We start from the raw sequence: 64,895 nt of genomic DNA, 5'->3' as shown, positions 1-64,895 counted from the left end.
TGGGTGGCAGTTTGAACCGCTGTGCCTTTACCTTCAAGACATTTCAAACTTCCCTCTTCTATTTCCCTCTGAACCTTCTTTTCCCCAGCCTCCAACCTCTGTATCACAGGGAGCAAACTTTAGGGCAGGTCTAGCTGATTGATTTAGTGGGTGGGGAAGCAGAGGGTTTTTAATGTATTGGGGTGGTTTAGGTTGGGGTGAGTGCTCTGGGAGATTTTGCGAGGGAAATACCCCAGTCTGCAAAGCAAGTCATGTCGCTTAAAGGGTGAGCGGGAGCAACATCATGATGGCAGGTGTTTAAGGCCAGTGCAGCTCAGGGGCTGCTGGGGGAAACAGGAGGAAGGGTGAAGAGCTGTCATTAGAGGGGTTGGCCACCAGATGGCGCCAGAGCACAGACAGAGCCCATCTGCAGCTCCCTGTCCACACCTCCAGGCTCAGAGGTGCAGCTAAATAGCAGTTGGGTTGGTAAATACACCAAGATGTGCCCAGAGTGTTGGGGTTAATTCTAGGTTGCCTCTGACACTCTGTCCAAAATTTCCTAACCTTAGCAAGGGAAACATGTGCACCTTCAGCCTCTGGCTGGTATTTCCATCCTAGTCCAGCTGCCCGGGAGGAGAGAGTTTGGCAGGTTCTCCAAGGTCAGATCGCCCTGTTTCTCAATAGGCAGAACTCTGGATCACAAATATCTGTTTTGAATCCTGGGCTTGCAATCTTAAACCTCCAGCTTCTGTGAAGGTGTCATTTAAGAAAATGGATTGGTGGTTGTGAATGGAGCATGGAAAAGGAGTGTTTCTTGGTGGGATGCTGTGCTAATCTCTGTGCTTTTTCTCTCAAAGTTCTCAACAATCATCCTTCTTCCATCTGAGTCTCTTTTTCTGTCTCCCACCCCTGTTAGAGGGAGCAGACCTGAATGCAGTTCTTGTGAATTAAGGCAAGGTGACTGATTCAAAGAAGGCACTCAAGAGCCAGTGGGTGGGGAAGCAGAGGGTTTTAATGTATTGATAGGGTAGGTTGGCATGAGTGCTCTGGGAGACTTTGAAAGAGAAACGGCCCAGTCTGTAGGGCACTTCATTAAGCTTAGAGGATGAGAGAAAGAACATCAAGCTGGCAGAGATCTAAAGCCAGAACAGCCCCAGGGAACAGCTGAGGGAAAACAGAATGAAGGGCTGAGAGTTGATGTTAGAGCTGATGGCCGCCAGATGGTGCCAGAGCAGCAGAAACGTATACCTGCAGCTTCCTGGACACACCTCCAGCTTAGAGATGTGGTTGAAGATGAGTTGGTGGAACACTCAGGATGTGCCCAGAGTTGTAGGGTTTGGTTACAGGGTGCCTCTGACTCTCTGGCCCAGAATTTTCTCACCTCAGTGTGGGGACATGCCTGTGGCTTCAAAATCTGATGGGTATTTCCAGCCTGGTCATGTGGCCCAAGGGCCAGAGAGTTTGATAGGTTCTCTGGGGCCAGACTTCCCTTGTTTCAGGAGAGGCACAACTCAGGACCCAGAAACATCTGTCTTGAATCTTGGGCTTGTAGTTTCAAGCCTAAGGCCTCTGTGAGTGTATCATGTACAAATAAGGGATGTTATTCATAAATGTAGCATGTAAAAGTTGTAATATTTTGGTTGGCAGCTATGCAAATCACTGTGAATTTTCTCTCAAGACATCTCCATAAACTTCCTTCTTTTCTGTCCATTGAGCCTTTTTTTCCCATGTATCTTACCTCTATTGCAGGAAGCAGACCTAAAGGCAGTATCATGAACTGAGGCAGGGGGATTGATATAAGAGGGCTCTCAGGACCCAACGGTGGGGACCCAACAAGTTTTACTGTATTGGGTTGTGGTGAGCGCTCTAGGAGACTTTGAGAAATACCCTGGTCTATAGGGCACTTCAGTGCACTGAGAGGGAGAGGAGGAAGAAAATCAAGCTGGCAGGTGTCCAAGGCCAGTGCAGCCCAGAGGGCTACTGAGGGAACTGGCGGAAGAGCTGAGAGTTAATGTTAGAGCGCATGGACACCAGACGGTGCCAGAGCACAGGCAGAGCCCATCTGCAGCTCCCTGAACCTTCAGTCTGAGATGCAGTGGAGGTAAGTTTGGCAGAACCCCATAGACACGCCCAGAGATGAAGGGTTGCTGACACTGGGTCGTTGTCACTCCATCCAAAATCACCTCACCTCACACAGGGGACATAGGTGATAGGTGTCCCTTCAGAATGTACTGGGGCACTTCTAGTCTGGTTAGGGGGCCCAGTGGATATAGTGCTTGACGGATTCTCTGAGGTCTGATTTATCTTTGTTTCTAGACAGGCAGGACTCTGGACAAGAAACATGTGTCTTGAATCTTGGGCTTGTAATTTTCAAGCTTCTGGACTGCAGAGGATTGTCATGTGGAAAAATGGGCTGGTGGTTGTGAATGGAGCATGGAAAAGGGGTGATATTTTGGCGGGCAGATTTGCTCAGCTCTGTCCTTTTTCTCTCCAAAGATCTTGCCAAACTTCTTCCCTCTCCATATTAGCCTCTTTTTCCAGTTTCTTGCCAATGTTTCAGGGAGCAGGCCTAAAGGCAATTAAGGCAGGGTTACTGGTGTAAAGACTCAAGACCCAATGGCTGGGGAGGCAGAGGGTTTTAATATATGGGGTCGATAGGATTGGGTGAGTGTTCTGAGACATTTGACTGACAAATACCACCAGTCTGTAGGGCACGTCATTGGACTCAAGAGGGGAAGAAGGAACAACATCAAGCTCCAGGTGCCCAAGGCCAGTGCAGCCCCAGGGGCTGATGGAAACAGCAGGAAGGGCTGAGAGCTGCTGTTAGAGCACAAGGCCGCCAGATGACGCCAGAGCATTGGCAGAGCCCACCTGCAGCTCCCTGGCTGCACCTCCAAGCTCAGAACTGAGGTTGAAGGTGGGTTTTACTCAACACCCAGAATGTGCCCAGAGTGCTGGAGATGGTTACTGGATGGCCCTGACTCTCTGGCCCAAATAGCCCCACCACTGGAAGGGGAAATATTTGTGCCTTCAGCATCAGATGAATATTGCCAGCCTGCCTGGGCAGCCCAGGAGCAGAGATTTTGAAAGGTTCTCTGTGGTTGGAATGGTTTTTGTTTCTCTAGAGGCACAACTCTGGAACCAAAATATCTCTCTTGAATTTTGAGCTGGCAATTTTCAAGCCTCCAGACTCTAAGAAGTTGTCATGTTGAAAATGGGGCTTGTGATCAGGAAAGGAGAATGTAAAAATTGTGGAAATCCCTGTGCCTTTTCTCCCCAGAGTTCTCTCCAAACTTCATTCTTCCCTTCCATCTTGAGCCTTTTTTTTTCTTTTCTTTTTTTTTTCTTTTTTTGCTTTTTAGGGCTACAGCTGCTGGCCTACACCAGTCACTGCAATGCCGGATCCGAGCTGCAGCTGCAACCTACACCACAGCTCACGGCAACGCCAGATCCTTAACCCACTGAGGCCAGGGATCGAACCTGCAACCTCATGATTCCTAGTTGGATTCGTTTCTGCTGTGCCACAACAGGAACTCCTTGAGCCTTTTTTGTGTCTCTGGCCCCTGTTTCAGGGAGCAGACCAAAAGGAAGGTCACGTGAGTGAGGGCACTCAGGACACACTGGGTGGGGAGGCAGAGGGTTTTAAAGTACTGGGGTGGGGTAGGTTGAGGTGAGTGCTTTGGGAGACTGTGAGAGAATCACCCCAGTGTCTAGGCCTCTTCATTGGGCTTGGTGGCTAGGGAGAAATGAAATCAAGCTGCCAGGGCCCAAGTTTAGCTTCAGGGGATGCTCGGGAAACAGGAGGAAATGCTGAGAGTTGGTGTTAAGAGGGGACAGCCTCTAGAAGGTTGGAAATCCTTCTAGAGTACAGAGAGAGCCCATCTGCAGCTCCCTGGCTGCACCTCCAGGCCAAGAGATGGTGCAAAGGTGGGTTAGTAGGACCCATGGGACTTGTCCAGTGTGTTGAGATGGGTTACAGGGTGCCACTGACTGGCACAAATTGACTCACCTCAGGGAGTGGAAAGGTGTGCTTTCTGCATCTGATGGGTATTTCCATCCTTCTCTGGTTACCCAGGGGCCAGAGAGGTGGACATGGTCTCTGGGGTTGGTTTGCTTTTTGCTTTACCAGAACCCAATACACTGGTCCTGCCATACGTGTCTTGAATCTTTGCCTTTTGATTACCGAGCCTGCAGCCTCCATAAAGTTGTCATGTGGCAAAAGGGGCTGGTGGTCATGAGTGGAGCTCTCAAAGTTATGCTATTTTGTTTTTTGTTTATTTTATTTTATTTATTTTTGTCTTTTTGCCATTTCTTGGGCTGCTCCCGCAGCATATGGAGGTTCCCAGACCAGGGGTCTAATCAGAGCTGCAGCCACCAGCCTACACCAGAGCCATGGCAACACGGGATCCAAGCCGCATTTGCAACCCACACCACAGCTCACGGCAACACCGGATCCTTAACCCACTGAGCAAGGGCAGGGATCGAACTCGCAACCTCATGGTTCCTAGTCGGATTTGTTAACCACTGAGCCACGACGGGAATTCCTGTTTGTTCTTTTAGGGCTGCACCCTCGGCATATGGAGGTTCCCAGGCTGGGGGTCAAATTGGAGCTGCAGTCGCCAGCCTACACCACAGCTCATGGCAACGCTGGATCCTTAACCCACTGAGTGAGGCCAGGGATCAAACCTGCGTCCTCATGGATGGTAGATTCATTTCCACTGAGCCATGATGGGAACTCCACATTGCGCTGTTTTGAAGGGCAGACAGGAATCCCTGTACTTTACCTTTCAAGAGTTCTCCCCAAAGTTAATTCTTCCCCTTCCATCTGAACCTCTAGTTGCTGTGACTGCTGTTTCAGGGAGCAGACCCAAAGGAAGGTCATATGAGTGAGGACAGTGTGACTGATTTCAAGAAGGAGCTCAGGACACAGTGGGTGGGGAGGGTTTTGATGTACTGTGGGGGGGGTAGGTTGGGGTGAGTGCTCTGGGAGACTGAGAGAGAGATATACCCCAGTGTTGAGGGCATTCATTCCGCTTAGTGGCTGAGAGAAATGAAATCAAGCTGCCAGCGCCCAAGCCAGGGTGGGTTCAGAGGCAGATGATGGAAACAGCAGGAAGGGCTGAGAGTTCATGATCAGAGAGCGGGGTCGCCGGGTAGCACAAGAGCACAGGCGGAGCCCACCTGCAGCTGCCTGGTTGCAAGAACAGTCTCAGCGATGGAGTTAAAGTAGGACTGTTGGAACACTCGGTGCATGCTCATAGGTCTGGGGTTGGTTACAGGGTACCTCTCATACTCTCACCAAAGTGCCTCACCTCAGGGAGGGGACACAGCTGTGCCTTCAGCATCTGATGGGCATGTCCAGCCTGATTGGGTGTGCCAGGTGCCAGAGTGTGGAAAGTTCCTTGGGTCAGTGTGCCCTTTGTTTCAACAGAGGCAGATCTTTGGACCCAGAAACAAATGCATTGACAACTAGACTTGTAAGTTTTTGGTCTTCTTAGGGCTGCATTCACAGCATATGGAGGATCCCAGGCCAGGAGTCAAATCAGAGCTGCAGCTGCCAGCCTACACCACAGCCACAGCAACGCCAGATCTGAGCCACATCTGCAACCTACACCACAGCTCATGGCAATGCTGGATCCTTAACCCACTAAGCGGTCAGGAATTGAACCTGCATCCTCATGGATACAAGTAAGGTTCTTAACCCACTGAGCCACAAGAGGAACTCCAGAACTTATAAATCCAGGACTGATCTTGGGCACAAACCAGCATGATTTTCCTCCTCCTTGGCCTCTCAGAGCACTGAATACACTAAAAGACAGGAGGTGAGGTCAGCCTCATTTCAGAAAAATGGACGTCCAAGATTCAAGCTAAGTGTTTCTGGGTACAGAAATCTGCCTCCAAACAATCAAAGGAGACTCAGAGCCAAGGCAGCCTGTCAAACTCTCTAGCCCCTGGGCCACCAGACCATGCAGGAAGTGAGCCTTAGATGTGATGGCAGAACCATGTCCCCTCCCCCAAGATGAGGCAACTTGTCCAGAGTTAGAGGTGCCCTGCAGCCAAGCCCCAGCTCTGGGCACCTCTTCTGGCTTCCACCAACCCATCTCCAACCTCATATTTGTGGCTGAAGGTGCAGCCAGGGAGCTGTGGGGTGGGGGCTCTGCTGCTGCTCTGGCGCCGTCTGGTGGACATGTGCTCTAACAGCAACTCCAAGCCCTTCATCTGCTTCCCAGAGCAGAAGCCTGCTCTGCACTGGCCCAGGGTACTTACCAGTATGATTTCCTAACTCCTTTACCTTGCAGGTAGGACTGTCTCAAAGTCGCCAGGACATTCACCCCATCCGACACCAACCCAATCCCTGAAATCAGAGACCCTGCTTGTTAAGTCAAGATAGCTGGCAGTCAACCCATCAGCCCCCTTCAGCCCTGGCAATCAGCTTGAGATCCAGGACCTCCCGGGCATTATTCACTTTACCTGGATTTGGGTAGGTTCCTTGGCACAGGGTCCCGCAGATGAGGAAGAAGCTCAGGTAGAGTAGGGAGGAGGAGGATGTGGAGACCTCTGGACAGAAAGAGCACAGGGATGATGAGAAACTCCACCCCCCCCAAAATACTACTGCATTGATGGGCTGAATTCATGACCCAAAGCCCAGCTTTCCAGAAGCCAAATATCATACCAGCCTGAACTAAAAAACTGCACCCCAAGATTTAAGCCAGGTATTTCTGGGTCCAGTGTGCTACTTCAAATCAGCTAAAGGCACTCAGGCCATTGGGGCACCTGATCATGTAGAGACTGAAGCAGAGATGTGATGTCAGAGCCTAAATCCTCTGAGTTGAGGCACACTGAACCATAGGGTTTGAGGCAACATGTATCTAAATGGAAATATCTGGTCTCCACCAATCATTTTCCACCCTGTATCTGAGCCTGGAGATGCAGCCTTGGAGCTGCAGCAGGGCTCTGCTGGCGCTCTGGTGCCATCTTGTGGACATGTGCTCTAATTGCAACTCCCAGTCATTTGGGGCCTCCCACAGCGGAACCTTAATCTGCACTGGCCTGGGACACTTGCCAGCGTGATTTTCTTACCCCTCTCCCTCTCAGCGCGCTGCAATGCACGATGGGTGGGGGTGTGAATATCTCAAAGCCAGCCAGGGCAGTCACCCCACCCGACTTCATCCCACTCTCTGAAATCAGCAACCTGCAATTTAAGTCAGGAGAGCAGGCTTTGAATCAGCAGCTTTCCTCCCCAGGACTCAGCTTGGAATTAGAAGCAATCCCTACATGGATTTAGACAGGTTCTTTTTTTTTTTTTTTTTCCTTTTCAGGGCCGCACCCAGGGCATATGGAGGTTCCCAGGCTAGGGGTCGAATTGGAACTGCAACTGTCAGCCTACACCACAGCCACACCAATGCCAGATCTGAGCCACATCTTCAAACTACACCACAGCTCACAGCAACACACAATCCCTGACCCACTGAGGGAGGCCATGGATTGAACCCAAGTCCTCATGGATACTAGCTGGATTCATTTCCACTGCACCACAGCAGGAACTCCCTAGACAGGCTCCTTCTAATAGGTGTCCCACAGAAGGTGAAGAGGCTCAGGTGGAGAGGACAGAGGTTGTGGAGATCCAGTGATGAGCACAGCCTGCCCCACAAGATACCACCTCACTGACACACTGCTTTCTAAACCTGAAGTCCAGCTTTCCAGAAGCCAAACTCCCCAGCAGGCTGATTCCAGAAACCTCCACTCCAACATTCATGCCAGGTGTTTCTAGGCCCAGAGTTCTGCCTCCAAACAAGCACAGGACATTCAGACCACAGACATCCTGTCAAACTCTCTAATCTTTGGGCCACATGACCAGACAGGAATTGAATTAGACCATGTGATGGCAGAACTCTGACCCCTCACTGACTTGAGGCAAATTGGGCTGCAGGGTCAGAGGCACCAGGGAGCTTGGTTTCCTGCTTCCTCTCCCTTTGAGCACAACAACCGAAGGGTGTGTTTCTCTCTCACTGTCTCCCAGGGCACTCAGTCCTCCTGATCCAACAGCACAACCTAAATAAATCAGCCTGCTGCGCCTCATGTCTGTTAACCGGCTTAAAAATGGGTCAACTCCTTTTCAGCTTCAGGAACTGACTTTGGCAAGGGAACTTTCCGCAGAGGGGAACAGGATGGAGAGGCTCAGATGGAACAAAATAAGGGACTTTGCTGACAACACTCCATAGTAATTCACAGGGATGGGCACTGCCTGACCACCACAGAACCACTGCATTTCCACAACCCATTCACAGCCACCAGCCCAGATTGCCAGATGCCAAACCCCACGCAAGCCTGTTACTGGGAAATTGCATGCACGACGTTCAAACCAGGGGTTTCTGCGTCCAGAGTTCAGTGTCTGGAGAACCCAAAGGCTGTTCAGGCTCCAGATGGTCTGTCAGAGTGTTTAGACATTGAGCAGCCCAATGAGTCAGAAAGGGATCCATAGAGGTGATAGCAGAACTGTGTCCCCTCTTATCAGGTGACCTGCAGTAGATTGGAGCTATAAAATGAACAACTGCATTATAAATAGGTAAAGAGGGAGTTTCCTTGCGGCTCAGCAGTTTAAGGATTGTGTGATGTCATTGTTGTGGCTCTAGTTGCCTGGGTGGCCTGGGTTCCAGCCTGGGCTTGGGAACTTCTGCTTGTTCTGAGCCTGGAGATGAGGTCAGGGAGCTGCACGGGGGCGCTGCTGCTGCTCTGGCGCCATCTGGTGGCCATGTGCCCTAACAGCAACTCTCAGCCCTTCCTCCTGTCTCAGCGGAACCCAGGCTGCAATGGCCTTGGGCACCTGCCAGCGTGATTTCCTCCTCTCCCTCTGAGCACCATGAACTACCTTTCAAAGAGGGGTAGGACTCAAACGTCCCCAGGGCACTCACCCCAGGCTACCCCATTCCACTACGTTTAATCATTTAGTCACCCCATTTTTGAAGTCTCCTGATCTGGCTTTAAATCCATCAGCATCCTTGAATCCTGTGACCCACCTTTCAATCAATAACCCCCAACACTCGATACACTTTACCTGGTTTTAGGTAGGTGCCCCTAAAAGGGGTAAGGTAGAGGAGAAAGAGGCTCAGACAGAAAGGGTAGAAGGAAGTTGGAGAGAATTCTCAAGAGAATGGGCACAGGGAAAAGAAACATCTCTCTGTAAAATACTACCACTTTTACACACTGCAGGTTCAGGACAGCAGCCCCTGTGTTCCGCATGTCAACATGCAGAAAAACCTGTACCTGAAAAATTGCAAGCACAAAGTTAAACCAGGTGTTTCAAGGTCAAGAGTCTATTGAGAGTCTCTTGCCTCTGTGGAAAATTAGAGAAGTGAGACACCAGACAACCTGTCAAACTGGCCACTAGGACACCTTACCAGGCTGGAATTGCCCCAGCACATGCTGAGGGGACACCTCTGTCCTCTCTGTGAAGTGAGGCAACTTGGGCTGGAACGACAATCACATGTTATAACCAACTCCCATCTCTGGGCACGGCCTGGGGCTTCTGCCAAACCCACCTCGGACACCATCTCTGAGCCTGGAGGTAGAGACAGGAATCACCAGGCGGGCTCTGTGGGTGCCATGGCGCCCTCTGGTGGCCATCAGCTCTAACAACAACTCTCACCTGTTCTGATTCCCATCCCGCTCAGGGGGCTGCACTGGCCCTGGCACGTGCCAGCTTGATTTTGTTCCTCCTCTCCCTTTCAGCACAGTGAAGTGCATTACAGAACAGGGTATTTCTCTCTCCTAAAGTCTCCCACAGCACTCACCCCAACCTACACCAAACCAGTACATGAAAACTGTCTGCTGCCCCACCCATTATGTCATGAAGACTTCTTTAAATCAATCATCCTTTCTTAATTCACAAGACCTAGGTTGAGGTCATGTCCCCAGAACAGAGCTTGGGATCAGGATAAAAAGGCTCAGGTAGAAAGGGAAGAAGGAAGCTTTGGAGGATCCTGAGAGAAAAAGCACAAGGATGGGCACAGCCACCCACTGACATATCACCATTTTTGCATACTCTGTTCATCAGCACCAGCCCCTTTTTCCAGATGCCAAACCCCACACAAGCCAGAGGCTTGAAGACTGCAAGCCCAAGATTCAAACAGATGATTCTGGTCCAGAGTTCTGCCTCTGGAAAACAAAGGGCAATCAGCCCCTGGAGGACATGTCAATATCTCTGATCTGTGCATCACCGGTCAGGCCGGAAATGCCCTGTGTCCCCTCCCTGAGCAGAGGCAATTGGACCTGAGAGTCAGGGGCGCCCTTTAACCAGCCTAAACTCTGGGCACGTCCCTGGGCGGTCACCAGCCCACCTTCAACACCATCTCTGAATCTGAAGGTGCAGCCAGGGAGCAGCAGATGGGCTCTGCTGGTGCTCTGGCGCCATCTTGTGGCCAGCTGCTGTAACACAAACCCTCAGCCTTTCCTCTGTCTCCCACAGCAGAACTTTGGGGCTGAACTGGCCTTGGGCACGTGCCAGCATGATTTTCTTACTCCTCTTCCTCTCAGTGCACTAATATGCACTACAGGCGGGGTAGAACTATCTCAAAGTTGGCCAGGGCAGTCACCCCACCTGACACTGCCCCAGTCCCTGAAATCAGAGACCCTGCTTTTTAAGCAAGTGAGCAAGCACTGAATCATCAGCACCCAACAGTCCTGGGACCCAGCTTGAAATCAAAGACCACCCAGCCTTTATTCATGTTAACTGGATCTAGGTAGGTTTCTTGACACAGGGGTCCAGCAGAGGAAGAAGACTCTTAGGTGGAGCGGAAGGAGAGGGAGGAAGGAGGTTATGGAGATCTCTAAAGACAAAGGGAACAGGAATAAGCACAACCCATCCCTCAAAATATCACGGCATTGACACACTGCATTCATGACCTGAAGCCCAGCTTTCCAGAAGCCAAACTCCACACCAGCCCGATTCTAGCAAAGTACATGGCCAGGATTCAAGCCAAGTATTTCTGGGCCCAGAGTTGTGCCTCCAAACAATCAAATGGCACTCAGACCACAGACACCCCATCAAATTCTCTGCCACTGGGCCACTGCTCCCAGATCATGCAGGAACTGAACCATAGGTGTAATGGCAGAACTATGTCCCCTCTCTGAAAGTGAGGCACATTGGGCCATGGGGTCAGGGGTACCATGTACCCAAACACAGATCATGGGGCAACTCCTTGGGCTTCCCCAAATCCATCTCCAACTGTGTATATGAACCTGGAGATGCAGCCATGGAGCTGCAGGGGGGGCTCTGCTGGCGCTCTGGCGCCATCTGGCAGACATGTGCTTCAACAGCAACTCCCAACCCTTCCCCGGCTTCCCACTGCAGAACCCTGGTCTGCACTGGCCTTGGGCATGAGCCAGCATGATTTCCTTAGTCCTCTCCCTCTCAGTGCACTGAAATGCACCATAGGGGGTGGGGTGGGGTTAATGTTCTTAAAGTCAGCCAGGGCCCTGACACCACCCCACTCCCTAATATCAGCAACCCCGCTTGTTAAGTCATGTGAGCAGGCTTTGAATCATCAGCACCCTTCAGCTCTGGGACTCAGTGTGAAATCATGGAGAACCCAGTTGTTACTCACCTCACCTGTTTTAGGTAGGTTCCCTCTAACAACTGACCCCACAGAGGAGGAAGAGACTCAGGTGGAGAGGGAGGAAGGAAGTTGTGGAGATCTCTGGATAGAAAGGGCACAGGAATGAGCAAAGCCCACCCCCCAAAATACCACCATTGACACACTGCATTCCAGAAGCCAAACTCACAATCAGCTGCCTTACAAAGGGGGCTGTGTCCCTCTCAGAGGCTTCCAAAAAATTCAATCCTCCATATGGAAAATACTACCTTAAGTCAATCAGCAGAAACCCACTCTAAGTCAAGAAATTGTCTTTAAATCAAAAGATACTTTGATGCGATGTCTACCTTTTGAATACATCCAGAATTGGGTCATTTCTCCCTACCTCTCCTACTACCTCTCTAGTCTAAGCCATCACTATCTGTTGCATAGATAAATGAGATTAAGGCAAAATAAATGAAATGGTGAAATAATAGCATCTCAGATTTCATTCTCACATGTAACAGAAACAGACTCAAAGATTTTGAAAAAAAGTATGGTTACCAAAGGGAAAAGAGGGGGGAGGGATGGATTGGAAGGTTGGGATTGGCATGTACACACTACTATATACAAAATCGATGGGTAACAAGGAAACAATAGTAGCTATATATAGCTTGGGGAAATCTATTCAATACTCTGTAATAGCCTATTTGGGGAAAGAATCTGAAAAAGAATGGAGGAGTTCCCATCGTGACTCAGTGGTTAACAAATCCGACTCGGAACCATGAAGTTGCGGGTTCGATCCCTGGCCTTGCTCAGTAGCATTGCTGTGAGCTGTGGTGTGTGTCACAGACTCGGCTTGGATCTGGCGTTGCTATGGCTCTGGCATAGGCCGGTGGCTAGAGCTCTGATTAGACCCCTAGCCTGGAAACCTCCATATTCCATGGGCGTGGCTCAAGAAAAGGCAAAAAGACAAAAAAAAGAAAAAAAGAATGGATACATATGTATATGTATGGCTGATTAACTTTGCAGTACACTGTAAGTCACCTATATTCCAATAAAATTCATATTAAAAAACAAATCATCTTTAAATTCGTCAGCACTGTCTTACTTTCTGTGAGCTGGGTTCAGGTAACGTTCTTCCCTTTGGGGCAAATGACGGGAGATGCTCAGATGGAAAAAAAATCAGGATTTGGATTTGGGGAAAGAACTCTTCAGAGACAGTTCTGAGCCACGGGAACTGCATGCATGCTAAAGGACCTCGACTTGTACACACTCCATGAGCTACCACCAGCCCAGCTCTCCAGATGAGGAAACCCATGCCAGCCTGATTCTGGAAAAGTGCCTGTCCCAGAGTCAAGCCGGATACAGCTGGGTCCAGAGTTCTGCCTCTGGAGCATCAAGTGGCAGTCAGACCTCAGACAGCCTGTCAAACTGGCCAGCAGTCAACCCAACCAGTCTGGAAGTGACCCCCCCAGGTATGAAGGCAGAACTATGTCTCCCCCACCAGGCAAGGCCACCTGAACCTAGAGTCGGAGTCGGGCTGTAACCCTGACCTTCTTGCTGGGCATCCTTGGGTCCACCTTTCCCCTCCCCAACCCATCTCTGAGCTTGCACTTGCCAGCACACAGCAGTCAGCCCTTGGGCTCAACCTGCGCTCTGGCGCCCTCTAGCGGCCGTTCTCTCTAACTGCGACTCAGAGCCCCGCCTCCCTGCTCCCTGAGGAAACACTGGAGCTGAATTTGACTTGAGCATATGGCAGTCTGATTTCCTTTTTCCTCTCCCTCTGAGAGGAAGCAACTGTCTGACTGAAGGGGGTATTTCTCTCTCACAGTCTCCCAGGGCACTCAATCTTCCTGAACCAACACCACTACTTTAAGTCAATCAGCCGAACTCACTTGAAGTCAGCTCACCAGATTTAAGTTAATCAGCCTCCTCTCAGTTTTCTTGAGGCTCTTTTATTGAAGTTACTTCCCTCGGGCTTGAAGAACAGAAAAGGGAGGCTCAGATGACAACAAACAAGGAAGGTTAGGGAGAACACTCCCGGGAAAGTTCACAGGGAAGGGACCAGTGTACCCGCCAAAGGCCTTCCACTGTCACATGTGCTATTCACGACCACCCGTCCAGATGCTCAGATGCCAAACCACATGCAAGCATGATTTAGTAAAACTGAATACCCAAGATGCAAGCCAGGCATTGTGGGATCCAGAGTTCTGCCTCTGGAGAATCAAAAGGCTCTCAGGCCCCTGACAGCCTATCAAGGTGTCTGACCATGGGGATAGTCTACCAGTCAGGAAGTGACCCACAAGTGTGAATGCAGAACCATGTTCCCTCCATCAGCTGAGAGGCAGAGGCGGCCAGTAACCACCAGCCCTTACTGAGCCTGTACTAGGGGTTCCCCTATTCCCATCTCGAACTTCGTCTCTGAACTTGGACATGCCAACACAGAGCGACAATGGGGGTCAATTGTGCTGTGGCGTCCTCACGGGCTTTCCCCTAACAACCACTCAGGAACTTTCCTCCTTCCTGATCAAACCCTGGGCTTGAATGTGACTTGAGCACATGGGAGCCTGGTTTCCTTTTTCCTCTCCCTCTGAGCACAAGCAACTGCCTTATTGAGAGGCGAATCTCTCTCTCAAAGTCTCCCAGGGCTCTCAGTCCTTTCCAACACCACTTCTATAAGTCCATCAGCCAAACTCACTACCCTCAAAGTCTCCCTGGAAACTCAACTCTCCATATGCAACCCCACTCCTTTTTTTTAAGGGCCGCACCTGTGGCATATGGAGGTTCCCAGGCTAGGGGTCGAGTTGGAGCTGCAGCTGCCTGCCTACACCACAGCTACAGCAACACAGGATCTGAGCCACGTCTGCAAGCTACACCACAGTGCACAGCAACACCGGATCCTTAACCTACTGAGTGAGGCCAGGGATCAAACCCGAGCCCTCATGGATATCAGTCAGGTACTTAACCCACTGAGCCACAATGGGAACTCCAAACCCATGACTGTGAATCAATCAACCAGACCCACTACTAGTCAGGTAATCATCTTTCAATTAATCAGCCCTCCCCACCTTCTTCCACATCAACAGGATTTAGCTAAGGCTCTTCTCTCAGTGGTGATGGATGGTGGGGCAAGGCTCAGACGAAAAACTAAGGATGTGAGGAAAGAACTCTCCCGAGATACTGCACGGGGAGGGGAGCAGTGCGACCACCAAAGTAACACAGCTTTTACGCACCCTATTCATGACCACCTGCCCAGCTTCCTAGGTGTCAAAACCAAGCAGAAAACTATTTTAAAAATTACAGAGGAGGAGTTTTCATTGTGGCTCAGTGGAAACGAATCTGACTAGCATCCATGAGGACTCGGGTTCAATCCCTGGCCTCGTTCAGTGGGTTAAGCATCCAGCATCGTGCAAGCTGTGGTGTAGATCACAGACATGGCTCAGATCTGGTGTTGCTGTGTCCATAGCATAGGCCAGTGGCTGCAGCTCCAATTCAACCCCAGACTGAGAACCTCTATATGCCGCAGGTGTGGCCCTAAAACAAACAAAAATTGCACAGGAAAACATAGAAGAAAATCTACATGATCTAGGGATTGGTCACATAGATCATGGGCTTTCAGTTTTTTTTTTTTTTTTTTTTTTTTTTTTGTCTTTTGTCTTTTTAGGGCCGCACCCACGGCATATGGAAGTTCCCAGGCAAGGGGTCCAATCGGAGCTACAGCTGTCAGCCTACACCAGCGCCACAGCAATACCAGATCTGAGCCGTGTCTGCAACCTACACCACAGCTCATGGCAACACCAGATCCTTAACCCACTGAGAGAGGCCAGGGATCAAACCCGCAACCTCATGGTTCCTAGTCAGATTTGTTTTCGCTGCAAGATGATGGGAACTCCGGGCTTTGACTTTTTAACACACAACACAAAAAGCCAACACACAAAAGGAAAAAAGTTAATAAAATGTACTTTATAAAATTAAAAACTTCTCAGTGAGATGTCTTCTTCAGAAAACCAAAGACAAGCGGAAAAAGAAGGGGGGGGGATATGTGCAAAACATACAGCTGATAAAGAATATGTACTCAAGGAGCTCCCATTGTGGCTCAGTGGTTAACGAATCCAACTAGGAACTATAAGGTTTGATCCCTGGCCTTGCTCAGTGGGTTAACGATCCGGCGTTGCCGTGAGCTGTGGTGTAGGTTGCAGGCGTGGCTTGGATCCCGCTGGCATAGGCCGGTGGCTACAGCTCCGGTTAGACCCCTAGCCTGGGAACCTCCATAAGCCGCGGGAGCGACCCAAGAAAACGGCAAAAAGACAGAAAAAAAAAAGAATTTGTACTCAAATCATACAAAGAACTATAAACAAACAACTGCATTAAAATAAAGGGAGTTTCCTCGTGGCTCAGCATGTTAAGGATCCAGTGGCTTAACATTGGTGGCTTGCTGTGGCTCTAGTTGCTGCTATGGTGTGAGTTCCATCCCTGGCCCGGGAACTTTCCCCCTTCTGAGCCTGGAGATGCATGCAGCCAAGGGTCTGCAGGTGGGTGCTTCTGGGGCCTGGGCGCCATCTGGTGGCCATTGGCTCTAATACCAACTCAAAGCCCAACCTCCTGCCTTCTTCCTTAATAGCCCCTAGGCTGCGTTGGCCTTGGGTACCTGTCAGCTTGATTTCCTTCCTCTTCTCCTTCTGAGCACTTTCAGAGAGGAGTAGGACGCTCTTAAACTCTCCCAGGGCACTCACTCCAGGCTACTCCATCCCACTACCTTCAATCACTCAGCCACCCCACTTTTTTTTTTTTTTTTTTTTGTCTTTTTTGCCATTTCTTGGACCACTCCTGCGGCATATGGAGGTTCCCAGGCTAGGGGTCTAATCGGAGCTGTAGCCACCAGCCTACGCCAGAGCCACAGCAACGTGGGATCCGAGCCGCGTCTGCAACCTACACCATAGCTCACGGCAACGCCAGATCCTTTAACCCACTGAGCAAGGCCAGGGACCGAACTCACAACCTTGTGGTTCCTAGCTGGATTCGCTAACCACCGCGCCATGACGGGAACTCCAGCCACCCCACTTCTTAAGCCTCCTGAGCTGCCTTTAAATCAATCTGCACTCTTAACCCTCTGACTCACCTTTTAATCAATAACCCCCAATGCTTTATACACCTGACCTAATTTTAGGGAAGTCCTAAAAGGGGGTCAGTTGAGGAGAAGAGGCTTGGATAGATAGGGAAGAAGGAAGATAGAAGGGATTCTGAAGAGAAAAATGCACAGAAATGAGCAATGCCCGCCTTCCAAAATAGTACTGCTTTGACACCCCTTAACTTTAAGAACACCAGCCCCGTTTTGCAACATGACAACATGGAGAAAAACCTATACACTGAAAACTACAATCCCAAAGTTAAGCCGGGTATTTTAAGGTCCAGAGTCCTGCCTCTGGGAAAAATTAGGGCAGTGAGACAACAGACAGCCTGTCAAACTGGCCACTGGACCACCTGACCAGGCTAGAAGTGCCCCAGCACATGCTGAGGGGACATCTCTGCCCTTCTGTGAGGTGAGGCAATTTGCGCTGGAGCGACAATCACACATTGTAACCAACCCCTCCTCTCTGGGCACATCCTGGGGTTTTTGCCAAATCCACCTCCAACCCCATCTCTGAGCCTGGAAGTAGAGACAGGGTGGGCTCTGCTAGTGCTATGGTGCCCTCTGGCGGCCATCGTCTCTAACAACAACTCTCACCTGTTCTGACTCCCACCCCAGGCCAGGGGGTTGAACTGGCCTTAGGCACCTGCCAGCTTGATTTCCTTCCTCCACTCCCTCTGAGCATTTTCAGAGAAGGCTAGGGCTCTTTTAAGCTCCCCGAGGGCAATCACCGCAGCCAACCCCATCTGATTACCTTAGATCACTCAGTCATTCTGCTTCTTAGTCTCCTGATCCAGCTTTAAATAAATCAGTATCCTTTAGCCCCATGAACAACGTTTTAAACAATAAGCCCCACTACTTTATAGCTTCACGGGGTTTTAACTGGTAACCCTAACAGAGGCACCATAAAGGAAGAAGATGCTCAGATGGAAAAAGAAGGAAGTTGGAGAAAATTACCAACAGGCCACAGGGATGATCACTGATCACCCTCCAAAACACTACCACGTTTACCCACTCCATTTTCAAGACCTCCAACCCCAATTTTCCACATGCCAACACGGAGACAAACCTGTAGCATGAAAATTGAAGCCTCAAGTTAAGTCAGGTATCTCAAGGTTGGTCCTACATCCCCTCCGTGAGGGCAGGCAATTTGGGCGGGAGCGACAATCACACATTATAACCAGCCCCTCCTCTCTGGGCTCATCCTGAGGGTTCTACCAAACCCATCTCCAACTGCATCTCTGAGTCTGGCCTTAGGAACTGGGAGCTGCAGGTGAGCTCTGTGGGTGCTACAGCGCCCTCTGGCGGCCACCCCTCTAACAACAACTATAATCTGTTCTGAATCCCTACTCCAGCCCAGATGGCTGCATTAGCCTTGGACAGCTGATAGAGGTTTTTGTTTTGTTTGGGGTTGGCTTTTTTTTTTTTTTTTTTTTTTTTTTGTCTTTTTAGGTCCGCACATGTGGCATATGGAAGTTCCGAGGCTAGGGGTCAAATCGGAGCCGTAGCTGCTGGCCTACACCGCAGCCACAGCAATGCCAGACCCAAGCTGCATCTGTGACCTACACCACAGCTCATGGCAACGCCGGATCCTTAACCCACTGAGCAAGGTCAGGGATTGAAACTGCGTCCTCGTGGAGGCTAGTCAGATTCATTAACCAATGAGTCATGACAGGAACTCCCAGAGTTGTTTTTTTTTTGTTTTTTGTTTTTTTCTTTTTTCTTCCTGTCCCTCTAAGGGCAGTGAGGTGCACCACAGAGCACTTGGGCATGTCCTGGGGCTTCTGCCAAGGAACATTGGAAGGTGGGCATTTATCTCTCCCAAGTCTCCCAGGGCACTCACCCCAACCTACACCACCCCAGTACATGAAAACCCACTGCTGCCCCACCCATCATCTGCACACAGGCCAGGCCAGAGGCATGAGGATTACAAGTCCAAGACTCAAAATATATGCTTCTGGGTCCAGAGTCCTGCCTCTGGAAAAAAAAGGGCAAAGAACCCTGAAAAAGGGCAGTATCTCTGAGCACTTCCTCATCAGCCAGTCTGGAAATGCCCATTAGATGTTGAAGGCACTTCCGTGTCCCCTGCCTGAGGTGAGGCAATTGCGACCTGAGAGGCAAAGGCAACCGGGGACCAACCTCAACTTTCTGGGCACGTCCTTGGTCTGTCACCAGCCCTGTTTCAACACAGTCTCTAAGCCTGGAGCTGCAACCAGGGAACAGCAGGTGGGCTCTGCTGGGGCTCTGGCGCCATCTGGTGGCGATTAGCTCTAACAGCAACTCTCAGCCCTTCCTCTTGCCTCCCTCAGCAGAACACTGCGCTGCACTGGCCTTGGGCACCTGCCAGGTTGATTCTTCTTCCACTCCCTCTGAGCACCATGAACTGCCTTACACAGACGGGTGGGCCTCTCTTAAACTCCCCCTGAGCACTCACCCCAGCCTACCCCATCCCACTATCTTTTTTTGTTTTTTGTTTTTTTGCCTTTTTGCCTTTTCTAGGGCTGCTCCTGCAGCATATGGAGATTCCCAGGCCAGGGGTCTAATCAGAGCTGTAGCCACCGGCCTTCGCCAGAGCCACAGCAACGCAGGATCCAAGCAGTGTCTGCAACCTACACCACAGCTCACGGCAACGCCGGATCGTTAACCCACTGAGCAAGGCCAGGGATGGAACCTGCAACCTCATGGTTCCTAGTCGGATTCGTTAACCACTGTGCCACAACAGGAACTCCCCATCCCACTATCTTATGTAACTCAGCCACCCTGCTTCTGAAGTCTCCTGAGCAACCTTTAACTCAGTCGGCACACCTTAGCCCTGTAACTAAACTTTCTTTCAAGAACTTCCACCATTATACATTTTACCTGGCTTTAGGGAAGTCCTCTTAACAGAGGTCCAGCAGTGGAGGAAGAAGTTTAGATGGAAAGGGAAGAAGGAAGTTGGGGAGAACTTCACAGAAATGCACAGAAATGAGCAATGCCCGCCTTCCAAAATACTACCGCTTTGACACACTAACTTCAAAGGACACCGGCCCAGTTTTGCAACATGCCAACATGCGGAAAAACCTATACACTGAAAACTGCAAGCCCAAAGTCAGACGGAGTATTTCAAGGTCCAGACTCCTACTTCTGGAGAAACAAAGGGCAATGAGACATCAGACAGCCTGTCAAATTCTCTGGCAACTGGGCCACCTGACCAGGCTGGAAGTGCCCAGCATGTGCTGAGGGGACACCTCTGTCCCCTCTGTGAGGTGAGGCAATTTGGGCTGGAGCAACAATCACACACTGTAACCAACCCCTCCTCTCCGGCATGCCTGGGGTTTCTGCCCAACCCACATCCAATCCCATCTCTGAACATGGAGGCAGGGACAGGGATCTGCAGGTGGGCTCTGTGGGTGCTATGGCGCCCTCTGGTGGCCATCATCTCTAATAATGACTCCCACCCCAGTCCAGGGGGATGCACTGGCCCTGGCACCTGCCAGCTTGATTTTATTCCTCTTTTCAGTCTGAGCAAGATGAAGTGCATTACAGAGAGGGGCATTTCTCTTTCAAATTCTCCTTGGACACTCACCCCCACTTGCACCACCCCAGTACATGAAAACCCTCTGCTGCCATGCCCATTATGTATGAGAGTCTTCTTGAAATCCATCACTCTGCCTTCATTCACAAGACCTGATCATGTCCCCACCACAGGGGTTGGGGACAGGAAAAAGGGGCTCAGATGGAAAAGGAAGAAGGAAGTTTGGGGAGACCTCTTGAGAGAAAAGCACAAGGATGACCACAACCACCCTGAACATATCACTACTTTTACATGTTTCATTCACAACCACCACCTCTTTTTCCAGAAGTCCAACCCCACACAAGCCAGAAGCTTGAATACAGCAAGCCCAATATTCAAACAGATGATTCTGGTCCAGGGTCCTGCCTCTGGGGAAACAAAGGGCAAAGACCCCAGAAGACATGTCAGCATCCCTGATCCCTGCACTGCTGGTCAGGCTGGAAATGCCCATCACATGCTGAAGGGACATCCGTGTCCCCTCCTTGAGGTGAGGCAATCTGGGCAGGAGAGGCAGTGGCGCCTGTAACCAACCTCAACTTTCTGGGCACGTCTTTGGCCGTAGGTTTGATTCCTGACTGAGAACTTCCAAGTGCTGTGGGTGTGGCCAAAAAAAAACAAATTTTTTTGAAACGGGTATAAGATATGAAAGGACACCTGGCTAAAGAAGATAAACAGATAATAAGTGGACAAAAATACGGTCAACATCATCTACCACTAGGGAATCATGAAGCAAAACAACAAGACAGCACTGCACACCAATCAGAACTGATTAACTTCCTCCCAAATGACAACACTGGTGACTGGAGGATGGGGACACAGGATGCAGCAGGAGCGTTCTTTCACTGCTGAAAGAAAAATATCGGCCTGTTGAGAGATAGTCTGGCAGTATTTTCTGAAGCTCAACAAGTCTCACATCTTGAGATCCATCCATCATGCCTCCAGTATTCACACAAATGCTTTGAAGCACTGGAGCCAAACAAAAGAAGAAAATGCTATTCTGCACAATGTCTAAGCCTTAAAGGGATCAGGATGTCTTCAGGAGATGAATGCATAAGCAAACTGGGGTGTGCCCATATGAAGGGGAGCAGAATAGGACTCTCCAAATTGTGCAGTTTTAAGAGAACTCTCAGAGAAAAACAATTTTTAAAAAGAAAATCACGGAGGAAGTTCCCATTGTGGCTCAGGGGAAACGAATCTGACTAGTATCCATGAGGACACAGGTTTGCTTCCTGGCCTCACTCAGTGCGTTAAGGATTTGACATTGCCGTGCGCTGTGGTATAGGTTGCAGATGTGGCTCAGATCCAGCATTGCTTTGGGTGTGGTGCAGGCTGGGGGCTACAGGTCCTATTCGACCCCTAGCCTGGGAACCTCCATATGCAGCGGGTGTGGCCCTAAAAAGACTAAAAGAAAAAAAAGAAAATCACGGCATTCCCACTCTAACACAGTGGGTTAAAAATGTGACTGCAGGAGTTCCCGTCGTGGCGCAGTGGTTAACGAATCCGACTAGGAACCATGAGGTTGCGGGTTCGGTCCCTGCCCTTGCTCAGTGGGTTAAGGATCCGGCATTGCCGTGAGCTGTGGTGTAGGTTGCAGACGTGGCTCGGATCCCGCGTTGCTGTGGCTGAAGTGTAGGCCAGAAGCTACAGCTCTGATTCGACCCCTAGCCTGGGAACCTCCATATGCCGCAGGAGCAGCCCAAAGAAACAGCAAAAAGACAAAAAAAAAAAAAAAAAAAATGTGACTGCAGTGGCTCAGATTTGGGAGGAGGTGAAGGTTCAGTCCCCAGCCTGGAGCAGTGGGTTAAGCAATCCAGCATTCTGGTGCAAGTCGCAGCTGTGGCGTGGGTTTGATCTCTGGCTTGGGAACTTCCACATGCTACAGACGCAGCCAAAAAAAGAAAAAAGAAAGAAAATCAAAGTTGGAGGCTCACCCTTCCCAATTTCAAACATGAGTACAAAGTACCAGTAAATAAAACACCATGATACCAGCATAAAGATACACATGGTGATGAATGGAAGTGAATGGCAGTCCTACAAATAAACCCATCCATCTATGAAGAACTGGTTTTAGATGACACTCAACAGCATCCAACTGTGGGGAAATGGTGTCTTCAACAAATGGTGCCAGGCAATTAGCTATCCACAAGCAGAGGAATTAAATTGGACCCTAACCCTCTACATATAAAAAAGTACCTCACTACATATAAAAAAGTACCTCAAAATACATAAAAGGCTAAAATGTAAAAAGTCAAATTGCAGTCAGCCCCTTGTATCCACGGGTGCCACAGCCACGGATTCAACCAAGTGCAGATCAAAAATATCAGACAAAAAAGTTTACAGAAGAGTTAACACCTATCCTTCTGAAACTATTCAAAAAAAAAAAAAAACTGCAGAGGAAGGAATACTCCCAAATTCATTCTATGAAGCCACCATCACTGATACCAAAACCAGAGTCAGGCAAAAAGACAAAAAAAAAAAAAAAAAAAAGGAGTTCCCGTCATGGTGCAGTGGTTAATGAATCCGACTAGGAACCATGAGGTTGCAGGTTCAATCCCTGGCCTTGCTCAGTGGGTTGGGGATCCGGCGTTGCCGTGAGCTGTGGTGTAGGTCGCAGATGTGGCTCGGATCCCGCGTTGCTGTGACTCTGGTGTAGGCTGGTGGCTACAGCTCTGATCAGACCCCTAGCCTGGGAACCTCCATATGCCACAGGAGCGGCCCTAGCAAAGGCAAAAAGACAAAAAAAAAAAAAAAAAAAAAAAAAAACAGAGTCAACACACAAAAAGAAAACTACCAACCAATATCATTGATGAACATAGATGCAAAAATCTTCAAGACAATATTAGCAAACTAAATCCAACTACATATTAACTAACATACACTATGATCAGGTGGGATTTATCCCAGGGATGCAAGGTTCCTTCAATATCCCAAAATCAATCAGTGTGACACACCACATCGACAAAGTGAAAAAAATAAAAACCATATGAGGAGTTCCCATTATGGCTCGGCAGAAATGTATCTGACTAGTATGCATGAGGACACAGGTTCAATCCCTGGCCTCAGTGGGTTAAGAATTCGGCATTGCGATGAGCTGTGGTGTAGGTTGCAGATGTGGCTTGGATCTGGCATTGGTGTGGTTGTGATGTAGGCCAGCAGCTACAGTTCCAATTTGACCCCAGCCTGGGAACCTCCACACACTGTGGGTGTGGCCCTAAAAAAAAAGAAAAAAGAAAAGAAAAAAAAAACCCATATGAGGATTTCCTGGTATGGATCAGCGGATTATGAACACAACTAGTATCACTGAGGGTGTGGGTTCTATCCTTGGCCTCGCTCAGCACTGTAAGGATTCAGCATTGCTGCGAGCTGTGGTGTAGGTAACAGATGCAGCTTGGATCCATCATTGTTTGTGGTTTTAGCATCGTAGAAGCTGCAACTCCAATTTGACCTCTAGCCTGGGAACTTCCATATGTCGCAGGTGAGGCCCTAAAAAGAAAAAAAAAAAGTATGATCATCTCAATAGATGCAGAACAAGCTTTTGACAAAATCCAACACTGAACAATTCTGAGTGACAAAAAAAAAAAAAAAACCTCCAGAAAGTGGGCACAGAGGAAACCTCCCTCAACATCATAAAGGCCATTTATGACAAACCCCAGGTAACATTATTCTCAATGGTGAAAAGCTGAAAGAATTCCCACTAAGACCAGGAACAAGACAAGGATGTCCACTCTTGTCACTTCTATTCAACATGGTTTTGGAAGGCCTAGCCATGGCAATCAGAGAAGAGAAAGAAATAAAAGGAATATAAATTGAAAAGATAAACACATGATTATCACTGTTTGCAGATGACATGATACTATATCTAGAAAATCCTAAGGATGCAACCAGAAAACTGTTGGAGCTCATCCATGAATTTGGTAAAATTTCAGGATACAGAATTAATACAAAGAAAACTAATTGCAATTCAATACACCTAACAATGAAAGATTAGGAAGAGAAACTAGGTAAACAATTCCATTTACCATCACATCAGAAAGAATAAAATACCTAGAAAAAAACCTATCAAAAGAGACAAAACACCTGTATTCTGAAAACTATAAATCACTGATGAAAGAAATCAAAGACCACACAAACAGATGGAAAGATATACCATACTTCTTAGATTGGAAGAATTGATATTGTCAAAATGACTATATTGCCCAAGGCAATTTATATACATTCAGTTCAATCCCTATTAAATTACCAATGGCATTTTTCACAGAAGTAGTACCAAAAAAAATTAAATTTATATGGAAACACAAAAGACCCTGAATAGCCAAAGCAATCCTGAGAAAGAAAAATGGAACTGGAAGGCTCCCTGACTTCATACTATACTACAAATCTACAGTCATCAAAACAGTATGGTCCTGGCACAAATACAGAAATATAGATGAATGGAACAGGACAGAAAGCCCAGAAATAAACCCACACACCTATGGTCAACTAATCTATGACAAAGGAGGCAAAAATATACAATGGAGAAAAGAAAGTCTCTTCAATAAGTGATGCTGGAAAAACTGGACAACATGCAAAAGAATGAAATTAGGATACTCTCTAACACCATACACAAAAATAGGCTCAAAATGGATTAAAGACCTAAATATAAGACTGGATACTATAAAACTCTTAGAGAAAAACATAGACCAAACACTCTCTGACATAAGCCTCAGCAATGGAGTCCTTGTTGCAGCTCAGCAGGTTAAGAACCCAACACTGGCTCTCTGAGGATGCAGGTTTATCCATGTCCTCATTCAGTGGGTTAAGGATCTGGTACTGCCACAAGCTATGGTGCAGGTCACAGATGTGGCTCAGATCCTGTGCTGCTGTGGCTGTGGCATAGGCCTGTAGCTGCAGCTCTGCTTTGACCCCTATCCTAGGAATTTCCATATGCTGCAGGTGCAGCCCTAAAAAGACAAAAAAATAAAATAAACCACAGCAATATCTTCTCAAACCCACATCCTAACATAATGAAAATAAAACCAAAAATAAACAAATGGGACCTAATTAAACTTAAAGTTTCTGCATAGCAAAGGAAACCATAAACAAAACCAAAAGACAACCCATAGGATGGGAGAGAATATTTGCAAATGAAGCGACTGACAAGGACTTAATCTCCAAAATGTACAAACAACTCATATAGCTCGATATAAAAAAAAAAAAAGCAAACAACCCAATCAAAAAATGAGCACACACAAAAAATGGGCAGAAAATCTAAATAGACATTTTTCCAAAGAAGACATACAGATGGCCAAAAAACACACGAAAAGATGCTCAACATCACTAATTAGAGAAATTAAAGTCAAAACTATAATGAGGTATCACCTCATACCAGTCAGAATAGCCATCATCAAACAGACTTCCCACTGTAGCACAATAGGACTGGTGGTGTCTCTGGAGTGCTGGGACACAGGTTCAATTCCCACCTGGCACAGTGGGTTAAGGATCTGGCTTTGCCACAGTTGCAGTGTAGGTTGCAACCTCAGCTCAGATCTGATCCCTGACCCAGAAACTCCATATGCCACAGAGTGGCCAAAAAAGAAAAAAACAAAAACAAAAAAACTACTTACCTTCAAAAGAGATAGTCTAGAATACAAAGTAGGACTTCACTCAAAATAAACATACAAATGGTCAGGGTTTTTGTTTTGTTTTGCTTGTTTTAGTGCCACATCTGTAGCATATGGAAGTTCTCAGGCTACAGGTTGAATCAGAGCTGCAGCTACAAGCCTGCACCACAGCCACAGCAATGCCAGATCTGAGCCATGTCTGTGACCTACACTGCAGCTCATGACAACATTGGATCCTTAACCCACTGAGCAGGGCCAGGGATCTAACCTGAATCCTCATGGATACTAATCAGGTTTGTAACAACAGAAACTCCACAAATGTATTTTTTTTTAAAGTCTACAAACAATAAATGCTGGAGTGGGTTTGGAGAAAAGGGAACCCTCTTACACCGATGGTGGGAATGTAAACTGATACAACAACTATGGAAAATAGTATGGACATTCCTTAAAAAACTAAAACTAGAGTTAACATATAATCCAACAATCCCACTCCCGGAGAAAAACCATTATTCAAAAAGATACATGTGCCTATATATTCACAGCAGCACTATTCACAATAGCCAAGGCATGGAAACAGCCTAAATGTCCATCAACAGAGGAATAAATAAAGAAGACATGGTACATTAATACAATGGAATACTACTCAATTCATAGAGAAGAATGAAATAATGCCATCTGCAGCAACACGGATGGACCTAGAGATTATCATATTAAGTGAAGTTAGACAGTGAAAGACAAACATCATACGGCATGAATTACATGTACAATTTAAAAAGGATACAAATGAGAGTTCCCACTGTGATTCAGTGGGTTATGATGCCGACTACTATCCATGAGGATTCGAGTTCAATCCCTGGCCTTGGTCAGTGGGTTAAAGATCTCTCATTGCTTCAAGCGGTGGTATAGGTCACAGATAAGGCTCCAATCCTGAATTACTGTGGCTGTAGTGTAGGAAGGCAGCTGCAGCTCCAATTCAACCGCTAGCCTGGGAACTTCCATATGCCACAGGTACAGCATCCCCCTCCCAAAAAAGGGCAATAAATGAATGAATTAATTAAGAGGATACAAATGAACTCATTTGCAGAACCAGCACAGCCTCACAGACTTTGACAAGAAACTTATGGTTACCAAAGGGGACAGGTGGAGGAGGGAGGGATGGACTGGAGGTTTGGGATTGGCATATGCACCCTGACATATATGGAATGACTGGCCAGTGGGAACCTACTGTATAGCACAGAGAACTCCATCCAGTATTCTGTGACAACCTATGTGGGAAAAAAATATGATAGAGAATAGATGTGTGTACATGTACAACTGACTCACTTTGTTGTGCAGCAGAAATTATCACAACTTTGCAAATCAACTATACTTCAGTAAAACTTTAAAAGAATGAAGAAAAAGAAGGAAAAGAAAATCAGGGAGTTCCCACTGTGGCGCAGTCAGTTAAAATTCCCATTGCAGCGGCTCTAGTCACTGTGGAGGCGCCGGTTCCACCCCGGAACCAGACCAGTTGGTTAAAGGATCTGGTGTTGATGCAGCTGTGGCACAGGTCGCACTGAGCAGGATCCATCCCTGGCCCAGGGAACTTCCACATGCCTTGTGTGCATCCCACCCCACCCCCCAAAAAAGAGTCCACCATTAACCCATTTTTTTCTCTGAGAAGATTCCTTCTAGTCAGGCTTTCAGTCAGGAAAGTGAACTCAAATCATCTGATGATGGGAGAATCAAAGCCCTCTACTTCCTGGGATACTTCACGAAACCTCTCTGGAAACAGAAAACATCTTTGCTTCCTATGAACTGAAATATGGTATTTTAACATCAGAATTCCAATGCAGATCAAGGAATCCTGCAGTACAAGGCTCTTTGTAATCAAAACCTCCAAAAGCAGGGTCTCTTGAAGACAAACCAAGGATTCAAGCAAAATGCAATGTTGCTACCAGAGACTTGGAGATAAACAGGAAATCTTTTAAGTACAACTGAAAAAACAACTCGTAGGGAGCTTGCTGGGGGTGTATTAGAGTTTCTGGGAAAGTGCTTGTCTCATGCTGGGAAGCTCGCTGGTCCCCAGCTCCTGTTCCCAATAAGTGATGCTGGGAGTGTGATCTGGTTCCAGGATGTGTGTACATGTATAACTGAATCACTTTGTTGTGCAGCAGAAATTATTACAACTTTGCAAATCAACTATACTTCAGTAAAACTTTAAAAGAATGGAGGTTCCTCAGTAAAATAAAAATAGAACTACTGTATGATCCAGCATTCCCACTCATGGGCATATATTCAGACAAAACTACAATTTAAAAAGATACAAGCGGAGTTCCCGTCATGGCGCAGTGGTTAACGAATCCAACTAGGAACCATGAGGTTGCGGGTTCGGTCCCTGCCCTTGCTCAGTGGGTTAACGATCCGGCGATGCCGTGAGCTGTGATGTAGGTCACAGACGCGGCTCGGATCCCGCGTTGCTGTGGCTCTGGCGTAGGCCGGTGGCTACAGCTCTGATTCGACCCCTAGCCTGGGAACCTCCATATGCCGCGGGGGCGGCCCAAGAAATAGCAACAACAACAACAACAACAAAAGACAATAAATAAATAAATAAATAAATAATAAATAAATAAAAAGATACAAGCACCCCTATGTTCATAGCAGCCCTATTCACAATAGCCAAGACATGGGAACAACCTAAATGTCCATTAACAGATGAATAGACTAAGAAGATGTGGTACAAATATACAATGGAATTACTACCTCAGCCATAAAAAAGAATAAAATAATCCCATCTGCAGCAACAGGGATGCAACTAGAGATTCTCATACTAAGTCAGAAAGACGAATACCATAGGAAATCACTTAGATGTGGAATCTAAAATATGGCACAAATGAACCTATCTACAGAACAGAAACAGACTCTGATCATGGAGAACAGACTCGTGGTTGCCAGTGGGGAGGGGGAGGGAGTGGGATGGATGGGAGTTTGGGGTTAGTAGATGCAAACTATTATGTTTAGAGTGGATAAGCAATGAGGTCCTACTGTACAGCACAGGAAACTATATCCAGCCTCTTGGGATAGACCATGATGGAAGATAATATGAGAAAGGGAATGTATGTATACGTATGACTGGGTCACTTTGCTGTACACCAAAATGGCAGAACATTATAAATCAACTACACTTTTTTAAAAAGTAGAGTTTGCCTGGAATGGAACCAAAGGTCTGCTCACATGTTACCATGTGAAAACACTCAGGGACATCAAACCTGTACTATTCCTCATGGTTCCTAGTCGAATTCATTAACCACTGAGCCACATGGGAACTCCTGTACCACATCTTAATCCATTCATCCGTAGATGGACATTTAGGTTGTTTCCATGTCTTAGCTACTGTGAACAGTGCTGCTATGAATATAGGGGTGCATGTATCTTTTTAAATTGTAGTTTTGTCTGGATATATGCCCATGAGTGGGAATGCTGGATCATAAGGTAGTTTTATTTTTATTTTACTGAGGAATCTCCATACTGTTCTCCATAGTGGTTGTACCAATTTACATTCCCACCAACAGGGTAGGAGGGTTCCCTTTTCTCCACACCCTCTTCAGCATTTGTTATTTGCAGACTTACTAATGTATAATGCAGACCTGCATTCTGACCAGTGTGAGGAGGTACTTCATTGTTGTTTTGACTTGCATTTCTCTAATAGTGATGTTGAGCATTTTTTCATTCAGGCAAGCTCTTCTTTTCTGACCATTCAAAACTGCCTAGGATTCAACAGCCACTCCTACCATGGACAGAGACTTCCTTTGCTGGAATCCTGGGGGAAAAATCACCTGGCTTTGATGTGGTTTGAGTTGGATCCTGTGAAACAATCAGAACTTCCTAGCAAAGATGAATGAGGAGAGTCTGGCCTTTAATGTAGGTGGGATTAACACAGGTGTGCTGGCTGTACCTGCAATCCTCCTATTTTTATCCCCCTCCCTCCATGTGAGCACCGATGATCTACTCTGAGCTCAGACCCCAGATCTGTTAGAGTCATGCTGTCAGTCTTTCTTTAAAAATGAGTGGGCAGGAGTTCCGGTCTTGGCTCAGTGGTTAACGAATCCGACCAGGAACCATAAGGTTGCAGATTTGATCCCTGGCCTCACTCAGTGGGTTAAAGATCCGGCGTTGCCGTGAGCTGTGATGTAGGTCACAGACGCGGCTCGGATCTGGCGTGGCTGTGGCTGTGGCATAGGCCGGCGGCTACAGCTCTGATTCGACTCCTAGCCTGGGAACCTCCATATGCCGCGGGTGCGGCCCTAGAAAAGACAAAAAAATTAAAAAAATATGAGTGGGCAGAGGAGTTCCTGCTGAGTGGTCTAGCAGTTAAGGATCCAGTATTGTTACTGCTGTGGCTCAGGTTTGATCCCTGGCCCAGGAACTTCTGCATGCCATCAGCAGGGCAAAAAAAAAATTTTTTCAATGGATAGACAATGAAATTAATTTAACCTAGAAGCAGCAGCTCAGGAGTTCCCACTGTGGAACACCGAAATCAGCAGCGTCTCTGCTGTGCTGAGACATAGGTTCTATCCTTAGCCCAGCTCAGTGGGTTAAAGGATCCAGTGCTGCTACAGCTTCGGCATAGGTAGCAACTGCAGCTTAGATCTGATCCCTGGCCTGGGAACTCCGCATGTCTCAGGGCAGCCAAAACAAACAAACAAAAAAGGCAGCATCTCAGCAAGGGAAATGAAAACATCAGAAGTTATCTAATAACAGCCAGAGCTCTGTCTTTTCTTCTGGATAATAAAAATAGGACCTTCCTAAAGTTGAAGAGCATCAAATAAAATAAGTAAAGTTGTTGCCTCTGGCTCTTGGAGGGGGGAGGAGTCTGCTATGCAGTTTAACCAGTGTACATAACTAAAAAAATGCTGGCATGAGTTTAAAACACCTATGTTCAGCGTTCCCATTGTGGTTCAGCGGAAACAAATCCGACTAGGAACCATAAGGTTGTGGGTTCAATTCCTGGCCTCGCCCAATGGGCTGGGGATTCGGTGTTGCCATGAGCTGTGGTATAGGTCACAGATTCGGCTCAGATCTGGTGTTGCTATGGCTGTGGTGTGGGCTCCAATTCCACCCAGCCTGGGAACCTCCATAAGCCTCGGGTGTGGGCCTAAAAAGCAAAAACAAACAAAAAACCCCCTATGTTCTAGGAAAGTTTTTCTGGGGTGCAAGGGGAAAGTTGTTTTGACATAAAGCAAGAAATAAAACACAACCGTGTTTGAGAACAGGGCTTGTTAATAGGGCATTAGAAGGTAGGAATTAAAGTAGTTTTTCAAGAAGAGTAGGGTTTAGTCTCAATTAAAAATACCATGGACAGCTCAAAGCCGCTATTTAGGGAACCCAAAACCAAGTGACCCAAGAACACACAGATCAGTGTTTTTAAAATCCTGGCAAAGCAGCCAGAGGATGCAGAGTCAGTTTTGCATAAGTTTTGAACACAGGACAACAGAAGGAGAGGTGTCTGTTCCCCTAAGGCACTGAAACCATGTGGCATCAGTGGGTCAGTTGCAGGGGGCAGGGTTTGTGGGGGGAGGGTTTCCCAGGACACTCACCTCCCCCCCCCACCCCGCCACAATTCTGTTCACCTCTCCTCCTTCCAGCTCCGGAAGCACGCGGGGGGGGGGGGGGGGGGCGCAGCACTTCTTAAGTAAGTTGCAGCCCCAGGGACCATCTCTTCAGCCGAGCCTGACAAGTTCTGGGACTGGACGCCAGGCTTGCAAGGCTGCCAGGGGCGAGGCCTGCCCTGGAGGCGGAGTGGGGTGGGGGAGCTGGAGCCCTAAAAGCCACCCATGTTCTTCAAGGGGAGGGGGGGAGCCATTTTCCTAACAGTACTTCTCAAGGGTCGGCCTGCTCCCCACCTCCTACCTGGCCCCCTCGATTCCCCCTGAAGTTACTCCGGGTCTGTGATGGCGTGGGTCCCGACTTCTTTAGTCTGCTGAGGACGGCGCTCCAGCGGTCGCTCCTGTCTCATCCCCGCCCCCACCCCCAACCCCGGTATTAATAGAGGAAGGGGCGCGGAGGGGCTTGGCTGAATCAAGGCACCTGCGAGGCTATGGAGGCGTTTTAAGCCCAAAACGTAATTAAATATTACTGGAACCTGTGGGGGTGGGGGTATGGGAAAGTTAGCGGGCTGAGAGGTGAGTTCTACTGCGGGGTGCAGCCCCGGGACCCGCACACCCTCCGCCCCGCTTCCCCGTCGTTAGGAGGAGGAGAGGAGCTGCGTCTCCAGCCAGGACTCTGCGTCCCACTCCCCGGTTCCCCTCAGGACGCAGAGTGGCCACCCCCACCCCACGCCGGGCCGAGGGCAGGCGCGCGAGGAGGGTCCAAAGTTCCCAGGACCAAGACGCGCGCAGCTTTTGCTAAACAGCAGGCCGGCTCCGAGCCAATCTCGCGCCTCAAAAGTGGATCTCGGCCGCAGCCCAGAGACGTGGGGCAGATTCCTCACCCACTTACCTGGCAGCCCAGGGCAGACGGGGCTCCGGCGCGGAGTCTGTCCAACGGCGTGCACAAGGATGGGGGTTGCCATCTCCCTCGGGCTCGGAGCGGCTTGGCGGCGGCAGCGGGAAGAGAGGTGGAGCAGGGAGTTTGGGCTCCATGGGGACCCGCTCCATTCCGGGCGGCAGGGCGGGTCCGCTGAGCCCCCAGTCACCTGGTTGGAGCAGGGGGGGCTGCGGGAAGAATGGAGCGGGAGAGCGGGCTGCGGGGCGCAGCTCACACACAGCTTCCACCTCCGTAGGAAACCCGCGCACTCCCGCCCGCACGCGGCTGGCTCCGAGGCCAGGGCGCGAGCTCCCCCTGGGGGCGGGGCGGAGCTGGAGCGGAGCGCGCCTCCGGGAGGGGGCCTGGAGGAGGGTCCTGGAATGGGAGGCTAGGGGCCCTCTCTGCAGAGGCTTCAGCCCGGGCTCCCTGTCGGGCCCTGCGGCTCACCAGGCCTCCTGGGGACATGTGACCCTGGGGGCTTCCTCTCTATTTGTGGTAAAGCTCAAATATCCGGTAGGAGGTGGGAGAGTGTCCCTTTTGCTTGTAGATTTCTTAAGCAGCTTTTATTCAAAACAATCACTGTGGGAGTTCCCGCTCTGGTGCAGTGGATTGAGGATGTGGCGTTGCCTCAGCTGCGACTGGGATTCCATCACCTAGCCCGGGAACTTCCATAGGCCCTTCGTACAGCCAAAAAAAAAAAAAAATCGCTAAGCCATTGTGGCATGTTTTGGAGCATCCCTCTGAAACTTCAGTGCACACGGTGGGAATATACACATCGGGTTCCTTACATTGTCAGCTGAGCACATTTAGTCCCACATGTAAATTCGTAATACCACTTTCTGTTTTTTGCTTTTTTTTTTTTTTTTTTTTTTTTTTGCTTTTTATGGCTGGACCTGTGGCACATGGACATTCCCAGGCTAGGAGATGAATGGGAGCTACAGCTGCCAGCCTGCATAACAGCCACAGCAATGCCAGATCTGAGCCACATCTGCGATCGACACCACAGCTGAAGGCAATGCTAGATGCTTAACCCACTGAGCAAGACCAGGGATTGAATCTGCATCCTCATGGATACTAGTCAGGTCTTAACCCTCTGAGCCACAACAGGAACTCCCAGGATTCTTTTTTTTCTTCTGTCTTTTTAGGGCCTCACCAGTGGCACTTATAAAAGTTTCCAGGCTAGGGGTTGATTTGGAGCTGCAGCTGCTAGCCAACTGAGCAAAGCCAGGGACAACCCACATTCTTAGGGATACTAGTTGGATTCGTTATTGCTGAGCCACAATGGGAACTCCTTAATACCACTTTCTAATAAAAGGAACCAAGGCTCCTTGAAGAAACGTTGATTCTAAGACTGAGATGCTAAATATAGGTGCCAGGATAATCATTAGTCTCCTCTCATAAAGTAAGGAAGGAGTTCCCGTCGTGGGACAGCGGGAAGGAATCCGACTAGGAACCATGAGGTTGCAGGTTCAATCCCTGGCCTTACTCAGTTGGTTAAGGATCCGGCGTTGCCATGAGCTGTGGTGTAGGCCAGCAGCTGTAGCTCCAATTAGACCCCTAGCCTGGGAACCTCCACATGCTGTGGGCGGGGCGCTAAAAGGACAAAAGACAAAAAAAAAAAAAAAAAAAGTAAGGAAGAACCAAGGGAAAAAAAAAAAACTAACAGATGTAATGGCCTCAAAGGAACAGGAGCCAAGGAAAAGAAGTATCAACAGTCAAAGAAGGAAATTCTGAGCAACCACTGTAGCACTGGATTACCACCAAAAGCTTGAAATAGGTTCCACGCTGGTAAAATTAAATAAGGGCCTAGGTCTTTGTTTTTGTTTTTATGGCCACACCCTCAGCATATGGAAGTTCCCAGCCAGGGATTGAATCTGAGCCACAGCTGCAACATACGCCACAGCTTTAGCAACACCTGATCATTTAACCCACTGTGCCAGGCTGCAGATCGAAGCCGCACATCTGCAGTAACCTGAGCCACTGTAGTCATATTCTTAACTGGTGGCACTACAGCCATAACTGCCCATAGGCTTGTTTTTTTGTTTTTGTTTGTTTTAAATAAATAGGATTGAATAAAAATCTCCCACACAAGAGAATTCCAGATAATTGATGGCATCCATCAAGGAGATGGAGTCCACATAGTGATTTCCTCTTGTCAAGATCACTGAAACAAGAAAAGTCTGAAAGGATTTCTCCTTGTGGCTCAGGGAGGTTAAGAAACTGAGTAGTCTCCATGAGGACGCAGGTTTGATCCCTGGCCTCACTCAGTGGGTCGGGGATCCAAGGTGGTCATGAACTGTGGTGTAGGTTGCAGAAGAGGCTCAGATCCCGCGTTGCTGTGGGGTAGGCTGGCAGCTATAGCTCCGATTTGACCTCCTTGCCTGGAAACTTCCAGATGCCACAAGTGTGGCTCTAAAAAGAAAAAAGAAATGGGTAAAGACCAGAGTTCCTGCTATAGCACAGTGGGTAAATGATCTGGCTTGTCACTGTGGGGGCACCAGGTCAATCCCCAGCCTAGCACAGTGGGTTAAGGATCCAGGATTGCTGTCAGCCCTGATGTAGATCACAGGCGCAGCTCATATCTTGCATTACTGTGGCTGTGGCGTAGGCCAGCAGCTGTAGCTCCAATTTTTACCATAGCCTGGGAACTTCCATATGCCCCGAGTGCAGCCCTAAAAAGCAAAACAAACAAAAAGACTGGCCAAAGAAGACATACAGAGAGTAAATAATCATACAAAAATATGCTCAACACTGTATACCAACCATAAGGGACTTACAAATTAAAATCATGAGATTGAATTCATACACTATAAAAACTGTTGAACTCCAAAAAGATGACAACACTAATTGCTGAAGGGTGAGGAACAACAGAAAATCTCCCTCACTGCTGGAGGGATGTATACAGAGCCACTATGGAAGTGAGCCTGGTGGATTTTCCAAAGCTAAACAAGTCCCACCTTGGAATCCAACAATCACACCTCCAGTATCCATTCTGTTTTGAAAAACTATGTCTGGACAAAAACAAGAATGCGATGATACACCGGAGTCTGCTCAGAATGGCTAAAACCTTAAAGAAATCAGGATATCTTCAATAAATCAGTGCATAAGCAAACTGGGGTAACTCCATTCAAGAGGAGCAGAATATGCCCCCCAAAACATGACTCTTCGGCATGAGGATTATTTGGCCTAATTGTTTTTTTTTTTTTTTTTTAAAGACACATTTTAGGAAACTGAGTAGGGATTACCCTTCTATGAGGGTCATGACATTTAACCGGGAAATCTCAGGCGTAAGGGCATGTCCCTTTTTGTCTTGTTGTTGTTTTGGGGGGTGGGTGATTTAGACATGCCTGTGGCACATGCAAATTCCTAGGCTGAGGATTGAACCTGTGTCACGGCAGCAACCCAAGTAGCTGCAGTGACAACATTGGGTCCTTAACCCAGTGTGCCACCAGGGAACTTCAAGGGTATGTCCCTCTTTGCAAAAGGAATGGAAGGGTAACTAAATCTAAAGAAACTCTTGTCAGTGGAGAAGGCTGGACTTAAATCTGCACAACCACCACACCCTATTTACTGCACTATCGCTTAAGAATTTACCCTCTCCGGGAGTTCCTGTCATGGCGCAGTGGTTAACGAATCCGACTAGGAACCATGAGGTTGCAGGTTTGATCCCTGCCCTTGCTCAGCGGGTTGACGATCTGGTGTTGCCGTGAGCTGTGGTGTAGGTTGCAGACGCGGCTCAGATCCCATGTTGCTGTGGCTCTGGCATAGGCTGGTGGCTGCAGCTCCGATTAGACCCCTAGCCTGGGAACCTCCATATGCCGAGAGAGAGGCCCAAGAAATGGCAAAAAGACCAAAAAAAAAAAAAAAAAAAAAAAAGAGCTTACCCTCTCCCCTAATACCTTTCTTCTGTTTTTAGCTGATGACAGCAGTTAAGGTGATGACTAGGGCCATTTCCTGGGTATCTCCCCTGTATACAGGAGGTATGTATGATATTCAACTTCTATTTCTTTCTCCTATTAATCTTTTATAATGGAGGGGCTCAACCAAGAACCTAGAAAGGTAAAAGGAAAATTATTTTTCCTCCCACACACATGCAGTGAAATACTGATAGGGACAGAGTAAAGGGACAAAGCAGGTGATTAAATAGTTAACTCCACTAGGCGATCATAAATAGATTTTAAAAAGTACAGGAGGAGTTCCTGTCGTGGCTCAGTGGTTAACGAATCTGATTAGGAACCATGAGGTTGCAGGTTCAATCCCTGACCTCGCTCAGTAGGTTAAGGATCCGGCGTGGCCGTGAGCTGTGGTGTAGGTCACAGACATAGCTTGGATCCTGAGTTGCTGTGGCTGTGGTATAGGCTGGCAGCTATAGCTCTGATTAGACCCCTAGCCTGGGAACCTCCATATGCTGCAGGAGTGGCCCTAGAAAAGGCAAAAAGACCAAAAAAAAAGGTACAGGACATCCCTGTTAATAATCACTCAAAAAAGCAGGCTTGGAGTTTCCTGGTGGCCTAGTGGTTAAGGACTTGGTGTTGTCACAGCTGTGGTTCGGGTTTGATCCCTGGCCCAAACTTCTGCATGCCAAAAAAAAAAAAACAGGCTTCCTTAACAACAAAATCAGCACACTTGCCTAGCAACAAAACCAAACAAACTTGCTTGGCAATAAAACCACGCAACAGAAGCATGAGCCATGCCCCAAACAATAAAACAGTGGGGGAATGAAAACCACATCCTGCCCAGTGAGGTCAGTGAGTTAATGAGTCCCAGGACATGCTCCTCTGCACACACTAAAGACAAAAATACAGGGAAAGGTGACATTCTACTGAAACCTGAGATGACTTACCATGTTTTTGCATGTTACCGCCTTTTTTTTTTTTTTGTCTTTTTGCCACTTCTTGGGCCGCTCCGGTGGCATATGGAGGTTCCCAGGTTAGGGGTCCAATCGGAGCTGTAGCCACCGGCCTACGCCAGAGCCACAGCAACGCAGGATCCGAGCCGAGTCTGCGACCTACACCACAGCTCACGGCAATGCCAGATCATTAACCCACTGAGCAAGGGAAGGGATCAAACCCGCAACCTCATGGTTCCTTGTCGGATTTGTTAACCACTGCGCCACGACGGGAACTCCTGTTACCGCCTTTTTGTTGCTTTCCATAGCACCATGACAACCCAATTTGACCCCATAGCGACAAGAAAACATGGAGCAGGAGCTGATGATGGAAATTTGAGGTTTACTCAAAAATAAAGAAAGCGGTCCTGGAGTTCCCGTCATGGCACAGTGGTTAACGAATCCGACTAGGAACCATGAGGTTGTGGGTTCGGACCCTGGCCTTCCTCAGTGGGTTAACGATCCGGCGTTGCCGTGAGCTGTGGTGTAGGTCGCAGATGCAGCTCGGATCCCGTGTTGCTGTGGCTCTGGCATAGGCCATCGGCTGCAGCTCCGATTCGACCCCTAGCCTGGGAACCTCTATATGCCACTGGAGCGGCCCAAGAAATGGCAAAAAGACAAAAAAAAAAAAAAAAAAAAAAAAAAAAAAAAAAGAATCCAACCGCAAGCAATGAGATCCCTACTGTATAGCACTAGAAACTATATCTAGTCAATTATGATGGATGGTAATGTAAGAAAAAAGAATGTATACATGTATGTGTAACTAGGTCACCATGCTGTAGAGTAGAAAATTGATAGAACACTGTAAACCAGCTATAATGGGAAAAAAAAAAATCATCATACAAAAAAAAAAAGAGAGAGAGAAAAAGAATCCAACTGCAGGGAGTTCCCATCGTGGCTCAGCAGAAATGAATCTGACTACTATCCATGGGGATACAGGTTCAATCCCTGGTCTCACTCAGAGGGTTAAAGATCTGGAGTTGCCATGAGCTGTGATGTAGGTCAAAGATGCGGCTCAGATCTGGTGTTGCTGTGGCTATGGCATAGGCCAGCAGCTACAGCTACAATTTGACCCCTGGCCTGGGTTCAGCCCTAAAAAAAAACACACACAAAAAAAGTTGCCTGGCGATAAAAATGATTGACTCTGATGGGAATAAGAAAATATTTGTCCTTTGGAGTTCCCGACGTGGCTCAGTTGTTAACAAATCTGACTAGGAACCATGAGGTTCGATCCCTGGCCTTGCTCAGTGGGTTGAGGATCTGGCGTTGCCGTGAGCTGTGGTGTAGGTTGCAGATGCGGCTCGGCTCTGGTGTTGCTGTGGCTCTGGTGTAGGCCGGGGGCTACAGCTCCGATTAGACCCCTAGCCTGGGAACTTCCATATGCCGCGGGAGCAGCCCAAGAAATGGCAAAAAGACCAAAAAAAAGAAAGAAAGAAAGAAAAGAAAATATTTGTCCTTAAGGAATCACAAGTTATTCTGGGTGGGGTGTCCAATAAAGAGACAAACTGTCATGAGTTTCTGACAGATGTTCTGGATTGACTTCATCAGGTCAGAAGGTCAGACTCAGCCTATATGTGCTGTTACACTCCCTTAATGGCCTCCTAGCTCCATTTTTTTTTTTTATTTCCTTTTTTTTAATGGCTGCCCATCCCAATGCCCCACCCCCCAAGGCCTATGGAAGTTTCAGGGCCATGGATCAAATCCAAGCCACAGCTATGACCTATACCACAGCTGGAGCAACACTGTGGTTGCTTAACCCACTGCGCCAGGCCAGGGATCGAACCTGCACCTCTGCTGCAATCCGAGCCACTGCAATCAGATCCTTAACCCACTGTGCCGCAGCAGGAACTCAACACGTGTAAGTTTTTTAACATCGTTCTATAATTAAAGGAACCAGTGCTCTCTAATGAAATGGCTGCTACTATGACTGAGACAGCAAATACATAGGAAGAATAATGTCAATATCAGAAAGTAAGGAAGTACCAAGAAAAAAATCCCACAAGATGGAATTAGGTAAAGGGAAATCAGGAGTCAGTGTGAAGACCCCTCAATAGCCAGAGCAGGAAGGAATGGAGCAACCAAAGGCTGTAGTGCTGGATTACAGCCAAAAGCTTAAACTAGTTATCCAGGTGTCCACATTGGTAAAAATGAATGGTTACATACATTATTTTGTGATATGTTTGAATACAAGTGTTCCATACAGAAGGATTCCAAACAGTTGGTATAGACACTCAGCTGTTCATCAATAAGACTGAGCTAACATCCCTCTCTTTTTTTATTTCTTGGCTCACACATATGGACGTTCCGGCCGGGGATCGAACCTGTGCCTCCACAGCGACCCAAGCCCTCGCAGTCAGATTCTTAACCCACTATACCACAATGGGAACTCCCTAATTCCCCTTTCCAGAAGTGTGGGGTCCACATAGTGACCTTCTCCTGTGAAAGTTACTGAAACAAGGAGAGTCTAGAAACTGCCAAAGTCAAGAAGAGTCTAAAGAGATGTGACAAATACAGGTCATGTGATACCTTGGATGGGATCCTAGAACACAAACGGTATGGCTGCATTCAGAGCCTCCAGGCTGACACACATCCTATGTCCATTCCACTGGGAAGAGGTTCTCCTTCCTTGGGGGTCCAGCGAAAAGTCCCATAGCTTTAAACACCTTTGACTGGCCTGGGTCACATTCTCATCCTCAAGCCCAGCAAGAACGCCCAGGACACGAACCATGGGATTGGCTAGACTTGGATCATACAGCCAGCTTTCAGGTGAGTGGGACGTGGGGTCTGGACTGGAGGCAGGTGAGACATGGCTCCCAAAGGAAAGCTGAGGTGCAGCCCTTGGACAGGAGGAGAAACGCTGGCTCAGGGAGAGCAATAGACTCCACAGCACTGACAGCCCACTCGCTGCCCAGCACAGAATTTGAAGCACCGGGTAGTGAAACCATCTACAAGTCCATGAGTCCTTGTGTTTGATGGAAAAGCCTTCTCCTTTAGCCTCCCAGGTCTCCCCTCAGTCTCAAAAGGCAGACTCAAGAGTTAATGATTAGGAAACACTGTTACAGCTAGAAACTAGTTCTCCATCATGTTATGGCTGCCTTGGCCCACTAACTTATTACTACTGGTTACTTTCTAGTTAGAGTTGTATTGCACCTGGTGTTTTCTTTACTGTGAAACACTCCCTAGCACCCCCCTCCTTTTGTGAGCAACTTCACTGCAGAGAGAGGGTCAAGGTGCGATAACCCCAAAGACCACCAGAAACCATCAGCAGACCACCTGATCTCAGCCTTGATGAGTTGTTCATGATCTCTGGTGGGAGAAGAATGCGGGCTCCCTAACCCTTATCAACAGCCTTTGTTTTTAAAGCTAAACCTATAAGACCCCTTGCTGTCCCCTCTCAAGGGAGGACACAGTTTTGAGGCATGAGCCTGCTGTGGCCTCCTTCGCCTGGCAAAGCAATAAAGCTGTTTTTTCTGCTTCACCCAAAACTCTGTCTCTGAGACTTAACTGGTGCCAGTGTACAGAGGCTGGGTTTTGGCCACAGGAGGAGGGGTTCAGGGGCTGCGGCCCACGTGATGCTCTTGCCGATCTCCCTCGACAGCACCGGGTTCCTCCTTTGCTGAAAAGCAAAGTTGATGACGGTGGTCAACTTGGGGCTCCTGCCTTGGGCATCAGGTCCATGCACCTCAGAGGCTGGCCCTAGAACAGCTGGGTGCCCTCAGAAGGCACAGATACCTCACTCATGTCCCTGGGAGGTGGGAGCCCAGGAGTCATGCCTGCCCTCCGCCACAGTCATCACCTACCCATGAAGAACTAATGTGCCCATTTTCCAGGCTCTTCCCTCTCCTTCACAAAGAGCAGAGACCAAACGCCAGGGAGGAAAGGAAATCCTTGCTCAATGAAGCAGTGGGCAGCTCCAGGATTATTCCCTAACATGGAATCCCCAGGTGGCTGGCTTTCCGGAAGACATGGAGACGAGGCCCTGGACACACATGGCTCTAAGGCCATGAGGCCTTTGAGGGAAACTGCCCGTTGGGAGGCCCAGTTGCTCCCATGTCTTTGATTCTAGATGAGTATGAATGTCAAAGATTTGTTCCAACCAGAAGGCCAAAGTACTGCAGCCAAGGCCATGGTCAACATCTGGAGAGATATGACCTCTCCAACAGGCCGGGAGGGACAACACACTTTCTCAAAGGTGTCAAGAATTGGAAAACCCCAAGGGGCTCTCTGAGCTGCCCACGTAGCCAGTCTATTGACCAGAAGCAGGCTCAGCTCAGTACCTGGCCATGGGGGCTTGATGGGGCCCAGGCTGACCTGGGCTGGGGGACCACACCTCCCTGCCTAATGGTGAAAGACTAAGGGATGTCCTATCTGACCTGTTTCTGATGCCCACTCAGATAGAACAAAGGATCCATCCAGTCCCAGGAGGGTCCTACCAGCCCTCAAGAAGGCAGCAGCTGGGGGCTGGCAGCTTGATGCCCCCAGTCCTGTATAAATCCAAATGTGTCTCAGTGCCCAAATGCCAGAGGTGTGATGGACCTGCGGCTACCCAGGCAGAGTAAGGCCAGCATCACCTTCCCCACCTGAAGTCTGAGGCCCTAATCTCTTGATTAGGGTTAAGTTGGACTGCAACATCAGTGACCAGTGTGGGCATTTCATTCCCCTATTATCAGAGTAGACAATCAAGGGTCCAGCTCAACTCCTGACTCTTGCATGACACTGGGTGAGTCCTATTCATCCTGGAGGCCTCAGAGAGATGGAAGCAGAGGAAGTGGGCCAAGGAGACTTAAACCTATCCTCAATCCTAACCTTTGACTTCAAATGCTAATCCCTAACAATCTTTACCCTGGAAACCTAGACCCTAGACCCTGACCCATAAACTCTAAACCTTGACCCTGTAAACCTGACCCTGATCTTCTGACACCAACCTTGACCCTCTAACTCTGACCCTGACCTCTAACCCCTAACTCCAATCCCAAACCTACACTCTAACACTTAAGCCTTAACTCTAACCTCTAAACAACTAACATGCATTTGCTAACATACAATGAACTTTTACAATTGAGCCAAATGGAAACACCCCAATTTTTAAATGAACAAAGGACTTAAACAATTGTCCAAAGAAGGCAAACAGATGACAAGTCACCTGAAAAGATTAAACATTAATCACTATTGAAATGCATATCGAAACCACTATGAGATCAATCTCTCTCGGTCTCTCTCTCTCACACACACACACATGGCGCTTGACTTTGCTCTACAGCTAAACTATTGCTATTTTATCTTACTTGACTTTTTCTTGTTTCTGCATTTCTCATTCCTCTGATTAAATTTGCTCTTTGAAACTCGGAGCACTTCACCTGAAGTGGCAAATGCGGTGAAGCAGTGACAGCTGGGGACCGATGGATGGGATAAAGAGCAACCTGTACGTTTTCCCAGGTTCTCCGTATGTTTGAAATTCATGGAAAACAAGATACTTTTAGGAACAATTCTGTCCATACCAACAACAAACGCGGTGGTCTGGTCAGGAGGCCCTCACCTGACCCGGGTCTGCATGGTGCAGAGGCCTCACAGAGACCACCAAGTCTGTGCACCATGACCCCCCTAACGCGGTTTTCAGAATCCATAGTCCACACCGGACCTTCACTGGGCACTGGGATCACCAGGCACTGGGCACAGAGGGAGCTTATCTGCACCCCTCCTCACCATCCCCACCCCTCTTCACCCGTCTTCACCTCCCCACCACTTCTTACTCCTCCTCAACCGTCCCCCCTTTCATTTCTCCGCACCCTGCAGCTCTCCTCCTCAGGCGGCCCCACATCGTCCCTGTGCCTCCTCTGGGTCCCAAGGAAAAAGAGCTCCAGACCATCCGAATTTTCAGGAGGGCATGCAGATGCAAAGCGCATGCGCCCCCCCCCCCCCCCCCCGCTCCCCGGGCAGGCCCTCTGGCCCCCTGGGGGCGGCGGCGGGCCGGCGCAGTTGTTCCAAGCTCCCTGCTTAGATGGGAAGCTGCGCCCCGGGGCCAGCACCAGGCTGAATCAAGGAACGGTACTCAGATCACTTAATGCCATGACCCTGAAAATGCACTTTTTTTTTTTTTTTTTTTTTTAAGGGCCGCACTCGCCGCATATGATAATTCCCAGGCTGAATCATTAACCCACTGATGGAGGCCGCATCCTCATGGATCCCAGTCGGGTTTGTTAACTGCTGAGCCACAAAGGGAACTGCCTGCCGACCCTGAAAATTTAAAGTGAGGTGGCACGCACTGACGCATGACTTTTCCTGAAATAGTGATGGAACATTGATTAGAAACTATGGAATGAAATAAGGGAATTCCCGTCGTGTCTCAGCGGTAACGAACCCAACTAGGATCCAGGAGGATGCGGATTGGATCCCTGGCCTCAGTCCGTGTTTAGGGACCTAGCGTTATCGTGAGCTGTGATGTAAATCGCAGAAACTACTCGGATCTTGCCTAGTTGTGGCTGTGGCTGGCAGCTGTAGCTCCAGTCCTAGCCTGGAAACTTCCATATGTCGCGAGTGTGACCCTAAAAAGAAAAAAAAAGAAAGAAAGAAAGAAACCATATGGAATGAAGTAAATATAGCCTTAAAAAGTCAATTCACACAAAAATTCACTCAAAATAGTCCAAAGACAGATTTTTTAAGGCAAAACAATAAAAATACTAGAAAAAAAGTGAAAAAAAAAAACTTCCATGACTCAGTATGGTGAAGGCTTTTTATACAGAACAGCAGAAGCTGATTAACCAAAGAAAAATAATTGATAATGTGGAATATGCAAATTAAAATGTCTGTGTTCCCTGGTGGCTCAGTGGGTGAAGTATCCAGCACTGTCACTGCTGTGGCCAGGGTTGCTGCTGTGGCCCAGGAACTTCTTCACGCTATGGGCGTCGCCAAAAATAAATAAATAAATAAATAAATAAATAAATAAATATAAAATGTCCACTCTGTGAAAGATCCTATTCAAACAACAAAAAGAGGAGTTCCCATTGTGGTGCAGTGGAAATGAATCCAACTAGGAACCATGAGGTTGCAGGTTCAATCCCTACCCTCACTTAGGGATCTGGTATTGCCATGAGCTGTGGTGTAGGTAACAGACAAGGCTTAGATCCTGCATTGCTGTGGCTGTGGTGTAGGCCTGCAGCTGTAGCTCCAATTTGATCCCTAGCCTAGTGATTTCCATATGCCACAACTGTGGCCCTAAAAAGATCAAAAAGAAAAAAAAAGAAAAAAGAAATTAAAATAAATTAACTTTTAGGAGTTCCCTGGTGGCTCAGCAGGTTAAGGATCTGACATTTTCACTGCCAGGGCTGTGGTGTGGGTTCGGTCCCTGGCCTGGGAACTTCTGAAAGCTGTGTGTGGCCATAATTAAATAAATAATAAAACGAACTTTTGTCTCATCTGAGACATAGATGAATCTTAAATATTTCTTAGAGTAAGAAGCCAGTGTGAAGAGGCTACCACTGTTTAATCCCATGTATATGACATTCTGGAAAAGGAAAAACTATGTGGTAAACAGATTTGTAGTTGCTGGGGGTTCATGGGGGAGTGAGTTTGAAGTATTGTATATGATAATTGAACTGTAAACATTCACCACTCCGCTTTTGTCAAAAACCACAGACTTTTATAGCCCAGAGTAAAGCATAATGTAAGCTTCCTCGCTCTCATTTTTTTTCTCCTTTTTTTCTTATTAGGGCTACATCTGTGGCATATGGAAGTTCTTGGGCTACAGGTCAAACTGGAGCTGCAGCTGCCAGCCTGCACCACAGCTCATGGCAATGCCAGATCCTTAACCCACTGAATGAGGCCACAGATCAAACCAGCATCCTCTGGTTACTAGTTGGATTCTTAACCTGCTGAGCCATGATGGGAACTCATATGCTTTCAATTATACTACCCAGTTACAAATTCAATTACATTATTTAGGGTATTAGAACATCCCTGGATGGAATACAGAATGTGACAAGATATCTCACTGTATCACAAATGTATGAAAAAAAAAAAAAAAAAAAAAAAACCACTGCAGGCACTGGGGCAAAAAGCAAATGATTAGCAATTTGTAGATGAAAGATAAAAGGACCACATAAAAACAGTGAACACTAATTTTTTTCAATTTTTCTTTCTTTCTTTTTTTCTTTTTTGTCTTTTCTAGGGCCACACCTGCAGCATATGGAGGTTCCCAGGCTAGAGGTCTAATCAGAGCTGTTGCTGCTGGCCTATGCCAGAGCCACAGCAACTCCGGATCAAGCCACATCTGTGACCTACACCACAGCTCACGGCAATGCCGGATCCTTAACCCACTGAGCAAGGGCAGGGATTGAACCCACAACCTCATGGTTCCTCGTCAGATTCGTTAACCACTGAGCCACAATGGGAACTCCAGTTTTTCTGGTTTTTTTTCAACTTTGGTTTGAACATTTAACATGAACTCTACCCTCTTAACGGATTTTAAGGGTCAAATCCAGTTATTTTTTTGGCCATACGCTTGGTATGTGCCAGAGACAGGGATCAAATCCACACCACAGCAGTGCAAACACTGGATTATATACCACTAGGCCACCAGGGAACTCCCAAATTCAGTATTAAGATTTCAAGAAATACAGTCTGATCATCTCTTGGCACAATGTTGTACATCAGAGCTACTGGTCAACATGCCAGTATCATACTGTTTTAGTTACTGTAGATTTGTAATATACGTTGAGGTCAGGATGTGTAAGGTCTCTGGTTTTCTTCTTTTTCAAGATTATTTGACTACTTGAGGTTTTTCATGGTTCCATATGAATTTTAGAATTGCTATCTATTTCTGTAAAAAAAATACTATTTGGGGGTTTGTTTGTTTGTTTTGCTGTTGTTTTGTTTTGTTTGTCTTTTTAGGGCCACACCCAAGGCATATGGAGGTTCCCAGGTTAGGGGTTGAATTGGAGCTGTAGCTGCTGGCCTGCACCACAGCTTACAGCAACACCAGATCCTTAACCCACTGAGTGAGGCCAGGAATTGAACCTGCATCCTCATGGACTCTAATCAGATTTGTTTCTGCTGAGCCATGACAGGAACTCCAATAATACTGTGAGTTTGATAGGGGTTGCACTGAAGCTGTAACTCACTTTGGGTTCTATAGGTTTCTTCCAATCCATGAACATGGGATGTCTTCCCGTTTGCTTGTCTTGCTTACTCTTACAACAATATTTTATTTTATTTTATTTTATTTTATTTATTTTTTTTTGTCTTTTGTCTTTTTGATGTTGTTGTTTTTGTTGTTGCTATTTCTTGGGCCGCTCCTGCGGCATATGGAGGTTCCCAGGCTAGGGGTCGAATTGGAGCTGTAGCCACCGGCCTACGCCAGAGCCACAGCAATGCGGGATCCGAGCCGCGTCTGCAACCTACACCACAGCTCACGGCAATGCCAGATCGTTAACCCATTGAGCAAGGGCAGGGATCGAACCCGCAACCTCATGGTTCCTAGTTGGATTCGTTAACCACTGCGCCACGACGGGAACTCCTTACAACAATATTTTAGTTTTCAGTGTTCAATTCTTCCACTTCTTTAGTTAAGTTTATGCCTAAGTATTTTATTAATCTTGATGCCACTATAAATGGGACTGTCTTCCTAATTCTCTTTTCAGATAGTTGGTTATTAGTGTATAGATACCACAATTGATTTTTGTATTTTGATTTTGTATTCTGCCATTTAATGCAATATGTTTTATCTCTAGAAGATTTTTTTGTTTTTGGTCTTTAGGGTTTTCTAGAAATAACATCATGTCATCTGCAAACAGGGAGTTTTACTCCATCTTTTGCAATTTTTATGCCTTTTATTTCTTTTTCTTGGCCAATAACTCTGGTCAGAATTTACACTACTATGTTGAATAGAAGTGATGAGAGTGGCCATCCATGCCTTGCTCCTGATCTTTGTGGAAAAGCTTTCACTTTTTCACTATTGAGTATGTTAGCTGTACGTTTTTCATACATGAGCTTTACTATTTTGAAATTATTTCCCTCTATTCCTAGTTTTTTGAGAGCTTTTATCATGAAAGGATGTTGAATTTTATCTAATTTTTTTTCTATATCTATTAGGATGATCTTGTGTGCTAGGGGTCGAATCAGAGCTGCAGCTGCTAGCATATGCCACAGCCACAGGGATGCCAGATCGTAGCTGCGTCTGTGACCTACAGCATACTTGGACAAAACACTCTGGGTACCTAGCCCTGTGATGAGCTAGGACATAATCACCACATGCCTAGATGGTTTTGGATCCCTAACTTAATCTCCCTTTAATGCAGGCGGATATTCAGAAACTATATTTACTGGGAGTTCCCATCATGGCACAGCAGTAATGAACCCAACTAGTATCCATGAGGCCGCAGGTTTGATCCCTGGCCTCACTCAGTGGGTTAAGGATCTGGCATTGCCATGAGCTGTGATGTAGGTTGCAGATGCAGCTCGGATCCTACATTGCTGTGGCTGTGGCGTAGGTCGGCAGCTAGAGCTCTGATTTGACCCTTAGCCTGTGAACTTCCATACGCTGCAGGTGTGGCCCTAAAAAGCAAAAATACATACATACATACATACATAAATAAATAAATAAAACTATATGTTCTGGCCTTTGGGTTTGCCACTGAAGAGATCAACAGGAACATAAACTTAGTATATTGTCTACATTTCCTACAACAGGTCAAAGGACATTGGCAGAAGTCACAACAGACAAGAGTGGGCCAGGCCAATCCCAATTTAAACTGTGAGAAGCAGAAGAGAGCCACAGTTGTCACTACCAAAACCACATCAGCGTTTTCTTGCTCAGGAGGATACTGTTGGACTCCGCAAATTCCCATAGGTGGAAATGAAGGTGAAGTGGGGCAGAACTGAGTACACATCTTGTTCAGAGACATAATATGGCAGTAAAATAGGATAGAATGTCTCTGTACATCAGTAAGGGGGAAAACCAGAATGCACAGAACTCCTGTAGTGGCATGTCCTTTCCTTGGCTTGGCAACGACAAGCAGGAAGATGAAGACTTCACAGGCTTAAGTCAACCTTGGTAGCCCCCAGAAACAGCTTCTGAGTAATTTTTCCAGGTAGCCCTTGCAGTGACATTGAAAACAAAATATGCTTTGAAAAAACCCTTGCAGCTACACTTACTGTTGAAAGTAAAGTTGTTAATATATAGAGCACTTTCCATGGCAAGTGAAAAGGAAAATTATTTCAATGAATACTAAAGAAGTATCCTCTCTTTTTCTTTTCTTTCTTTCTTTTTTTGGCCACACCAGGGCATTCAAAAATTCCTTGCACCACAGCAGCAACCCAAGCTATAGCAGGGACAGCACTGGATCCTTAGCCCAATGAGCTACAAGAGAACTCCCAAGAATTCTCTCTTGATTGTTTCCTTGGAAAAGAAAATGGACCATGTGTTTTCCTTCCCATCTAGGTCTCCTAAGGTCTCTGTGATCTTCTGCTGAGTGTCAAGGGTTGGTCTCCACGTCTGAATCAGGTGCCTCCAGGAATGCTCTTCTGGCCTCAGGTATGGTGGTGCTGCTGCTGCATTACAGCTGGATCTGGGCTGGGCTGTGGTCTCTGATGATGTGAGGTGAGCATTTTCTCTGGAGGCCAAGAGAAGACATGCACAGGGGAGATCTGTGCACCCTTTATAGGGTGGATGCCTGCTGTTGAGCAAACTTTTAAATTGGAGATTATTTTTGTTTGTTTGTTTATGACTGCACCTATGGCATATGGAAGTTCCCGGGCCAAGGACTGAAATCTGACCCAACAGCCTTAAAGTACACTGCAGCTGTGGCAATGCAGGACCCTTAACCCACTGGATCAAACCCACACCTCCACAGTGACCTGAGTCACTGCAGTCAGATTCTTAACCCACCGTGCCACAGGAGAAACTCCACCAATTGGAAAATCTTATCCAGTGCCCTATATTCACCCAAAATGTGGCTATTAATTGCTATAAACTGGGCTTCTTTGATTCCAAAAACCACACTGATGAAAATGAGGTCAACAGAAAATTTCTGAAACACATTTATGTCAGCTAAGGTAAGAGTCAGCAGGCTGATGGGGGCCCAGGAGCTGTCCAGCTGCTGAAAATATGTTGAAAGCAGCTTAAGAAGAATCACAGATTTTAAAAATTGCAGTACAATCCCTCCCCAGCCCCTCCTAAGAGGTTCTAGATGGCAGAGAGTATTGTTGGGGGTGGCTAGACAAGTGGGTCCGAGCCTACTAAGCCTCCAGGAAGAATGCCCAAAGCATACAGCCTGGAGTGGTGACCCTATCAACAGCCCATTGAAGTCTAGAAGCAAAGCTTGACGTGTACTCATGAGAACAGCACCTCCATGCAGCTGGGAATCACTGAGCAAAAATGCTACAGTAACCAAAGTTTCTCAATGAGGATTTTATGTGGTTGCCACTTAAATGGGGATTCAGTTGGTGCATCAGGAATGAGTAAAGTATTTTTCAGCTTGGAAGATTTACTTAGGCAGAGCTTTCCTATTTGGAATTAATATAAGAATCTTTTAAAATACAGTAAAGAGAATGACATAATGGACACCTATGTTTGTTAACTACTGAGCCACAACAGGAACACCTCCCTGTTGTCTTTTTTTTTTTTTTTTTTTTTTTTTTTTTCCTTTTTAGGGCCTCACCCACGGCATATGGAAGTTCCCAGGCCAGACCAGGAGTCTAATAGGAGCTGCAGCTGATGCCACAGCCACAGCAATGCCAGATCCGAGCTGCGTTTGCAACCTATACCACAGCTCATGGCAATGCCAGATCCTTAACCTACTGAGCGAGGGATCAAAGCCACAACCTCAACAAATCCAACCTAGTTGGATTTGTTTCCACTGTGTCAAGATGGGAACTCCCTCCCTATTGTCCTCTTGACCCTCTGCTCTGGCCTGGGCTACAACATCCCTCTGCTTCATGTTCTGTTTCATTTTCCAATTACAAAGTCTTCTCCGCACTAAGGTTTTGAATACATTTCTCCCCACCCCACCCCTTTTTTTTAGAGTTGTATCTGTGGTACCTGGAAGTTCTCAGGCTAGGTGTCAAATCAGAGCTGCAGCTGCAGCCTACACCACAGCCACAGCAACACTGGATCCAAGCCACATCTTTGACCTACACCACTGTGGCAAGGCCAGATTCCCAACCTACTGAGCAAAGCTAGGGATCGAAACTGCATCCTCATGGAGACAACGTCAGGTCCTTAACCTGCTGAGCCAGAATGGGAACCCCCACATTTTCCCTTTAAAAATATATTCCTAGGTCCCTTTCCTCAGCTGCCACGTGGTGCTTGGTCCTTCCGAGGAAGCTAAGGCTGAGTTGAGGTGAGGCCCTCACTTCATCCAATAACTAGTACCTCGCCTGGCAGTACCCACCTAGCATTCATCCACACCATGGCCTCTGTCTCTGAGCTCGTCTGCATCTACTCTGCCCTCATCCTGCATGACAGTGAGGTGATGGTCATGGAGGATAAGATCAATGCCCTCATTAAAGCAGCAGGTGTAAAATGTTGAGCCTTTCTGGCCAGGCTTCTTTGCAAAGGCTCTGGCCAATGTCAACATCAGGAGCCTCATCTGCAACATGGGGGCTGGTGGACCTGCCCCAGCAACCCACTACTGCCCCAGCTGAGAAGAAAGCAGAAGCAAAAGAAAGAAGAATCTGAGAAGTCTGATGATGATATGGCCTTTGGTCTTTTTTGACTAAACTTCTATAACACATTCAATAATAAAAAGCTGAGCTCTTAAAAAAAAACTCCTAGAAAAAGGCCCCCTCCTAAACTGTTGGTGGGAATGTAAACTGGTACAACCACTGTGGAAAACAGTATGGAGGTGCCTCAAAAAACTAAATTTGATCCTTCTGTATAGCACTGGGAACTGTATCTAGTCACTTGTGATGGAACTTGATGGAGGATAATGTGAGAAAAAGAATGTATGTGTGTGTGTGTATGTGTGTGTGTGTGTGTGTGTGTAAGACTGGGTCACTTTGCTGCACAGTTGAAAACTGACAGAGCATTGTAAACCAACTATAATGGAAAAAATAAAAATCATTAAAAAAAAAGAAAGAAAATTAAATATAGAACTACGATATGATCCAGCAACCATTCCTGGGCATCTATCCAGACAAAACTATAATTCAAAAAGATACATGCAACCCTATGTTCACTGCAGCACTAGTCACAATAGCCAAGGCATGGAAGCAACCTAAACGTCCATTGACAGATGAATGAATTAAGATGATGTGGTACATATACACAATGGAATACTACTCAGCCATAAAAAAATCCAAAATGCTATTTGCAGCAACATGGATGCAACCAGAGATTCTCATACTGAGTAAAGTCAGTCAGAAAAACAAGTACCATATGAAACCACTTATAGGTGGAATCTAACATATGACACAAATGAACCTATCTACAAAACAGAAATAGATTCACAGATACAGCGAACAGACTTGTAGTTGCCGATGGGGAGAGGATAGGGAGTGGAATGGACTGGAAATTTGGGGTTAGTAGATGCAAACTATTACATTTAGAATGGATAAGCAATGAGGTCCTACTGTACAGCACAGGAAACTATATCCAGCCTCTTGGGATAGACCATGATGGAAGATAATATGAGAAAGGGAATGTATGTATATGTATGACTGGGTCACTTTGCTGTACACCAAAATGGCAGAACATTTTAAATCAACTATACTTTAAAATATATATAATATACATTTAATAGACACATATTTATGTATAAATATAAATAATATATAGTTAATAAATAGATACATATTCCTCGAGGTTTGTCTATGGCCTTATCTATGCTGCTTCCCTGACATTCACTTGTGTAAGTGACGGGTGAGGGGTTCCCATTTCAGGGCAGAGAACAAGGGGACCCATTTTTGAAGCCCCCTGTGCACAGGGTCCAGGGAGCCAGAGGAGAGGGGTCAGGGCTGGGGGGTTCCAATGAGCCCTCCAGGACACAGGGAGTGACAAATGAGAGCCCCAGGGACCCGAGTGTGCAGAGCTGCAGGTGGGCACTGCTGAGATGGGGCCATCCCAGAGCAAGGATCCCAGTCATCCCAGGGAACCGGCTCTGAGGCCTGGCAGGGGAGGGGTGCAGGGTATATCCCCCACCCCAAGCAAAAAGGGGACAAGGGGCTTGCTCCAGGCCAAGAACCCACATGTGACACCACAGCCAGCGTGGAGGTTCTACCGGGCAGAGCCCAGAGGAGCTGCCCTCTCACTGGGCTCAGGCATAGCCCTGTACATGGTCAGCCTCTTGGGGGCACAGGCTCCCTGGCCACACTCTTACCCACATGTGAATTTCTGCCCAGTTGCTTGCATTTAGGGGTTCAGGGCAGGAGGGGTACCCTGGGCAGAGGCCTCCTTACTGGGAGAAGGGCAGAGGTGGAGCCACTTCATACCCAACCTGCACTCAGGGCTTTCTACTCCTAGCCTCCCCAGCCCCAGCTTGTGCATGGGGCTCACTCTGCTGGGTGACACCTGCTGCCTGGGTAGGTCCACCTGACCCCCAACCTTAGCACTGGGCCACAAACCTGTGGACCAGGCAGCAGCCGGCTATTCTTCCCTACCTCCTGCCCACTGGCCCAGAGCAGCAACTATGGGTGTGTCCGACTCACCTTGCTGAGCCCCAAACAGAGGGTCTCCCCCTCTGCTGTAGGAACAGAGTCCCCAGGACAGCCATAAAGAACAGAGGTGCTATTCACATTTGTCAAGCAAATGCCCTATTTTACTAAAAATCTGCATATACATTACATTTTACAAAAACAGCATCCATCAGGATTACTTGGTCCCTTCCCAAACCCAACAAAAGGGGTCCTGAGGAAGGGTCCCCCTCCAAACGCTAGGGCTGCCCCAGGCACCCCCAGACCCCTGGTCCAGTACACATGAGGTGTGTCAGTGGAACTTGCTCCAGGATCCAGCAGGGGCATCCAGAGCCCTCACCACCATCCCAGGTGAGGGACCTGCCAGGACCACGGAACCCAGCTGGAAGCAGCTCCGGGTCTCAGGAGGAGGAGACCGGGTACCCATAGTGGTTGTGGTCGGCCTCGCCCAGGGTCAGTGTCAGTGACAGACTAGGCTTCCGCTCCAGCTCCTCCTCCTCTGGGCTGTGCTGCGGGGGCCGGACTTTGAAGAAGTCGGAGATGTACCGGACCTGGCGGAGGAGAGGAGGCAGGAGCTGACGGAATGGGAGGGACGGTGGGCACCAGGAGGGGAGGGGCACGTGGCGGGGCAGTGAGGGGAGGATAGGAGAGAGAGCGGGAGGGTCTCAGGGTGGGGTCTCTGGTCAAGGCAGGGTCAGGAACCCCCCACCCCGGAGCTCACAGTGAGGCTGGCCACCAGCGCTCCCTGCAAGAGGCCGACAAGAACATCACTCCAGTGGTGCTTGTGGTCAGACACGCGGGTGTAGCCCACGTAGAGGGCAAAGGCCACCAGGAAGAACTGCACGGTGGGCCTCAGCAGCCGTGCCCACTTCCAGCAGAGCCGGGCCTGCACGTAGAGCTGGGGGGACAAGAGCAGCTGTTGGCACAGGAGCGTGCCAGGTGCCCACCAGCCCAAAGAAGTGGGTACCACCAAGGCCAGGAGTGTGTACCGGGTACACCCAGGGCCTCCAGTTCTTATGAACACACCAGTTAGTCCACCCATCACCACCAGCACCCACCCCATTTTACTGAGGCCCAGGCAAGGGGAGTGACTTGGCCACGGCTCCACAATGGGCAGGTCACAGAGCTACAGACTCACCGCCAAGAACACCATGCAGTACATCCCAAAGGAGGAATGTCCAGAGTAGAAAGACAGCCTGAGAAAGGGGGTGGGGGTGTCAGGAAGGCGGCAAAGGGCAGCCCCTGAGGGCCCACCCTCTGAGGCCAGGCAGCTCTCTCAGCACTTCTGCTTTCAAACACCGGCCCCTGTCCCATCCTGCTGTGCTCCCAGGGCCAGGGCCCAGTACAAGGCAGGGTTTCATGTAGCACCACGGCCAGTGTCAGCACCTGCAATTCTTTCATCTTGTTTCTCCTTCTCTCTCTCTCTCTCTCTCTCTTTTTTTTTTTTTTTTTTTGCTTTTTAGGACTGCACCCGTGGCACATGGAGATTCCCAGGCTAGGGGTCTAATTGGAGCTACAGCTGCCGGCCTACACCACAGCCACAGCAACACCAGATCTGAGCCACATCTGTGACCTACACCACACAGCTCACGGCAACACCAGATCCTTAACCCACTGAGCAAAGCCAGGGATCAAACCCACAACCTCATGGTTCCTATTCAGATTCATTTCCCCTGAGCCATCATGGGAACTCCTTTCATCTTGTTTCTCTGATGACTCGAGGGAAAGTCTCAGCTGGGGCTCATGGTCTTTAAGGCCTCCCCACCGAGACACTGCAGGCCTTGAATACAGAGCCCAGGGCAGACAACTGTGTCCCCCAAGTAGATACAATCACAGCTTCACCAGACCTGTGGCTGCCCAGGGGGAGGAGGTAGGGGAGGAATGACACAGGAGGGAGGTTGGGGTTAGCAGATATAAGCTGTTATGTATAAGATGGATAAGAAACAAGGTCCTACCATGTAGGAGAGGAAACTATATTCAATGTTCTATGATAAACCAACATGGAAGATAATATTTTTATTTTTATGTCTGCATCCTCAGCATATGGAAATTCCCTGGCCAGGGACTGATTCCAAGCCACAAATGCAACCTATGCCACACCTGCGGCAATGCCTGATCCTTTCAACCTACTGTGCCAGGCCAGGGAACAAACCCTAGCCTCTGCAGCAACCCAAGCCACTATAGTAGGATTCTTACTCCACTGCACCATGGCAAGGCCGTAAGCTCTCACCTCTGGCTTACCTTCAGGTACTGCACAAATAGGACGTGAGGGCTAAGACAGAGTTGTCAACTGACATGCCTCACATAGCACACACACCCCACATGGTACACAGAGCCCATCTATAAACTGCAACTTTCTTCCTCCAGGTTCCAGGTATTTAAGGAGATATCTGTCCAATCACTAGCTAATCACTCAGCTGACAGCAGAACTTCATGGCCACTCATGACAAAGAATAAAGACTTTATAGGAGTTCCCGTCGTGGCTCAGTGGTTATGGAATCCAACTAGGAACCATGAGGTTGTGGGTTTGATCCCTGGCCTTGTTCAGTGGGTTAACGATCCGGTGTTGCCATGAGCTGTGGTATAGGTTGCAAACGTGGCTCGGATCCCACGTTCCTGTGGCTCTGGTGTAGGCCAGTGGCTACAGCTCCGATTAGACCCCTAGCCTGGGAACCTCCATATGCTGCGGGAGTGGCCCAAGAAATGAAAAAAAAAAAAAAGATTTTACAAAATTAGTTCAGAAAACTCACTAAGCAAACAACCAACAACTATAACAAACAGTAACAACAACCCCCCAATCAGAGTAGAATCTGATTTCCAGAGTTGCTACATTATAGTATTAAAAATGTTTTTCAACAAAAACAACAAAGAACAAATTAGAAGGCATGCAGGGAAAAAAAATGGAGATACCCCGGGGAAAAAAAAAGCCCATTAACAAAAGTTGTCCGTGAGGAAGCTGGGATGTGGGACTTACTAGATAAAGACTTTAAATATGCCATTTAAAGTATGTTCAGGAAGAGTTCCTATTGTGGCTCAGTGGGTTACAAACCCAAGTAGTATCCATGAGGATTCAGGTTCAATCCCTGGCCTCGATTAGTAGGTTAAGGATCCAGCATTGCTGTGAGCTATGCTATAGGTCACAGACGGGGCTGAGATCCTGAGGTGCTGTGGCTGTGGTGTAGACTGGCAGCTGCAGCTCCAATATGACCCCTAGCTTGGGAACTTCCATGTGCTAAAGGTGTGGCCCTAAAAAGCAAAAAGTATGTTCAGGAGTTTTCAGTGTGGTGTAATGGGATTGGCAGCATCTCCGCAGTGCCAGGATGAAGGTTCAATTCCCAACCAGGTGCAGTGGGTTAAAAGGATTGAACACTGCCACAATTGTGGCTCAGATCTGATCCCTGGCCTGGGAACTCCATATACCTCAGGGTGGCCAAAAAAGTAAGCAAGTAAGTAAATAAATAAATAAATAAATAAAATATGTTCAGAGAGCAAAAACAGTGAGAATGTCTCGCCTAAAAGACAATACCAAAGGGAGTTCCTGGTGTGGTGCAGCGGAAACAAACCCGACTAGGAACCATGAGGTTGCAGGTTTGATCCCTGGCCTTGCTCAGTGGGTTGAGGATCTGGTGTTGCCGTGAGCTGTGGTGTGGGTCACCGACGTGGCTCGGATTTGGCATTGCTGTGGCACTGGCATAGGCTGGCAACAACAGCTCTGATTAGACCCCTAGCCTGGGAATCTCCATATGCCACAGGTGCAGCCCTAAAAAGACAAAAAAAAAAAAAAAAAAAAAAAAAAAAAAGAAGACAATACCAAAAAGAAATAGAAGTTGTAAAAAGAAACCAGATAGGAAGTCTGGATTCAAAACTATAGTATCTAAGATAAAAAATAACCAGAGGGGCTCAAAAGCAGACCTGAGCAGGCAGAAGGCTATGTGAAAATGAAGATAGGTCAATTGAGATTTTTGATCTAAGGGAAAAAAAAAATTTTAATGAAGAGAAATGAATCGGTCTCAGTCTTGTGGTGGGCCACCATCAACTGTACCAACATATACACAACAGAACCCCAAAGGAGGAGAAAGGGGCAGAAAGAATATTTGAAGAGGTAATGCCTGAAAACTTTCCAAATTTCATGCAAAACATCAATCTACACATCCAAAGCTTGATGAACTCCAAATACAATAAACTCAAAGAGAGCCACAAAAAGACACATCATAATCAAAAGATACCAAGAGACAAAGTCAAGAAGAACATCTTGAAAGAAGCAAGAAAAGGGATTCATTTTGTATGAGGAATCCTTAATAAGATTAGTAGTTAATTTCTTATCAGAAGCCATGATGCCAGAAGGATGACATATTCAAAGTACTAAACTGGTATATGCACACTGAAGTATATGGAATGATTGGCCAGTGGGGACCTGCTACATAGCAGAGAACTCTACCCAATATCCTGTGAAAATCTATGTGGGAAAAGAATCTGAAAGAGAATGGATGTGTGTACATGTATAACTGAATCACTTTGCTGTACAGCAGAAATTATCACAACCTTGTAAATCAAATCAACTATACTTCAATAAAACCTTAAAATATGAAGAAACAAGAAAAGAAACCATGGAGGCCGGGATGACATATTTAAAGTACTGAAAGAGGGAAAAAAACCTGTCAATCAAGAATTCTAGCAGTAGTAGATGGGAACACCAACCAGAGTTCCCATGATGTTTCAGCAGAAATGAAATTGACTAGCATCCATGAGGACGCATGTTTGATCCCTGGCCTTGCTCACTGGGTTAAGGATCCGGTGTTGCTGTGAGCTGTGATGCAGGTAGCAGACACAGCTCAGACTCCATACTGATGTGGCTGTGCCGTGGGCCAGCAGCTACAGCTCCGATTCGACACCTAGCCTGGGAACTCTCATATGCTGTGGGTGCAGCCCTGAAAAAAAAGCAAAAAAAAAAAAAAAAAAAAGCAGCTATTTAAAATATAAACATCAGGAGTTCCCATTGTGGCGCAGCAGAAATGAATCCGACTAGGAACCATGAGGTTTCGGGTTCGATCCCTGGCCTTGCTCAGTGGGTTAAGGATTGCCATGAGCTGTGGTGTAGGTCGCAGGTGTGGCTTAGATCTGGTGTTGCTGTGGCTGTGGCTGGCAGCTCTAGCTCTGATTAGACCCGTAGCCTAGGAACCTCCATGTGCTGTGGGTGCGGCCCTCAAAAGACAAAAGAAAAAAAATTTTCTTAAAATAAATAAATAAAATATAAACATCAGAGTTAATGTGTTTGGGTTTATCATTTGTTTTTTTTTTAATGATTTTTATTTTTGCCATTATAGTTGGTTTACAGTGTTCTGTCAATTTTCTACTGTACAGCAAGGTGACCCAGTTACACACGCACACACATAAATATACACATTCTTTTTCTCACATTATCCTCCATCATGCTCCATCACAAGTGACTAGATATACTTCCCAGTGCTATAGAGCAGGATCTCACTGCTTATCCCTTCCAAATGTATAATTTGTTTTTACCTACATGATTAAAAAAGAAAAAACATCCTACTGTACAGCCGAGGGAACTATATCCAGTTCCTTAGGATAGACTGTGATAGAAAATAATATAAGGGAACACATATGTGTGTTTGTATGTGTATAAATACATACATACATATATATATATATATATACACACTTTGCTATACAGCAGAAATTGGCACATTGTAAATCAACTATAGGAGTTCCCGTCGTGGCGCAGCAGAAACAAATCTGACTAGGAATCGTGAGGCTGCAGGTTTGATCCCTGGCCTTGCTCCGTGGGTTAAGGATCCGGCATTGCCGTGAGCTGTGGTGTAGGTCGCAAACACAGCTTGGATCTGGCATTGCTGTGGCTCTGGCATAGGCTGGCAGCAGTAGTTCTGATTAGAACCCCTAGCCTGGGAACCTCCTTATGCCGTGGGTGTGGCCCTGAAAAGGACAAAAGACGGGGGGCGGGGGGGAGACAAACCTTTAAAATAAATGAATAAATAAATCATCTATACTCTAATAAATTTTAAAAAATAATAACAGAAAGAGAAACTGCATACAACTAGATTCATTCTCGTCACTCCACAATGAATACAAGTGTTGAATCATGTTGTGCATTTGAAATCAATATAATGTTATATGGCAACTATACCTCAATTTAAAAAAAAAAATGTGAAACAATTTTTTTTCTTTTCTTATTGTTTTTTTTTTTTTTTTTTGTCTTTTGTCTTCTTAGCGCCGCACCTGCAGCATATGGAAGTTGCCAGGCCAGGGGCCAAGTTGGAGCTACAGCTGCCAGGCCATACCACAGCCACAGCAACTCGGGATCCAAACCATGTCTGCAACCTACAACACAGCTCACGGCAATGCCAGATCCTTAATCCACTGAGCAAGGCCAGGGATGGAACCCGCATCCTCATGGTTACTAGTCAGGTTCGTTATGGCTGAGTTACAATGGGAACTCCCTGAAACAATAATTATAAACCTATATTGATGAGTATACAACGTATAAACTTTCCAACTAAAAGGCGGAGATTGGAAAATGGATTAAAAACATAATCTAACTTCATGCCACATACAGGAGAATCATTTTACATTCAGAGAAACAAATAGGTTAAAGTACAAGAATGGAAAAAATATTCCATGCAACCAGTAATCAAAAGACAGCCAGGGTGATTCTAGTATTCTCAGACAAAATAGACATTAAGACCGAAACTGTTAGGAGACAAAGGACATTATGTGTGAGAAAAAGGATTTGGAGTTCCCATTGTGGCACAGCAGAAATGAATCCAACTAGGATCCATGATGTTGCAGGTTTGATCCTTGGCCTCACTCAGTGCATTAAGGATCCGACGTTGCCGTGAGCTGTGGTGTAGGTCACAGACTCGGGCTCAAATATGGCATTGCTGTGGCTGTGGTGTAGGCCAGCAGCTATAGCTCCAATTCAGCCCCTAGCCTGGGAACTTCTATATGCCACGGGTGTGGCCCTAAAAAGCAAAAAAAAAAAAAAAAAAAAAAAAAAGGATTGATCCATTAAGAAGACAGAACAATTAGACATAAACACCTAACAGAGCCCAAAATACATGAAGCAAAAACTGAGAGAAGCTACAACATGGGTGAACTTTGGAACATGGAAGAATCTAGACACAGTGTGTGTGACTCCATTGACAGGAACCGTCCAGAACAAGCACATCCACACAGAGAGTGGGTTCCTGGTTGTCAGGGGCTGGGGAGGGGGCACTAGCTTGTGGACATGGACATGGAGCTTCTTTCTGTGTGATGAAAATATTCTAGGAGTTCCCTCTGTGGAGCAATAGGATCGGCAGCGTCTCTGCAGAACCAGGACGCAGGTTGGATCCTTGACCAGCTCAGTGGGTTAAAGGATCTGACATTGTTGCAGCTGAGGTATAGGTCGCAAGTGCTGCTGGAATCTGATCCCCTGGCCCAGGAGCTCCACATGCCTCGGGCAGCCAAAAAAGAAGAAAAAAAAAAAATTCTAGATTGGATAGTAGGGATGGATGCCCAATGTTGGGAAAGTACTAAAAACCAATGAAGTGTATACATTAAGATGGTTAAATTGAGGGATTGTATCCTATGTGTATTTTATTTAATTTTTTAAAGAAGGAAAATAAGGTCACCAATTAAGTGAAAAGTTTCTCAGTAGAGATGAGAGATGATGAGAAGCAAGCGGAAGAGCCCGAAATTCAGGGGAGGTAGGTCACTCCTCCTGACATCTACTGTTCTGCTCCAGGACCTGACATCCCTGGCCCCCACCCCAACCCCAACCCTTGTCTTCAAGAGGCAGGTCCAAGGGCACCTCTAGGCTTTGTTCCACCCTTGTCATCTACCCAACATGTGGTCTTTTTGCCCTTCTCTGGCAACTCATCCGGCAATATCTGGCTCCTGACAATCCTCCAGCCCCCACTCTCCTCCCCAGGGGTGGGGTGTCTGTGGCCCTGGTCCCTCAGCACTGCCCATCTGGACTCCAGTTCCCACTGGTGTGGAGTGTCTATGACTCAGGCCCTCTAGCACCACCCACCTGGACTCCAGCACCCCAGCACTGCCCACCTGGACTCGGTGACATTAGCAGGGCTTCCCCTGCACACATCCACCTGCACATACACCGAGCAGTTGACACGGCTCCAGTCGGGGTCACACACCGCCAGGAAGTTGGGCCGCAGCCGGCCAGTCATGTACTTAGCCAGGTCTGTCAGCGACTGGCTCACTGCAGCCCCAAACAGGAATGTCCCCAACACCTTGTAAAGGGCGGCCAGGTAGTTGTTGAAGTCAGAGCGGGAGTAGAGGCGGTCTGTGTACACCAGGTAGGCCTCCCCGGCCGACACCTGTGGGGAAGCAGCCAAGGGCTTCAGGGGTCAGGGCTCCCGGCCTCCCTGAGGTCACTGGTCTTCCCCACAAACACCACCCTGAGCAGAAGCTACCTGCTAACAAGCCATGCCGCTCTACCAGTCCCCCTGGGCCTTACCAGGATGACGGTGGCTGTGATGATGACCCCAGCCATGAGCCCATGGGTGATGGTGTCTGGACGGTAGGGGTACCGGATGGAGTCATCTCCGCAGTAGAAGCCTCGCTTGTATGGAGCGTTCACAAATGTCAGGATGGTGAAAGGCAGGGAGGCTGGGTGGGGAGAGGAAGCCGTGGCCACGAGGGTCTCCCCACCACACAAAGGGGCCTGTGTCTGGCACTGGACACCTGCTGAGGCCTCCCTCCTGGTTTCCTCACCTCTGGGCCTACCTGACAGCTGGGAGGAGCTTTCCTCCTGGCAAGTAGGAGGTTGTGACCCATTAAAACTCTTCCCAGTTCCCCATCATCAGACAGACACCAATGTCCTCCCCAGGTGCTGTCCACCCCCACCCACATCTCCCACCCTCTGCCCTCACTCACTTCCCTCAGCCTCCTCTCTGCCCTTCACAAATGCCGGCAAGCATCCACCCCAGCCTTCACTCCTGGCCTTCTCACTGCCCAGAACCTCTCTGATTTCCATCCACTCTCCTGCCAGCCCCATGCCTGCAATCACTCTTACAGCAGGAAGCTTCCATCCTTGTTGCTTCCCAACCGTGTGTAACTATGCAATCTGTGTAGGATGCTGGAATGGCCCCCACACCCACCCCCTCCATGAGCAGCCTGGGTCAGCGGAGGGGAACTGTTGTGTTCCAGGCTGGGTCCCAAAGGCTGCTCGGGGTCCCAGAGAAGGGAGACTCCTTGCTCACAGCTCAAGGGCTGGCCAGGGATCAGGAACACACCAGGGTGAGGCCTGCATGCACCCACTGTCCTTGGGCCAGCCAGGCCCTGGAAGCTCAGTCCGAAGGTCCATTCAGGAGCCATAGGCACAGCCACAGCACAGGAGTCCTGCTCCCCAGGGTGCAAGAGACCAAGCCAGGCAGGGTGCCCTTTGTCCCAGGCAGGGCATGTCATACGTGTAAAAGGGTGTGGCTCTGCTGGGGCCTGAATACCAGAGCAGGAGGAGGGCAGGGCCAACTCCAGCTCCCAAAGGCCAAATTCAAGGACCCCCCCCCCCCGCCCCCCAGCACCACTCATGGGAAAGACTCAGCAGAGAAAACAGAGGGTCTGCCTGGTGGAGCTGAGAGGAGCTGGGAATAAAAATAACACGTTCAGATGACCGGAATCCCGGAGCTGGCTCAAGAGGGTGTCAGGCAGGCCCCACAGAGAATGTGGCTTAAAGGGGGAAGTTCCGGGCAGATCTGGGGACAAGCACAAGGCAGAGGGATGGCCAGTGCAAAGGCCTGGAGGTGGGCCTGGAGGGCTTGGAGCTCTGGGGAGAAGGGCCCTGCGGCAGGGGTGGGGAGGAGGTTGGGAGCCATGAGTGAGGTGGGGGCTCAGGTGGACTGGAGCAGAGGGAGGGAGCATGTTCTCATAGGATCTCTCTGACTGCTGTGAATGAGGGCAAGGGGAAGGCAGAGAGGCCCAGGAGGGGGAGGGGCAGGGCTAGAAGATGCTGAGAAAGTAAGTTGAGCCCTCTACCCACAGCCTGACCAGGGCAGGGGCTTATACAGGGTGCCTGTCACCCTCCTAACTCCTGTCCCCAGCCCTTTCTTCTAGAGATTCAGACACCCCCAATCGGACTGGGAGCTGGGCTCTCCTGGGACTCAGGCAGCAGAGCTCAGAGCACGAGAATCTGTCCCTACGTCCCCATGGCAGACACCACCAGAGCCTCCCACCCTTGCATCACCCCCCAGGATTTTTCTCAGGGCCCCTGCCACCATTTAAAAGTGCACTGTTCATGTACTGAGGCTTCCAGAATGGGAGCCGGGTCTGCCTGGGCCCCCAGCACTTGGCGCACAGCAGTGGCACACAGCCTAATCTCCACACCTGCCCTCCCCATTGCTGTGTGATCCCCAGCAGGTGGCTGAACATCTCTGGGAGAAAACTGGGAGTCATAACAGCACCTCCTTCACAGGCTGTTTGGAGGAAAAGTTTTAATTTGCATGTCTCTTAGTGCCTGGCATACAGTTAAGTGCCACACGAATGTTCAAATAAGTAATACAAGTTCTCAGAAAATGATGCCCAGAGTTTGCAGACGCCCCCTGGGGACTTCCTACTGGCACCTGGTCCACTCCAAAAGGGGTCTCTTCTGGGACGTGGGAGGAGAGCCTGGCCTCAGCAATCAGTCAGGACCGACCCCTCGGTTCCTAGCCGAGGGCAGGAACCAGACTGGGGGGAGGGCAATTTAGGCCGGAGGGGCCCCTCCCTGCGCCAGGGGTAGAATTCCTGGGCCATTGTCCACACAGCCCCAGAGCAAACACTCAGCCTTTGTTCCTGGGACCCTGGAGGAGTGGCGGGAGAGGGGGCCTCGGGCGGCCCCCTCCCCCCACGCCTGGCTTGCAAACTCGCTGGACAGGTTTGGTGCGCGCCACCGCGAGGCCTCCAGTTCAACAGCAGCCTGAGGCTCAGATTTCTCCGGTCTCTCCCAGGCCCGAGGCGGGAGGGTGGCTGGGCGCAGGTTCGAATCCCACCACTCCCCGTCTCCCGGGCCAGGGCTCAGCCCCCTCAGAGCCCACAGGGACTGCCAACCGAAGGCGAAGGGTAGAGGGCCTCCTGGCGGCGACCTGCAGCCGCTCCCGCACCGGCCCGCCCCAACCTGGCCACCGCCCGCGTGAATCACCCTCCCGGCCGAACCGAGCGGCGCTGCGCCTGGCGGGCGGGAGGGGGAGGCTCGTGCGGCCCCGGAGGCGACTTCCTCCTGCCGCGGGCGGAGGACACCAACCCCTTCGATCTGGGATACGGGGGAAACAAGGCCGGGGAGGGCGCACGCAGGCGCCAGGGCACGCGGGGCCCAAAGGTCCTCCCCCGGGGTCCCCCCTACCTTCATGGGCCTCCAAGAGGTGGAAGCACCGCGGCTCCCCACCCGTCCCACAAACTTTCGCGGGACCGGGGACCCGCACCGTCGGGGAAGGGATTCCCCCCCTCACACCGGGGTCCCCTCGGCTCTTACCGACCAGTACGCACAGCACGTCGAGCAGCACGAAGACCCACCTCCGCTCCATGCCGCCCCCGCCCCGGGCCGCGCCCGCGACCCCCGGCGCCCGTCCCAGCGCGTCCCGTCGCGTCCCGGCCTGGCCGCGGGGTCACATGGCCGCGGAGCCTGGCCCAGTCGGGGAGCGGCGGGCAGGGCAGGGGAGCGGCGGGCTGGGCGGAGCGGACCAGCCGGGGGAGGGGGCGGACTCTGCCCCCGCCCCGCCCGCAGCGCGCAGCGGGGAGGGGCGTGGGGTGCGCGCCAGGGTGCGTCCCGGGACCCGCGGCCTAGAGGAGAGGTTGTCAACGCCCAGCACTACCTTTCCCCCCAGACCGGGAGGCTGGGGCTCAGTGTCACACACGGATTGGGTCGGTCGAGTCGGGGCGAAAGAAGGGACAAACGAAGGGGTGAGTGAGGGGGTGAATGGACAAGCCTGCAGGATGTGGTGTGGAGGAGCACGAAGCTCTGGCTCCGACAGGATGCACTAGGTGTGATGTGCCCTCTGCACCTCGGTTTCCTTTCTGGGGAATGGCACTCGAGCTG

General features: G+C 48.4%; 2 protein-coding genes and 1 pseudogene across 5 annotated transcripts; 1 reads left to right on the top strand and 2 right to left on the bottom strand.

The window, feature by feature from the left end:
- LOC100517809 lies at positions 974-33,230 on the bottom strand. Of its 2 annotated transcripts, none has more exons than XM_013994853.2 (4): positions 32,311-33,230; positions 6,451-6,537; positions 6,247-6,334; positions 974-2,548 (listed from the first exon to the last, which is right to left on the bottom strand). In XM_013994853.2, the coding sequence occupies exons 1-4, from the start codon at positions 32,381-32,383 to the stop codon at positions 2,536-2,538; spliced, it is 261 nt and encodes an 86-aa protein (XP_013850307.1). In that variant the 5' UTR covers positions 32,384-33,230; the 3' UTR covers positions 974-2,535. The 2 variants fall into 2 exon arrangements, with proteins under 2 accessions (XP_013850307.1, XP_005661493.1); XM_005661436.3 differs by having other exon boundaries at positions 6,272-6,334; positions 32,311-33,225.
- On the top strand, positions 50,371-50,986 carry LOC110259384 (annotated as a pseudogene).
- PLPP2 (phospholipid phosphatase 2) lies at positions 52,947-64,505 on the bottom strand. Of its 3 annotated transcripts, none has more exons than XM_005661428.3 (6): positions 64,373-64,505; positions 61,344-61,495; positions 60,929-61,203; positions 53,988-54,045; positions 53,571-53,747; positions 52,947-53,400 (listed from the first exon to the last, which is right to left on the bottom strand). In XM_005661428.3, exons 2-6 carry the CDS (start codon positions 61,377-61,379, stop codon positions 53,251-53,253), a joined length of 696 nt encoding a protein of 231 aa, XP_005661485.1. In that variant the 5' UTR covers positions 61,380-61,495; positions 64,373-64,505; the 3' UTR covers positions 52,947-53,250.

The sequence above is a fragment of the Sus scrofa genome, chromosome 2 (genome assembly GCF_000003025.6).
Source record: "Sus scrofa isolate TJ Tabasco breed Duroc chromosome 2, Sscrofa11.1, whole genome shotgun sequence".
Taxonomy (NCBI): Eukaryota; Metazoa; Chordata; class Mammalia; order Artiodactyla; family Suidae; genus Sus; species Sus scrofa.
The sequence above is the reverse complement of the archived record's forward strand: the minus strand, read 5'-3'. Positions and strand labels throughout refer to the sequence as shown.

Bases quoted from the DNA above. Each gene is read 5' to 3' on its own strand.
- LOC100517809 (XM_005661436.3), bottom strand. From the start codon at position 32,383: ATGGCAACCCCCATCCTTGTGCACGCCGTTGGACAGACTCCGCGCCGG. The intron at 6,538-32,310 runs GTAAGTGGGTGA...CTTTCTGTCCAG, and splicing joins CGTCTGCCCTGGGCTGCCAG to AGGTCTCCACATCCTCCTCC. The intron at 2,549-6,271 runs GTAAAGGAGTTA...AATTGCCTTTAG, and splicing joins GAGACAGTCCTACCTGCAAG to GCCTGCTCCCTGAAACATTG.
- PLPP2 (XM_005661427.3), bottom strand. From the start codon at position 62,416: ATGAGTGGTGCTGGGGGGCGGGGGGGGGGGGTCCTTGAATTTGGCCTT. The intron at 54,046-60,928 runs GTGGGCAGTGCT...CCCCTTTCTCAG, and splicing joins GCTAATGTCACCGAGTCCAG to GCTGTCTTTCTACTCTGGAC. The intron at 53,748-53,987 runs GTGAGTCTGTAG...TTGTCCCCCCAG, and splicing joins ACTGCATGGTGTTCTTGGCG to CTCTACGTGCAGGCCCGGCT.